This window comes from Aplidium turbinatum, chromosome 5 (assembly GCF_918807975.1).
Source record: "Aplidium turbinatum chromosome 5, kaAplTurb1.1, whole genome shotgun sequence".
NCBI lineage: Eukaryota > Metazoa > Chordata > Ascidiacea > Aplousobranchia > Polyclinidae > Aplidium > Aplidium turbinatum.
The window spans coordinates 18,563,680-18,635,768 of record NC_137476.1 but is presented as its reverse complement, the minus strand read 5'-3'; the positions used below and the strand labels follow the sequence as shown (position 1 = coordinate 18,635,768).

General features: G+C 38.7%; 1 protein-coding gene and 1 long non-coding RNA gene across 2 annotated transcripts; one reads left to right on the top strand and one right to left on the bottom strand.

Annotated features, from left to right (window-relative positions):
• Positions 1-14,719: 14,719 nt before the first annotated feature.
• On the top strand, positions 14,720-43,811 carry LOC145770113 (uncharacterized). Its single transcript, XR_014289132.1, has 3 exons — positions 14,720-14,876; positions 38,183-38,297; positions 43,721-43,811. It is a non-coding gene; the product is annotated as an uncharacterized LOC145770113 (long non-coding RNA).
• An 11,991-nt stretch (positions 43,812-55,802) lies between these two features.
• On the bottom strand, positions 55,803-57,871 carry LOC145770112 (sorting nexin-30-like). Its single transcript, XM_082581698.1, has one exon. It carries the CDS (start codon positions 57,869-57,871, stop codon positions 56,567-56,569), a length of 1,305 nt encoding a protein of 434 aa, XP_082437824.1. The 3' UTR covers positions 55,803-56,566.
• Positions 57,872-72,089: the final 14,218 nt, after the last annotated feature.

Here is a 72,089-nt window from a genome sequence, read left to right as displayed (position 1 = left end):
TACACGTAAGCATGTCTTAACGTTTTGACGCTCTATAGGTTTAGGATGCACAGCAACAAAGTCAAGCTTTGACTGTTTAAGCATGGAAGATTCTTCTGCCTGAAGTAAATGCTTTAAGTCAGACCAACGAGCAATTTTTTGTTGATCATTTTCATCTTACACTCTCACCACACTTTTCAGAAAGCCAATTATTCCTTATGCATTTCAGCAAGTGGACATAATCAAACAAAAGAAATATATTTTTGTGTTTTGTCAACCAAGGTTTGTTTGAAATTGTTTCAAAATGTTTGAAAAAAGACCTATTGACTTGTTTTCCATCACAGATTATAGCAACAATACGTGAACCGCACTGCTCAAGTTTATCAATAATAATGATGATTTGATCATATTGAAAGCCTGCTGTTAAACGATCATCGGATGAACTGGTATAATTTTTAATAAGAACACTGGACCACCAAAAAGACACTTAATCATAACTGCTAGAACAGTGGTTGCTAATTGTTTAGGATTATTTTGAGCTTTCCCAAAAAATTTTCCTCCGTGGTAAGACATACTAGGCTTGACATATATTTCATCTATTCATCATATATTCAATATCTTTCATCTATCAAATTGTTTCTGGCGACTCTGCAATGTATCCAAAATAGTTTTTAAGAAGTTAAAACCTTCCATGTTATTAACTTTTGATGTAATTCTAGTAAGAGTTTTGAGACTGGGAAGTTGATGATCCTTTCGAAATAGCTCATATGCTGCTCTGGAACAAGTAAAATATTGAAAAGCTTGAATCATTGTTGCTGGAGAATAAACTTTGCTTCCAACTAAACATGTGGAAGACATTGCTTCTCTGCAATGCAAAGAAATTTATTCTCACACGAGTCAGTTCAATCATATATTGCTAAAAATCGATTTCGATCAGCTAGAAGCTAGATCATCTTCAGTTAAGCTAAGCTGGAAGCAAACAGTACAAAATTCAAATGATGAAAGTGCAAAGAAATGAAAAAACGTTTGATTGAACTATGAACTATGATATGATTGAACTGACTCGTGTGAGAATAAATTTCTTTGCATTACAAGACATGTAACCGAGTCGTTCATATCAAGCATTGTTGTGGGTTTGACACCTGTCAGAAGATACTTCATTTTCTTGATTGCTTCTCTGTAATCATCTAGCACTTGACTGTGGTGACTTTTGTCTGCTTTTGAAAGATAATTAACTGCTTCTTCTATAACTGACCACTTGTTCATTTTAACAATTCTATTTTTGGCTAATGAGGGGATGAAGGGTTTAATTCCAAGATGGTAACAATCAAACTTAAAATTGTTGTGCAAAGTTACAAAAAATAATGGGATTCCACAACTTAAATCGGTTGACTGTATCACAATGCTTGTTTCCTTAACAAATGAAATTACTGCGGATTGAAATGATACAGTGTTTAGCTTTTTTGTCAGTGTATCTGCATCAAAACTAGTAATTGTGTCTGTTTTGTGATGCTGGTCTATTTCATCAGCAACAAAGCTTCTTTTACTACTTGAAGCCCTCTGAGTAACTCTTTTTTACTAACATTAGTAGGAACAAGACTTTTTGGAATACAATTGAAAACTGATGGATGTGAAGCTGGCCTTAATTTATCGTAGCACATAACTTTCTCACAATCTTTGGGCCAGTGCTTCTCACACACTACACTACCGGTATCTTTGCTTTCTGGTATGTTATACCCAGCGCTCTCTCTTCACTTTCCTTGGGTAAGCGATACATTGAAATTTTTTCTTTTCCATCGTAACCAGATCTGGATCCAGTAACACAACACTTTCTGACCACTATCGTTTATCACATTAGGGCTAGCGGCGTCTCTAAACTACAGGTGTATAGAAACATGTATGTTACTTTCAAAAGCACTTAATTTAGACTAATTAGCTTGGTTTCAATTTTATTTCAAGTAGTGTACTAAACATATCTAACACACTAGCCTGCTGGGTGCTGGCCTCTTCAGCTTATAACTGCCAGGTTAATCTAGTTTCACACATAAAAACCTCTTATTCTCTGAAAAAAAACTGCAGTGCTTAGTTTAAATTTGTTTTTATTTAGCTCTCTGAATAAGAACGCACTCGCAAAAATCAAAAGCAGTTTGTGTAACAACTAAAAACCTCGCTTGAACCATCCGCCTCCAGTTTTCCACTGGAGGCGCACGGTGTCCAGGCCTGTTATAGAGATCGTCTTGATTTCTGACAAGCGGAGTGTAAAAGTGTTAAAATATTTTTAAAAAGGAGCATTAGATTTAGGCAAAATGTACTCATCTAAAATTGCTAGAGTATCTTCAAAAGACTTACTGTCGTCATTTTCGTCCACAAGGCTGAAATAAACTTCTTGAACCTCTTCTCCAGCTGTGTGTAACAACAACGCTTGCTTTTGTTTATCGTCTGCGTTTCCTTACTGATTGTAAAAAGAGAAGATGACCTTTTCCACTACTTCTATCTTTGTCCTAAACCATGTGGATCACCTTACACTTGAAACCACTTGAGACTGCCAGTGTTGTACGCGTCAATGAAATAAATTGACGGCGTTAGCATCAGCACGAATGGCCTAAAAACTTTACGGCGTAAAGTACTGCGTCAGCTCTTAAAGAAATTGACGGCGTCAGCGCTAATTTCTAGCGCTATTTTAGCCAGGGTCTCACAAAACAAAAGAGCAAGTTTAGGCTAACAATAGCTATAAATACAGAGCAGGTATTATGCTTTGAGACTGTATTGAAATTGGATGCTTAGCCAATTAGTTATTGCAGGGTTGCCACACGGCATAAAATCATAAAAAATCATTAAATCCTTCCAAAAACACTGTGTAGCATAAAAACTCATAAAAATCGTACTTCATCAATAACCAGCAGATTCTTAGGTTCAATAAGTTAGAGTTAACCAACGCGAGTGACACAGTGGGCCAATTTTTTACTTGATCAAATTTTCTGAAAGATTTTCATTATTGGTCGCCTTGCCCAGCTTATGCAGGTGCTTTGCATCATTTGAGAGATTCTGCTCAACGTGAACCGAAATTTCAGAATATTTTGGTATATTTATTATTTAGTGGTTCAAATAGTATTGGCTCCATTTCCAATAAATTTTTGGCAAGCATTTTTCCAATTGGGTCATTAAAACTGTTTGGCCCTGAAGTTGATCCATCAACGTGTTCAAAAAGTTTGCAAAGTGGTAACTCGCAGTGGTGAAGTAAGCAAACTACACGCTGACAAGGTCTTTCTATACTTCTTTCGATATGGGCCATTGAACCATCTTTCCAGCCAGTATTAGAGTTTGTACCATCTCCTCAAATAACACATATGTTAGATATGTTAATTTTCATTGAGGTTAGATGATCCACGACACCTTCAGCAACACATTTTCCTGTAGAATACAAATATATAATAAAGTTAAGATTTCCTTAAAGAATCTACTGGTTATTCTTGTTCTTGTTCACACTCTTTCTTTTGGTTTCAAGCTCTTTTATTTGGTCTATGATGGTCTTCTTGCACTTTGTGGCTGCTATAGATGCAGATGAACATATGTTGATGATGCCTTTGTAGTTAATTGTGCCGTTGACTAGATGTTGTGGAATTCATAAATTGAAATGTACGGAGATAGAGAAAATGTCTGAGTACATTCAAACGAAGCGGAATTTCGGATGTTTTCAGTGACTCATACTTTCCTATTTCTAAAGATCATCCTTTATTGAAGATCGTTATGCTATTCTTACACTCAGCTAATACAATACATTCAATAGAATAAGTCAGGTAGGTATATTTCGTAGTATCCTGGAAAGTAAAATCAGAATCAAGTTAATAGGTGGAGAAACAGCATACATACCTACATGTCTGTGATGTAATTTGTTACATAAATAAGAGTAATAATACTATTTTTTCATCTGGACTTCCTTAGCCATTGTTTTTGTAAAAATGTTCTTTCAGAATGTACCAGAACCAGTAAATCCAACTTGCTACTATCATAACCTTCAGAAACCACAAAAATTTACATAAAATGCAAGAAAATATGTCATTGTTGCAAAAATTAAAATTTTAAAACATGTCTAAATTTGTCTGTATACTTAATAAATGGATTAATTATCTAAAAACAATAAAAGTGAATACTAACATGCCCTACCTAGCACAAAAGATTAAGATTTTATGAGGAATTTAAAATTCCGGTAACCTGCAAATGTTCCGGGGCCGACAGCAGGGTCTAAACATTGACAAAAAAGTTTTTTTTTGCATGCCTTCATTATTCAGGCATACACAGATATTTAGATATCCCCTCAATTGAAATTAAAAATTTGCCCCAAAAGGGCGCAGCTTAATATTGTATACCCGTAATGTATGTTACATAGTTTGATTGTTGATTTTGCAGATTTGCATTTTTACATAAAATAAAACCAAAGCCTGGTTACAACACATACTGCTAGTCATTTTACTTAAGGAATATAGTTATCAGATATCTGCATTGCTCTTGATTTGAAATGATTTAATTGTGACATAATAGCCCTATCTATTTTGTGCTGAGCTCTAACGCTGTCATGCGCTGTTTATTTCCAGCCATGAAGAACGATTCAAGCTCAAGCAACCAACGGCGCCAATCTACAATCAAATATTCTGATATTTATTTGCTCGGGATTTTGTTTATTATAATAAACAGGGTCAATAAAATCTTGATGCACATTCTGGGTGACTGGGGAGCACTCATCGTAACTTGAATGTTTTAAACTTAGGTATGGACGATGTCTTATTTAGTGGTTAAAGTTAAGTAGAAAAATGAGAGCGTTGATAAAGTGTCCGATAGAAGATGGGTTGACAAAGCAATGCAGCAATGTTGATTGTTCTTTTCACTTTTCCTATGTATATGTTGGTGCATAGCCTACCTTAGGAGAAAGCAATGTATTATGAACCCCCTAATGATAAAGGTTCCTAATTTTACAAGTTCAGTGAAAATATGGACAATATTTACAGAACAGCAAGCCAACATGCATACCTATTCCCATCAACAAGTTAGTATGTGACATTGTGCAAGAGTTCATATTACACAACTTTCTGTGTAATAAGAACCGCTTTGAATAATTGCTGAATAGACGTGTTTGACTACACAAAAACTGCACTAAAGCAATTTTTGTCACAATACATGTGCAGCAAAACAAAATCTATTAAGGTTTTCAAATAATTTACACTAATTTTTGTAAAAATGCAAAAGTTTTTAAATGTAAGCATTAGTTTCACAAAGAGATAAGCAACATTTACCACTTTGCTTCGGCGTGTTGCGAGCCGCGATCGTAACCCGTGACGGCATCTTTTTCGTTTTTGCCTCGCATTGCTGTTTTATTGCGCAGCCGCAGTAGTGTCTTGTTTAAAGCTAACATTGTCAGTGATTGGCATTTAAATTTCAGTGATTGGCATTTAATTTTACATCGAAATGAAACAACACTTTGAAAAATGAATACAGCAACTGTGTTTTATACAAAAACAAACATTGTCAGTGATTTTACACGGAAATAAGGCAAAACTTTGAAAAACAAATGCAACAGTGGTATTTTGTAAAAAAAGAAAACATTGTCAGTGATTTTACACGGAAATAAAACAACACTTTGAAAAATGAATGCAGTGGTGGTGTTTTGTACAAAAGAAAACATTGTCAGTGATTGGCATCTAACCACCCTAGTCTTTTACACAGAAATACAATAAAAACAACACTTTGAAAAATCACTCAATAATTTATTTTGGTATGATAGTCTTTGAAGCATGGTGAAGGGCAAAGCGTCACCTCGCACTTATCACATCGATATTTATTTTCTCTTCTTCGACCGTTTTTCCAGCACACAGCACACCTTTTGTAACTTGAATTTGATTTAGAGGGTTCAACTCCAAAAAATGTCCGTCTTTATCTCTGAGACGGTCAGGGGTTGGAAGGGATCTCTTTCTACCAGGTTTTGGATATTCCGGAGTTACTGCTGATTCTGATTCCAGCATCTCACGGGCTAGTATAATTTTAAAATTAGGCAAAGTCATTCGTCTGATATCTGGATGGAGATTCTTGAATAATATAAATGCATTCACCAGTGCAATGTCCACAATGTAAAAAGCAATTTTTGGAACCACTTTGTGTGCTTTCTCACAGAGCGGCAGGTTGATAAAAGCTGATCTGAACGACCAACTCCCCCAATGCTTTCATTGTAAGAAATAACACAAGTGGGTTTTACGATTGGAGTACCTTGAATTGTATTTTTACGAGTTGGACATAGCTCTGGTGAATGCCAAGTGGAGAGCATTTTCACATCTTTTTTATCCTTCCTTACCATCGCCATCACACCATTTGCAGTCTTGTGTAGTACATGCTCTCCTTACTTCAACTTTCTTCCAGGAAAGTCCCTTGGCATATTTTTTGGGTTTAGTCGAACCGTACCAACTGTGTGAGTTTTGTTTTGCAGCAGCATAGAAAATAACTGAGGACTGCTGTACCAGTTGTCCACGTACAGGTAATGACCTCTTCCGAGTAAGTCATGGCATAAATCCATGACCACTTTTGTGCTGGCTGGTACACTACTGTCACGGTCCTCGCCACTGTACATTTTAAAATTCCATGTGTAGCCGCACATATTTCCAGTGGATTCACACAGTCGGTACAATTTCAATCCAAACCGTGCCCTCTTGGAAGGATTGAATTGTTTAAATTTCAGCCTACCATGAAATTTTTAGCATGTCCACTCATCAACAGAGATGTGCTTCTGTGGACGGTACACTGTTTGGAAATTACAAAGCAATAGGTCCAGGATAGGTCTAATTTTGAAGAGACGATCTGTCCCATCATCAGATCATTGTTGTGGAAGTGAAGGTTCAGCATGATCTTGATGAACCTATCCCTCGGCAATGTTCTTCTGAACAAGGGCACAATGATCATTCCATCCGTGCTCCAGTACATGATTACTTCTGGAAGACTCACCACCCCCATCATGATCGCTGTAGCTAAGAGCACTTGCAGTTCTTCTACTGAAGTGGCGTAGAACGACGTGTCATGTCTTCTTCTGGAGGTCGTGGCTTCCGGATGCTGTGTGGTTTACAAGTTAGTCTTCCTTTCCATATTTTCAAGCGTTTTGGCAGTAAAAAAATGTTTAAAAATTTCCAGAGTCGAGGTATTTCCATCCATGTTCACTAGAATACCACTAGCACCAACAAAAGGAAAAGTTTGGGGATCAAGCTCATTGTCACTCCAATCCCAAGTCAAGTTTGGCATTACTCCCGGATTTGGTAAACTGGCAGTATTTTCTTCTTCACTGTCGCTTGAGTCCAGAGAAAACGTGTCAACCAAATCCAACTCAGAATTATTGTCATCGTCGGAATCGGACGATGCAGCGGCAAGAATTTGTTGAACAGCATCAACAGTAGATAATCGTCTCGCAGCCATTTTTCAAATCGATATAATTTTACTATGTAAAGCTTAATCATATATATCACTGAAAGACAAGAAACATGTTTTCCTTCTCACACATCCAATTGTCTGCTGCCTGGTTATAGAAGGTTTTAAAAGGCCAGTACACGGTCCTGTCCAGTGGCTGCAGCTTATGGAAGTAGTGAGGGCACAGCTAAGAAGAGTGATGTTGTTTTCTTTGGCAAATGTTATGCGCTCCAGAGATATATGAGATGCATGGTTGTCTAGCAGTGGAATAATGGGTTTGGCCTATGATGGAGTTTTATACTTCACAAAGTGTTTCATGTACCTATTTTAAAAACGTTTCTTCCGTCATCCAATCAGTTGCTTTGGGATGACCGTTTGCTTCACTTCCTGGTCGTGCTGTAAGAAACCAATTATCCTGGACATTGACTCGGGGAAATACAAAAAATGGTGGTATTTGAATTTCCAAGAACATTAACAGCACAACATAATGTTACTAGTGAACCACGTTCTTAGCTCACTACTGAACCCACTTGTTTCGTTCCCTTTTCTGCAAGAATTTTGGATGGCCGCTGAACAGTCATGACACCAGTTTCGTCCAAATTTCATATTTGATCAGGTCCATATGAAGAGTTCCTTCTCAATACGCTTTCAAGATTGTCCATGAATGCTTTGACATTGTGCTGATTAAAGTTAACCATTCTCTGGATTGAAATTGCTTCTGGTGTTCTCAAAGATATGGTATTATTTCTAAGAAAACCCTTTGCCCAGTCAAATCTTGCCATGTTATGTTTGGTCCAAGTCGGTGGTATTTTTTCAAGTCTGTGTGCCAGTGCCATTTGATATGCCAGCTTCCGTAGTTCGGTTAATGTAATCCTATAAAATATTTTTGCAGCTTCTTTTACATACTCTGCTAAACTATCCTTCATAGTTGTGGTTAGCACTTGGCGGTGAGAAGTATAACCAAGCTGGACGTCCTTCAGGCTGTTGTTGTTAACCTTATAGATTGGGATATAACGACTTAAGGTTTTGTAGTTAAGATCATTGTTGCTAGCAGATTTTCTGATGCTCACTCAGGCCACCATTCACAACCGCTTCTGCAGCAGCCTCCATCACGTCTTTCGAATACCGTCCACGTTCAGTTTTCCTTTGGTAGTTACGCATCTGCAAATTTATATGTTAAAGAAAAAAACAAGAATTATTGGTAATACAGTAGGTTTAGCTTATTTATGACAGAATTTACAGAAATACACTAATTGAAACAAGATGATTAATGAAGTACCGGTATTAGTATTGATCCTCGGGGTCAGTTGTCACACAATGTGACAACTTACTCCAAAGCATCTTTAGTTATAAAATTCTGGTCAACATGCTTCAGCATTTTAAACGATAAGTTCATTTATATATTACTGACATAAATTGTCACTACTAATAGAAACAAAAAGATTCCGTATATAATATATTCAGAAACGTTTAAGATATATCAAAATACTTAAAATACAATACTCCCCTACAACTCTACACTCAGATGCACGTAGCAATGCAGCAATGTTGTGTGTGGCTTTTATGGTCATCCAAGATTAGAAGGACTTTATTATCTTGACTGGTTTGATGAAATGTTCATTGTTCAAGCCACTGACAAAAAATCTCACAATTCATCCAGCCCTTTTTCTAAAAATACACAAAAAAAGATCTTAGTATGCAATACTAACAATCACTTTTTACAACAGGTTACAAAATCTCTACTAACCTGACAAGCAAACATGCTTCCAGGAGGAGCACCACCATCCAGTAGCTCTGCTTTCATCCGACACGGTAGAAAATTAAAGCAGGTGGGACATAATTTCCTGTTGCATTCATGCAGCAAACTATGGTAGTTGTCTGCCCTCTTTTCATACACGTGATTGAGCCAACTTGATGTCTTCCTCTTGTAGCATATACCTTCGACAGTTTTTAGACAACAGTCAATCCAGACTCATCCATATTATACATATTGTGGGCACTGATATTATTGTTGTTAACGATGTTGTACAGCAGATCAAAAAAATGTTTTAGTTTGAACTCTATTAAACCCAGAAGCTCTTGCCAAAGATGTTGCTTCTGGTGAACACAAAGAAATCTCTGGATGACGCCGTAAAACACCTGACAACCACTCTTTTCCAGCAATTTCTTTTTCTACATTGAATCTTGTTTTTATATTGTTAACTTCTGCTATTTGAAAGGCGAGTTTTCGTAAATCAAAGGATGTCAGTCCATCAAATCGAGATTCCAATTCAATAATGTGAGTTGCCTATCGCTTTTTCTAATTCATCAGGCAAGTCAGGTTGTTGTCCAATATGGTTTTTAGCACCATTGCCAAATTTGTTTTTTGTAGATGTCCTAGCAAAGTTACTTTGTTGATGCCAAAAGTTTTACATGCTTCAGTTTTGCTCGTAGTACCGTTTGTGATGACTGAAATAGCATTCTGTATGTCTTCTTCGCTCTATTTCAGGGTGGTCCAAGACTGCAAACATGAAAGGCCACATTAGGGTCTAAGAAAAACTTCACGGCTGCATAGTGAGAAATGATAACGCGTTGCTGAAAGTAGAAACGTTGTTAAAAACTTAACTAGGTTGCGATTTTGAACTTCTGCCGGCAGCAGTGGCCGAGTGGTTAGCGCGTTGGGCTCGCAGTCGAGAGCCTGCATGTTCGACTCCAGCCACCCGCACTGCTGTTGTTTCTCTGGGCAAGAAACGTTACGATAATTGCCTCTACCCAGTGATCGATTTCGAGTTATGGGTAGTACCAAATTTAAGTCATAAGCAAAGTAGACAACCGGAAACAGACATTGCCGTTGGCTGCAGCGTGGGTCAGGTGTATGTCGGAAGGCGTACATCGATGCATAGCGCTCAAGTCCGCTTTCCCGCAATGCAGGATAAAGATAAACAAACAAACAAACTTCTTTTCTATAGATTTCAATCTGTTTTAGCTATATTCTTACTGTTTGCAGGCTATGAACATTAACAAATCTTGTCGCTGACAAAATACAGTTGCAATAAAAGGACTGAGTTTGCTGTTCTGATCGACCTAATGTTTTGCTGCACGCCTAACTCACTTTATAATCTCTGCTTTGCGACTCAAAAAGTGATTTTCAGCTAGTAAGTAAGATAAGATACATAACGTCAACAAATTAGCAAACCAAAACATTCAAGGGTAGACTAGCACACAAATAAACCTCACCAATAACATTTGTTTTGTTAAAAATAATAAAAATCCAATTTAGTTATGTCCAAGAAAAATTCATTTCGGCATGATTAAGCACATTCAGCTGGGATTCATGTTACACACTTGTGGTGGTTCCAGTTAAAATGCTGATAATCGACTAAATAATTCGTTTTTTAAACAAAACTTGTTGTGATTCCTATCATCAAGTGTATTTGAGGATATATTAATCAAAAAATTACAAGTCCATTCATATACTGATAAAAAAAAACAACAATTTCTCTATCTGCAAAATAATATCACACAAGCTCTAGTCTAAACCTTCATACCCTCAATTCAATTTATTTTTTATTGCTGGCGCAAATATACACAGAACGGCAAAGTAAACATACCGTACGAATTTGACACCAACAAAAGGGAAAGATGGCAAAACCCAAAAGTTTAAAATATACATGGATAAAACAGTACTAGCTAAAGTGCCACTATCTTAAAATTGTACAGCCACCAAACCTAGAAGAGAGATAGAAAAAATAAAATGTTTTTTTGTGATAATAGTCCTACAATTACCAGTGGCGTAGCCAAGGGGGGGGTTTTGGGGGTTACAACCTCCCCCCCCTTAGGCAGGCGTGTGACGTCACGATATTGAGAATGATGCTTTCAGTTTAAAAAAAATTGCCTAATTTTAAACAAAATTGCATTAAAACAGCAAGTTTTGCCAATACCAAACATTCAAACATCTCAGCCAGGAATTAACAACAAGAAAACACAGAGACTTAGCTTTTTTTCCGAAAAAATGCCGAAGAAAACATGATCTTATCCTTTTGCTATGCTACCGGACAGCACCATTTTACAGGAATATTCGTACCCACATTTTTGTTGAAAATGCTCTCAGAATGCACCAAATTCAAAGTAATTTTTCAAAATTTTCTGGGGGAGGCCCCCCAGACCCCCCGCCGTTGGGTGGTCAAAACCCCCCCCTTTCAAAATTCCTGGCTACGCTACTGACAATTACAATTAACACTTGCAAGTGCAAGGGCGATTTAAACTTAGTTAGGCTGCACAAAAAAGAAATTCACAAGGTTACAAATTTCCTGAACGTTTGCTTTGAGAGTCTTCAAAGGCATCTTAAAAAATGAAATGTGATGTCATAAAAGACCAGCAATTCAAAAGTTACAGGAAACCGGCTCAGTGTGACCGTACGAATTTAGAAAAAAGTAATCAAAAGCAAGGATACGATTAAATAAACAAAAATACATACATACTACTCTTTATTTTCTCAGATACATTGATTTCTTCAAAACATTTTCAAAACATTCTTCAAAACATTTACAAACGTTAAAAATGAAAGAAGTTTCTGGTGATTTTAATGCATTTTTGCTTATATTAAAAGGCAGCCTTTAGTGAGAAAAAATTGAAAATTCATTTGAAAGCAAACTGAGAAGAAAAAATATGGCAAGTTGTCACAGTTTGAAGAAAACAAAGCCCCCGAAGTAAAGTGATTTTTACGACACGACACACAGTACAATTTATTAAAAAATAAAGTCTGGCAGCACTGCTGCTAAACACAGGGCTAGGCTACCACTCCAACCAATCAACTGATACAGATTTACAAATTACAGGAATGGAAGACAAATTTAAACAAAAAAAGAGTTGCAACATCCAAAGAATTACAGTCTAGTCTTGATCTTTTTTCTTTTAGGTTTTGATGAATAAGTTTCTTCACATAAAAGGCTGCCGATTTCAACTATTTTACAGCTATTGTTACAAACACATCGTCGTTTCGAGCCGGCTGTAATGCTTTCTCTCTGATTTTAACGTTACGTAGATATTGCGTAAATATTCGTCTTGGCAACGTCATGTTTAGGTCTCCTACATTTGTCGCCAGAGTGGCGGCGTTTTAAACTCTTGATACGAATCGTGTGGAATCATAGGACAGCGACTTTCTTTCCCTCTCGCTATGATGTCTGTGTTTTGTTGTTCAACGTAACTTCTATGTATTTAGTAAAGATATGGGCCACTGCTTTCTAAGCGCACAATTGTCCAGTAGAACGCGCTTTCCATCCATCGTCCAATTTATTAATATAAACAGTAATAGTTTCGTTCTATCTTTCAGATGTAAGCTCGTTGTAGGTGTTTGCCACAACTATTCGAAATCTCTCTCTCTTTCTTTGTCTTTAAATACCAATACGTAGTTTATTTCGAATTTGACTATTGGAAGCGTACTGTCTTTTTGAGTGGAAACGTTGGAATTAATAGAAATTATTTGAAAGCGTTTCGTTTGGCACCTGCAGACGAGAAGATTAGCGACCCAATTGCCTAAGAAAGCCGCACCGTCTTATCTTAGCAATTCGGGTTTGGCGAGAGATGTGAAATCGCTTGCTCAATAGCTGAAATCGCTTGCTACGTAGAACATAGGGTTCTACAGCTATCCTAAATCAAAGTTTCTTCAAATTGCTTTTTCTTTGCCAATTCTTGATTAAATTCAAAAAACTTACTATTGGAGTAATTACAAACAAATTCTTTATTCAATTTTTCTGATCTTGTCGTGTCTCCAACTCTTGATTTTGTTATTTGTCCAACTTTTGAATTTAAACCAGAAGATTAAATATTTAGCCTCCTACTTGAAAAGCGCGGGAACTTTCTCAGTGGCCAAACTTCAGCAACATGCAAACTTTCACCACAAATGCAAAACTGCTTGCAAACTTTGTAAAGCGGTGAGGAGCAACGTATTCTGCGATGGATACAGCGCTATATAAAAACTAACATTATTATTATTAAAAACATTTCTGGTCGAATGACCAGCAAACTTTCTAATTTCAAACTGTTAGAAGTCAAACATTTTTATTGCCACGTTTTCTGAAAACAGCAGGGGGTTCATAATACAGAGGTTCATATTACACGGCTTTCCCCTATATACTTACTTTGAAGCCTGTGCCCCGTATATGCGCGAAGACTAGTGTGCTTTTATTTTATTCGCACACTGAATAACGTAAATCTAATTACAGTTATAATTGGTCACAATGGTTATTTTTCAAAAACCAGATAATTCACACCGTGCATAGACATGTTTTATAAGAGAATGAAATTCATCTGCTAACGTAATAAAACGGCTCCACACTTATTCGTCGGATGTGATCATGCTTATTTCGGAACAAAGACAATCATTTTCAAGAATATGCTTTCCAGAATTGCCAGGCAATTTGCTGTTTTCTTGTGGAATTAGGCTAGTTTTGTTTCCGAATCGCAGAAAATTTATAGCAGTTACGGCAGAGTTACGGTTTGATGGCGAACCGACTTTCATAGAATACATACCATTTCAACTTGAAAACTTTCGATTACTTTACTTTGTGGAAGATTTCCAATTTTTGGCTACTTTTGAGCTTGTTTCAATTTGCAACCATTGTGCTACTTTTGTACTGCGGTTTCATGAAATTGTGTTTGGAGAAGCCAACCCACATCATCATTCATTTTGCTTCAAAGATGCCTGGTTTTCATCCCAAAACATCAGGCTCGATCAGTTGCAGCAGTTCTTTGGTCTCCCTTTTCTCATTTTTCCTGTCACTATCTTATTCAAACTCGCTTGGTCAAATTGTTCTCGTCCATTCGATCTCAGACCACACAAGTAGACTAGAGGCTAGACTACTCTTCAGTATCACAGTTCGTATTAAATGTTTTTAGTGTTTTCGAAACTCCGTCATTTTTTATGCATTTAGCTTAATTTTTAGCAATTGCTTGTTAATTTGAAATAGGCCTACTTGTAAATTTTTAGCTCGGGTAGTGCGCCTTGAATGTTTATACGTTTGGGTGCCGTCAGCGATGAAAGTTTGGGAACCCTGCACTGCTTTCCTCAATTATCATTGATCGTTAGTGACAATTTTGTTGACAGAAAAACTTGACTAACATGCCAAGAAATTTCAAACAGGATTGGACCTGTTTCAGACGGTTCTACCGTAATCGCCATTGTTATAGATTCCTTAGCCTTATCCTCAACAGTCAACTTAATTATACATTTTAGTGTTTATTTTGCTGTTTATTATTTGTGTTTATAAAAGTCACCGACGTGATTGGCTTATGTATGCGAAAGGTTGATGACAAATCAGCGAACAGTTGCAACTTCACAAATCGGTTATTCCTGCTTTTCAAACATCAACACGGGGATTTTCTTTTTCCGTCGACTGTTGGGGACTATGCAAACAGCATGATACGAATGTGATGCCCTTGGATGGGAGGGGGTTGTCAACATAGGCCTATTGCATTAAGAGGTAGGTATCCGCTACTTTGAAAGTAGCGCGCTATCGCTGCAATACGAAAAAGCAGTGCTACTTTTAGTGACACTGGAAAGTTCTGTTCAAGTGCCTTGTGAATTCAAAATGACCTTGAAAATGTATGAAATCACCTTTCAGCACAACATTCGCTTGGTTATAGGCAAGTTGTTCGTAAAACAATTCTTCGTAAACAGTTGTTGGTGAAACGAAATCCGTAAAACAATTCTTCGTAAAGCATGTCTGCGTATACATCAAATCTCAATTGCATACACGAAGAAATGCTTTGGGAAGCATTGTTTTATAAAGAATTAATTTTACGAAGAATTGTTTTACGAAAAACTGTTTACGAAGAAAACGTCGGACACCCATTCGCTTATAGCCTACTACAATTTCAACGTCGTTATGAAAAACAAGTTCTAAGGAAAAATGTTATTCTTATCCTTCAGTGTTTCCATCAAAATCTCTAAAACTGGCAAATACAAGCAAAGGCAGCGCCACATACAAGCAAAACTAGCGCCACATTGGAAAAAAAGTAGCGTCGCTATCACTACCTTTCACTGCCCGCCGTTCATTGCATTGTAGGCTATAGGTTGACATCACAACGTCGTCATATGGTCTATAGGCTATATCTTGTAACGTTTTGAACAGTCTCGAATGGAAGACACCAGTCCACAGATAGTGTCAAATAACACTATTTATCTGCTACAATAGCCTACCGTAGGCTACCATAATAAACAAAACTGGAGCATTTGCAAAGAACAGTGATTTAGTAAACAATGATCTTCAGGTAGCCTCCCGCTACGGATTAAAGCAAATACTGTAGAAATGACGATCAATAAAGGGTTCTCATAACCAGTGGTGGATTTTCAGAAGATTAGCTTCCGAAACGTTAGTTTTTTTACTTTTCAAATACTCTAGGCGCCATAGAAGAGATTCAGAAATGTACGTAGGCCTACCCTTATAAGACTTTGAAATATTAAAACACACTTGGATGTAGGTTACGTGTTTAAAACGTTGCTAAAGCAAAGTATTATAAAAATAGATGATATACGGTAACGTTGTTCCATACAAATATTCGTATTTTAGTGAAACAATAACACAAAACATTACCGCAAGTTCCACAATTCTTCAAGACTTTCATCGTATTCAAAACCATAAGACCTTTGGCGCCTTCGGGTCTCAATTGCCGAGTTACGTCCCTGGCGCAACCAGGATCCAACATAGGCCTACTTTGCTGGTGAAAACTTTCGCAGTGGAGGACCGACCATTCGTATAGAGCAGGGGTCACCAAACTTTTTTCTCTGAGGGCCGGATTGCAGCGAGATTAACAGCTGCGGGCCGAATGCGAAAAGATATTGGCTACAACTACTTAGAATCTCCATTGACTTGAATTGAGCACAATAAATAACAAAGTCAGTAGTGGAACCACAGTCTGGAAGGCTAACGGTAAAGGCAGTTGTCGTCGCTCGTAAAACAGCGCCCCTAGTGGTGGTGTAACAGAAGTGGCTAAACTAACATTCTGTATATGTGGACAAAGCACTACTGTTGCTTCTCAAAAAGGTTTCTTTATTGATTACCCAGCGTGCAAGAGGATGTCATCAGATAGCCGAGACAACGACGAGCTACACCAAGTTGTGTCAATTAAAAAAAAAAACGAATATTGCCATGCTAGCGTGTTTTATGCAAGAATCGAGTGCTGCCAGGCGCATTGGAAATGAATTAATAAAACTTGAAACAGTTGAATTATGCTAATAATATAAAAACTTGAAAGTAGACTAAACAGTAGAATTATGATAACTGCACTGCAGATATGGCTGATGACGAATACGAGACAGCAGTCGGTACATACGTTGGCCCCAGTCAAAACGACGTTGAAGCGTAGATGAAACGTCGTGAATGACGAAAACAAATTAAGTATGATTGAGGGTTAGAAACTGAAATTGAATACTGGGGCACAACTGTAAAATCAGCCATGAGAAAAATATTTACAAGCGTTTTTAGAGAAAAAAAATTAAGCATGTATACAAATAGGTAAGCGTCCATGGCTGTCCATGTCCCGCCTCCGAAGAGATAGGACCGGACGCCCATGGAAGCAAACCAGAATAGTAAAAAAATTGTATGTAGCCTAACGGTGTACGCGCGTGGTTGTGCGAGACAGAATGTTCTAAAGTCATACTATTAGTTCGAGTATTTCGATGAGGGAGGACGAGACGACAGCATTTGATTTGGAAGTTCGGTGATGTATATGATGAGCACGACAGCAGGTGATAAGCAGTTCAGTTAGTAGTCCATTGATGGATGACGAGCACGACAGCTGTTGAGTTGTGAGTCAGTCGATATGGGACGAATATGACAGGAAAGAGGCCAGCTTGTATAGTTGCAAGCTGTGTGACATGCAGCCATTGCATGTCGAAAGTGGCGCAAAATAGCGGCACTGGTTGGGTTGACGGCGCGGTGTGCTTCTGACGCAGAGAAGGCTTGAATGATGAACGATGCAGCAATTGCACGTCGAAGGTGTGTCGCAGGGAGTAGCGACAGATATGGGGTTAACCATATTGGTTGCGTCGGTGGCTGTGGATAGCCGTATTGAGGGTCATCTCCGTGGAGGCATCTCGTGGTTGAGGCATCTCATGTTGAGGTATGTGATGAGGGACTGTTCAACTCAGTGCAAGTCGTGAAGAACATGGGGTGCTGTGGTGCCATGTTGAAGTGGTCTCATCAGTGAGCTTGTCGTGTCATCATCGTGGTGTTGAATTGAAGTTCCTTGAAGTCTCGCATCAACCTCTCGCAGCAACCGTGTTGATAGGCAGGTCTGAAACGAAATTGATACAAAGTAGCGACCGCTAGAAAGTTACACATAAGCAGTTCAGACACATTAAAAAAAGCGATACATGCGGGGATACAAGTAGTTACAATATGGCAGTGCCATAGGCGGCAGACGCCGGCTGATGATGGGACACATAATGAAAAAGAATAGCGATACATGCAGGGATACAAGTAGTTGCAATATGGCAGTGCCATAGGCGGCAGACGCCGGCTGATGATGGGACACATAATGAAAAAAGAATAGCGATACATGCAGGGATACAAGTTATTAAATTGGTAAGGCATGGCAAGGCAATGCCGGCTGGATGGGTAGGAAACGAGACAAGAAACTATGAGAGTCGTAGTATAAGTACGGAGTAGGCTCAGCACTCATTAAAAAAAAGCGACAAACACGAGCATAAAAAGTAGTCACAACGTCACATGACTGTAGTTAAGCGAGTGATTATAAAATGAATGAATGGATGCAGTTTTCACGTCTTGCTCAGGACGGTAAGCTACAGAATGGATGCAGTTTTGACGTCTTGCTCAGGACGGTAGCTACAGAATGGATGCAGTTTTGACGTCTTGCTCAGGACGGTAAGCTACAGAATGGATGCAGTTTTGACGTCTTGCTCAGGACGGTATATTGCTGTAGAATAAATTGGTTGAGTGGAGGTTAGTCTGTAAACCTGGAAGGTTGTACGATGATGCGTCCACTACGAGTCGCTTTGGGCTGAAAGTGAATGAATGAAGGTTCGCGCACGATGGATACTGATTGGGGGAAAGGTAATTGAGACAAGGTAGAACAGTTGTCTTTAATATTAGATACGGACGGTGGACGAGGTGTGTTTGTAGGTGAAAGGGTGACGTCAGGTGGTGCAAGCGGGTAGAATGGTTTAAGTCTATCTATGGAAACGTTGGAAATGCGCGAACCGAGGTCTAAAGTGAAAAATTTGTCAGAACGTGATTGAACACGAAAAGGCCCTTGATACGGACGCTGAAGTGGAGATCTAACTGCGTCGTCGCGAATGAAGACATGGGAGCATGAGAATAAGGCATCGTCAATGTGAGTTTGGCGGTTGCGCGTTACGCGGGTAGGAGCATAACGCAACGCGGCCATAAACTTGATGAAGTCATTGACGAGTGGAGTGTGAGATGAAGGTGTGTCATCGGAAGGAGTAAAAAAATGGCCCGGCAGACGGAGTTGTGTGCCAAGGGTCAATTCTGCGGCAGAACAGTCGATTTGTTCCTTCAAAGCAGAGCGCAAACCTAATAAAACCCATGGAAGGTTGGAGACCCAGTCTGCAGAGGTAGTTTGTGCTTTTAAAGCCCATTTGATCACGCGGTTATATTCTTCAACAGCGCCCTGGCATTGAGGATGATAGCTAGTGGAATGTGAGAGCTTAGATCCAAGAAATTGGGCAATATCTTTCCATAGAGTGGAAGTGAATTGAGCGCCCCGGTCAGTGGTAATTCGGGCAGGCACGCCGAATCGGCTGACCCAGTGCATGAGAAAAGCGTCTGCGCATGATTTTGCAGTTATATCACGTAAAGGAATGGCCTCGACCCAACGAGTGAACCGATCCACAATGGTGAGAATGTAGGAGAAGCCCTGGGAAGATGGCAGTGGGCCAATGAGGTCCAGGTGAATGTGAGCAAAACGACCAGCTGGCGGTTGAAACTGCTGTAAGGGTGAGATATTGTGACGAAAGATTTTAGTTTGCTGACAGTGTAAGCAGGTGCGGCACCAGTCGCGAACATCTATTTTAAGCTTAGGCCAAAAAAAACGGTCAGATAGTAAACGCTGTGTTTGTTTGATGCCTGGATGAGCCAGAGAGTGGATAATGTCGAATACCTGTCTGCGCATGAGCGGAGGAACATAAGGGCGAAAACGGCCGGTAGATGTCTCGCCTAACAAGGAGAGGCCATTTGGGGCGGGTCGAGTGGTCAGTTTTAGCGATGAGTTGTCATGGAGAGGCGGAAGCGTAGTGTCTTGATTCTGCAGGATAGCCATACGATTATAATCCAGGGACGGAACGTCCTCAAAAATAGCGGCTATGGGAGGTCGGGAGAGACAATCAGCGGTTACGTTGTCTTCACCGGCGAGATGCTGAAGATTCTTAGTGAATTGAGCTATGTACGACATGTGGCGAATCTGTCGTGGCGAATGTGATGCGGTAGGACGGTGGAGAGCGCTAATTAGCGGCTTGTGGTCTGTGAGGACGGTGAAGGTACGACCTTCTAAAAAATAACGAAAATGTTGTATACCGAGGTAAACGGCTAAAAGTTCACGGTCGAACGTTGAGTAATTGCGTTGTGCGGTAGTTAGACATTTTGAGAAGAACACTATGGGCCGGGATTGGCCGTGTACGGTTTGTTGCAGTGCGCAACCTATGTGAGTGGCGGATGCATCTACCGCAAGAAAGGTGGGAGCTTCGTGCGCTGGAAATGCGAGAAGACACTCCTTGGATAAGGACGATTTGGCTTGAACAAACGCTGCTTCCGCTTCAGGCGTCCACGTGAGACGTTTACGACTGGCTTTGTCATGTGTGAGCAAAGCATGTAGCGGTCGCAAGGTGTCAGCACAGTTGGGAATGAATTTGGAATAAAAAGCGATCATACCTACAAAACTGCGTAGTTGTTTCATCGTAATTGGTTGAGGAAACGATTGAATTGCGTCTACCTTTTCAGGATTGGGTTGAATACCTTGCGATGAGAGAAGGTGACCTAAAAAGGTGATTTGGGGTACTGCGAATGTGCATTTGTTCTTGTTAAGGGTTAGGCCAAAGTTGGCAAGTCGTGAAAAGACTTCTTGCAGGTGAAATAAATGCTCTTCCTGGGATTTTGAAAAAATGAGTATATCGTCAATGTAGCAAAAAATGAAGGGTAAGTCGCGTAAAACTTCATCCATGAGGCGCTGAAAGGTTTGACTAGAGTTCGATAGGCCCATGGGCATGAAACGGAATTGAATGGAGCCAAGCGGCGAGATGGCAGCAGTTTTGGGAATGTCTTCAGGTGCTACAGGAATTTGATGAAAGCTCTTGAGTAAGTCTAAACTAGAAAACACGTTGCAGCCATTAATGCGGTTAGCAAAATCGTGAAGGAAGGGAAGTGAGTAGCGGTCCGGTTGAGTTTGGAGGTTAAGTTTGCGATAATCAACCGTGATGCGATGGGACATTCCGTCCTTTTTTTTAACCATGTGTATGGGTGAAGCGTAAGGCGAATTAGAATACTCAATTACACCCAGATCAAAAAGAGTATTCAGTTCCGTGGACAATGTGTCGAGCATTTCTGGGGACATGCGCCGTTTGGGTGAGCGGACTGGTGGCCCTGAGGTGATAATGTGATGTTGTACGTGGTGAGAAATAGATTTAGTGAAGGACGATTGATCAAAAACGTCAGCGAATGAGTCGAGGAGAGAATCAATGGAAGATGGCGCAGGAAGTGTACTAGAGATGTTATGAGAGGCAGGTTTATGTAGTGACGCCGTAGAACTGTGATTAGTATCGCGACTTGCATGAATGGGCTTTGCTGAAGGCAATTTACTGGGACACATATTAACATTGGTGGAAGAGCGAGCGTCGTTTGAACATGTAGGATGCTTATCAGGTGGTAGAATTAATTTACGCTTGGGGATGTCAAGTGAAATTTTGAAATGTTCAAGAAAATCCATTCCTAGAATGGGATGAAGAACATCCGCGATGAGGAAACGCCATGAAAATGATTTGTCGAACCCTAGAGAGAGATGCAGTTTAGTGTAGCCAAAGGTGGGGACTTTGGTATTGTTGATAGCATATAGATGGGACGTACTACGTTGAGAAGGTGCATGTTGCACGGGAAAAATGGAATAAGGACTACCTGTGTCGATAAGCCATTTAAGCTGAGTAACAGAATCGTAAATGTAAAAAGGTTGAGGCGATGAAGGATATAACTGTGTGGATAGCCCCGCTGTAAGTCCTATTGACGAGGCAGCGGGGCGGCGCCGTTTTTTGGTGGACCGGAGAATGCGCAAGGAGGGGAGCAGTTGCGTGCCTGGTGTCCAAACCTGTGATGGTAATAACAGATAGGTGGGGGGGTGAAGCGTGTGCTGTTGTCGGTGCGATGAGGGTTGAAGGGCGGCATGGCCTGAGGATAAGAACGTGGGCGCGAGGGTGATTGTGGACCATGACTTCGCGTTGGAAGAGGTGCAGATTGCTGATCGGGCAGCGACATGAAGGTTTCGAGAGAATGCGTAAGTGAAGAGATTTTTTGTTCTAAGAGCTGATTGATTAGAGACTGAGAAGAATGATCGTGGGATGTGAGAGGGTCATGTTGTGAAGTGGAGGCGTCTAAAATGTTGTTGGCCTGAAGGGCCAGGGTGTCAAGATCTAGATGCGTGGAGGCAGCTAAAATGGGTCGTACTTGTGACGGCATGCGCTCCAGAAATAAATTTTTTAGAATGGCATTAGCCGTGGGATTGTGAGCATTGTCATGGCCCAGCAGCTTACGCATCTCATTTAGGAGGACAGTAGGTCTTTTATCCCCTAGAGTGCATTTGTGGAAAAGGGTGGATAGACGTGCGGAAAAGCTCTGCTGATTGGCTGAGATGAGAGCCTGTTTGAGTGTAGAATAAGGCTGATGGGTGTGTTGACCGGTGAGGATGGCGTGGTCAACATCACGCAATTGAGCATAGGATAAACTATTTAGAACAAGATCGAACTGGATCCGTTCATTGTTGAGGTTGTGCGACCTAAATAGAGATTCGCACATGCTGAACCAGAGGGGCACATTCTCCGTCCAGAATTCAGGAAGTTTAATATTGACAGGGGAATAGTAGGTAGGCGTAGAAGTGGAGCCTATTGTGGTGATATCGTGTGGCGCAGTTGCAGAGGAGCGCATGGGTGTGGTGAAGGTTGCGTCTGCGTGGGACGTCATAATGGGGGTGGTGGAGGCTGTACTATCTAAAGTGTAAAAGGAATTGTTGGAATGCATTGGTATTTGAGAGTTTGAAAAAAGATTGGTGGAATGTGTGGCCGCAGCGCAAGCGGGAGTGGAATGTTGAGTTACCGGAATGTCAGTAAGAACTGAAACGAATCGAGGCATAGTGGGGAGATTAGTAAAAAGTATGGCGGGCAACTGCCTGTAGGGTACAGTGGGTAATGGTTGATTACAAAAAGTGTTGAAAAAAAAAATTGTTTATGTAGTGGTTTCTATAGCAACAGTAAAGATAAGGTACCGTACCGTAGAAAAAAATGGAAGTTATAAACGATGCATAGAGACTACCGTAGATAATTACATAAAGTTAAAAATTTTAGCATGCAGTGGTTTGTATGGCAACCACAAGGTTAAGGTACCGTAGAAATAGAAGTTAGAAGCTATGCATGTAGACTACAGGAGATAATTTCAGAAAATTAAAAAAAATTTTGCATGCAGTGGTTTTTATGGCAACCACAAGATTAAGGTACCGTAGAAATAGAAGTTAGAAACTATGCATGTAGACTACAGGAGATAATTTCAGAAAGTTAAAAAAATTTTATGCGGTGGTTTGTATGGCAACCACAAGGATAAGGTACCGTAGAAATAGAAGTTAGAAACTATGCATGTAGCCTACAGTTAGAGATAATTTCAGAAAGTTAAAAAAATTTTATGCGGTGGTTTGTATGGCAACCACAAGGTTAAGGTACCGTAGAAATAGAAGTTAGAAACTATGCATGTAGACTACAGTTAGAGATAATTTCAGAAAGTTAAAAAAATATTTGAAAAAACGTGGTACATTACCAGGTGGCGTGGATGCCTTTGTTGCAGGTCGTGAGTTCTCAAGATGTACTCGGGGTCACCATTGTAACAGAAGTGGCTAAACTAACATTCTGTATACGTGGACAAAGCACTACTGTTGCTTCTCAAAAAGGTTTCTTTATTGATTACCCAGCGTGCAAGAGGATGTCATCAGATAGCCGAGACAACGACGAGCTACACCAAGTTGTGTCAATTAAAAAAAAAACGAATATTGCCATGCTAGCGTGTTTTATGCAAGAATCGAGTGCTGCCAGGCGCATTGGAAATGAATTAATAAAACTTGAAACAGTTGAATTATGCTAATAATATAAAAACTTGAAAGTAGACTAAACAGTAGAATTATGATAACTGCACTGCAGATATGGCTGATGACGAATACGAGACAGCAGTCGGTACAGTGGTATAGTATATTATGAAAGCAAAGCACCAAAGTTATGCAAATACAGGCATATTGTCTACTATCAATGGTGAAATTGTGCAAGATATTGTGGTTGCAGACTTGTTTTTAACTAATGTAGAATGTTTAGGATGTTAGTTACAGTATTTATCTAGAAAAATTCGTTTGGTTTACTTTTCTGAGGTTTCGGTTAGCATGACTACAAGTAGTTAAAAGATGATGTAAGTTCAAATTATAAGGAATTGAATTTTGGCTTCATCAGCAGAAGACCAAAACATAGGTTGTTGAAAGGCTGGTTAGTTGATAAACTTTTCTGCCAGGAATATTTAGGCACTAGTTGGTTTAAAGGAAGGCACTTGTTGCCAATGGAAATTGGCCTAGACTCAAGATCAAACAGTAGGCTACTTTTGTCTATTCAAAGTCTATAAATGTACACTGTACAGGTTATTTATACTAAAGATTAAAAGTTTTTTAGGTTAGGCCCAATAAGTTTATTCTAACTTGCCATTGAATATTTATTGTTTGTCAGTTTACACTACAGACTGCAGATATGGCCTACTGGCAAAAAACTTGTTTGTTTACTAGGCTAGCCTACTGATAAAAATATAAAGTTACGTATGTTATCTCCTTTCTTGTTCCACTTAAGATATTTTGCACCAAAATGAAGAAGTGCATTTGTCATGACACATTTGTAGCCTATATAATTATTATTGTAATGGGACAGTGCAAATGCCAATAAACTTACAATTAGGAAGTCGTTCTTGCCAATGTTTTTAAAATAAGTTGGCCCAACTGCGACGAATGGTGCAAGATACGTTGGGTCAACGGAGGAGCACTATTTTACCAACTGTCACACTACGTTGGGCCGAGGTACAATGCTTGCTGGGAAGGGAAGCACATGTACAGAATTGTACTGCAGCTGTAATTTCCGCAACACGTGGCGGGCCGGATGAAATCATTTCGCGGGCCGTAGTTTGGTGACCCCTGGTATAGAGCAGCGGTTCTCAACCTGTGGTCCGCGGACCACTAGCGATTCGCAGGCATTTGCCTGGTGGTCCGCGAGCAAAGTTTGAAATCGTTGTTTTTTCACCCTTTTCATAAAAGTTGTTAATTTTATCAAGGCTCATCCAATAAATCGTCGTCTCTTTGCTTCATTATGTTCGAATAAGGATCTTGATCATGAATAGCCACTGATGCATACCTACTCAAGTTCGCTGATTATCAAGGGAAAAACAGACTGTTTGAGTTACGTGATGCTGCGAGAGAGTTTCTTCGAGAAAAAAATCCAAGCTTGTTGCTCACTTCAACGATAGCTTTTGGGTTGCTGTCCTGGCTTATTTGGCTGTGACATTTTTAAACAACTGAATAAACTTAATTCATCGCTGCAAGGAAAGCAGACAAATTTAATTACCCTCAGTGATAAAGTGTCTGCTTTTACGAAAAAAAATAATCTTTGGAGGACAAGATTATTGCAGGGTAACCTTGACATGTTTGATCAATTGCACGAATTCACTGAGAAACCAGAAAATGCTGAAATCAACAAAACAAATGTTGATGAATTTTATTTCTGGCCATATAGGCCTACTCAGTCACTGCAGGATCAATTTAACTTCTACTTTGGTGAGTTGAACGTTCAGAGTTTTTCATGGCTTTCCAGTCCGTGAACTGACCAATAGCACTAATTTGAATATGTTACATCCATCTGAGAGTGAGCTTGATAAAATTTTGGATACAAGTTTCACACGTGTATCAGAAAGTTTTGAAAGTAATTTTCTTATCTTTGTGAATGTAGATTTTCTGCATTGGTTAGCCTACAATAAAAACAAAGTAGTAGGCTAGAAGAGGAACTCCGATTGAGTCTTTCAAGTATTAGGCTACACCTCGTTTGGATAGGCTGTGCTCAAATGTGCAAGCTCAAAGTTCGCACTAAATATAGCAATCTTTTTAAAACCAACTAGGGGAGACTCAGGTAAGTTGGCCCTGCAAAATGTAAAATTGAATTTGTGAGCTAATAACAAAACATAATTATGTTAAAGCGAATACTATTGAAGAGTAGAGAATTTATCACTCTAGAAGTGGACATATTCTTGCATCAAACCAACATTCTTAGGTATGCTATATAATTTTTTAAGTTTTCCGAAAAAATTAAAATGGGCCATCTTGCCTTCCTGTGCGGGTAATTTGGCCCACCGTGGAATGTAAGTTGGCCAACATGTTCATCTATGGTATATTAAACAGTGGAAAAGTTCTCTTTCTCCTAAATTTTATTTTCTTTCTAATTATTTCTTGGTTTTATAGAGGCATACATACATAACTGTATGGTTTATAATATAATCTACTATTATAATGCTGTATTTTACCTCAGTAAACTTTTTTTACATGAGTACACCAAATAAGCTTTCGAAAATAATGAAAGCTGTATCAAATATCATGTACAGTAGTTGGAACGGCAAGCCTTTGTTCCTAACGATCTAGTCACCTTAACGATACTGATAGGTAGGACCTTGCTTGCAGTACAAACCCCATTTTTGCATGGGTACCAACATCGGAACATTTTTTAATGTATCTCCGAAACGGGGTAGGCTATACGTTTTAAACCGTCGCTTGAGAAGTGGTTGCATATTTTTCTTTGACTCACACTATTCTTCAACATCTTTAGCCCCTCATCATACACCTGCTGAGACACATTTCCGCGATTGGTTTTCTTGATATAATTACTTACCATTATTCAGTGGCGCCGGCAGGGGGGGGGCAGGCGGGGCAGCTGCCCCCCCAATGTTTTGGGCATCATCTTTAAAAATTTTTTTTTTTATTAATACATATTAATATTATTTTTTGTAATATTTGGATCGCAACCTCAAGTAAGTCAACTCAAGTTGCAAGGGGGGGGGGGGGGGGGGGTAAAAGCTCTCTCTTTAAAAAAAAGTATGGAAAACCTTGATGACTAAATTGTACAGTAGATAAAAAGATTTTCTACAGAAGCAAAGATATAGACTTTTTAAAGTTTTAACTAACGTCACATTGATGTAGAAAAATAACAACATGTTAAATTTTTGATATCTCACACTCCCATGACTTCTTCCGCGCGCATTTTAACATTGGTTGCTTGCAGTGATTCTTTCACTTAAACAAAACGTTTTGTTTCAGCAGTTTTGAGTAGTTCGATTATTAAGTTGTAAAGGAGACTCAATTTCTCCAATGTTTATCATTTATGTTTCTTCTTTAATCTCAGCAGAGTATAAAACTTGTAAAACTTTTTCCTCCATATGACGTCATGAATGAAATTATATCTCAAATCGGCGTAATGACGTGACATCATCTAAACATTTTACCGAATAATAAATTAACAAATTTGAACGTCAAAAGTGGTTTAGTGATGGTAAATATTACGTAATGAAAAAAATGTGATAAGGTTGGAAGACATTACGTCATGTATTTTCAATACAAATAAGTTATGAAGTTTAAAATTTATTCTTTTGTTCATAGTCGTAATCCACCTTCAAAGCGGTACTACAAAGAACAATTTTCGATAAGGGGGGCATCAAGAATAAGTCGACATGACTTTTAACCCTTAGAAGGTTGGGCTCCTGGAGTCTTGCTCAGTTTGGGGGGGGGCTGTCAATTCTTCTTATGCTTTAGGAGTGATATCTCTGTTATTTTGGCACGGTTTCAAAATTTGGGATTCACTTTGTAAAATTATTTACGCTGAGCATATCCGAAAATTAAAACTATGTGAATTTTAGAGATATACGTTGAAATGTTGAGGTCACGTATGAGTGTAATTTGTAGCATGAGTTTACACATTATTTTTTGGTAGAGTAATGAAGAACGTGCATTGTAATCTTGTGATTATTTTTTTTTACATTATTTTACATACAGCCAATGCCCTTCACGCTGTGAAACAGTTAGGATTAACGAGACATGGGCCAAATTAATCACTTTCATCCAGCTGATGGGAAAATGTTTCACAATAGAATATGAAATATTTACGTCAGCTCTGGAGATCAGTAAAATATAAGGTTGTCATCTTTAGTGCAACAAGACCATTGATTGATTGGTTTAGTGAGGCTTCGTGGTCCCATTGCTTTCATTTTGAGTGATCATACTGATTTTCAATTTATTCCTACAAGACGTTACGTAATGAAAAAATATATAACTAAGGTTGGAAGACATTACGTCATGTCTTTTCAATTCAAAATGAAGTTTAAAATTTATTCTTGTGTTCATAGTCGTAATCCTCCTTCAAAGCGGTATTACAAAGAACAATTTTCGATAAGGAGGGCATCAAGAATATGTCGACATGACTTTTAAGGTTTACGTCAGCTCCGGAGATCAGCAAAATATAAGGTTCTTATTATCGCGCTGGTAAACCACGGGAAATTTTTTCTCTAATAAACAGATTCCCGGAAAGCTAAACATTTTTTCCAGCCCTGGTAGAAAACAAGAGAAATTAAATAATATACCACTGTCTTGCACCAGTGGCGTAGCCAAGGGAGGAGGTTCGGGGGTTTCAACCTTTCAAATTGAATTTACGGATGTTAATACATTGTTTACAAGAAAAGTTTTAGCTTATGATGTAATTTCTCTTCAAACTGTGCAAGGATGTAAGCCATCTGCAACTGCTGAGATCGCTTGTTCGATCTAGATTAACATCTAACCAGCCATTCGTTATACAAAACTTGAATATATCAGAAATAGCCTAAAGTAACTTCATTGTCTCAAAGCTTTTTGTTTGACACTCATCAAGATGCATGACCTCTATGACGTTACATTTTCTAAAGTTTGGGTTGACTTCAGAGCATAAAAGTTAGTGACTTACCGGAATAAGATCGTTTTTTGAATCAACCAAGGAGAAAATTGATAAATAATAAAACTGTAATAATCTCGCAAAAAAAAAGCAATCAACCTATGCCTCTAAAACAAAGTTTGCCTAAGTTTAAACGAAACTGCATTAAAAGAGCGAATTTTGCCAATACCAAACATTCAAATATCTCAGTCTGGAATTAGCAACAAGAAAACATAAAGACTTAGCTTTATTTCCGAAAAATGCCAAAGAAAACATGATCATATCCTTTTGCTATGCCACCGGACAGCACCATTTTACAGAAATATTCATACCCACAACTTTGTTGAAAATGCTCTCAGAATGCACCAAATTGAAAGTAATTTTTCAAAATTTTCTGGGGGAGGCCCCCCAGACCCCCCGCCGCTAAGTGTCGCCTTCGGCAAACACGCCATCGGGCTTCGCCCGCCGGCTGTCAACACCCCCCCTTTCAAAATGTTTTACTATGCTACTGTCTTGCACTGTCAATATTTTGCCCCCCCAATGTTGAAGGTCTGGCGGCGCCACTGCCATTATTCTATTATTACCATATGGGTTAGGAATAAGTTGTCGCAATTTATAGCATAAAAGCGAGGTTAGGAAGTGTAGGTTGTTATTGATCGTTTAATGCCGATGTAAAGCCGCGATTTAGGCCTACTTACTTTGGATACTTGATGAGAGGCTACTTCAATCTTGCAAAAATAAGTCATCGTATTAATTAGTCAATTATTATTATCATTCCATAATACCTCATGAAGGCAAGTTGGCCATGGTGGCCAACGTACCCACCCACGAAATGGGCCAACTTTCCTGCATGGCAACCATATTATAAAAACTGAAATTTATGTCAAACTATCGAGCTTCTAACAACGGTTTCACCGTCAAACTAAGCCTTAATAACTACCCCAGCGCTGCAATCACTAAATAATAACCTTTCTTATTTAGTCAGAAAAACTCACTCCACATCTAAAAATTTTAAAAATCATAATTTTTCATACAAAAATCGTGCTCACATGTTTATACTGCTTGCTAGAGCCTCCCAACCTGGTGATAAGGTAGTTTCAACAGCACTTTCTCAGTAGCCTATGCGTATGATACGCAACAATAACTATTTTGCTTAAAAAATTATTTAGAGTGGGCCAACTTACCCGAGTCTCCCCTACCGTACTGTTTATGACTTAGCAAACAATAAGGGACGTTTGTTCGTTACTAGGGGAGTGTTATAGTCGTCATTTTATTTACGTAGATATTAAGTAACTTGTGACCTGCCTCACTACATAATTAGGCTACATTCAGCGTTTTCTGGTACAGACGCTGGAATTGATTACCATCGCACTGCGCGTGTAATCAATCAAGCGTTCTGTACCACTTCCTCAGTTGGTTGTTTTGCGTTTCTTTCTTAGGTAGCCTACTATATATTGCGTTGCTTTTATACACTGAATCAGTAAGTAGGCTACAAGAGGTAAATAGTTTTCTCACTTGGTTGGCTACTGCTGTTATTATTGTTTATTTTATTGGGAATGTCTAAAAATACAACCGAAACTTTTTGAAGATTTGCTGCAGTAGCACACAATAAGAAACTCAAAATTTCGACAATGTTTAATCTAACTGAGTTTATGGAAAGTCTTGAATGCGTTCGAAACAAATACAAAACTAAGGCTTTGTATTTTCAAACTCAAAACGTTAGAATTATCAAGAATCAGTCATTGAAATAGAAAATAAATTTTTTTAATAAATTTGTTTTTTCTATTTCAATGACTGATTCTTGATAATTCTAACATTTTGAATTTGAAAATACAAAGCCTTTGTTTTGCGTTTCTTACTTACTATATATTGCGTTGCTTTTACACACTGAATCAATAAGTAGACCACAAGAGGTAAATAGTTTTCTCACTTGGTTGGTGTTCCCGACAATTTTCACCAAATCAAACGTCATATAAAAACCGTTATGGTCTACTTAACCTAGCTGGCATCTTACGTCATGGAAATTGCTAGAAAATGTTCAAATATTGCACCATCGGTCGTAAGACCTGATGAAATATTGCATCACTACCTTTGAACACCGGTTTGAATTGCGTGACAATGTTGCGGGGGAGGGTCGCTACTCCTCACACCCGTTGGTCGACGTTGCCTTACATGCGAGAGTGGGAGCTCCCGATGTTGGGTTCCTCAGCGAAGGCAAGTCGACCCTTGTGTTCTATCAGAAACAACTTAGGTTTGCGGTACTTCGTTACGTACCACTTCTAGCAGTGCATTGCCTGTTAGTGTTTTGTGTAAATTTATATACCATAATGTGTGTAGACTAACTTAATCTTTTTTTCTAATCATTTTTTGTTATCATTGTGGCTACACACACCTACAATACACGCCACCAATCACGCATCACACAAAACAATTCTCATACCTCACCAAACACTAGTAACAGCGTGATGACAGAGAACAACCCAACAACTTCCATTTTAAAACCGGGTAAACGAGTCACCCAAGAATTTTGCAAATCTGCCCCTAAGGCATGGTTTGCTAATTTTAATAGAGTGTGCCAGAAGTGGAGCATAGTTGAGGATTCAGACAAGATTGAAGCTTTAATGTCTTGTCTGGATTCATCAACTATGATTGCAGTGCAACCACTTTTGGCAAGACAAAAACAATTCCCGGACATTCAAAGTTTTCTGATAAGCAAGTTCACAGAACCTTTATGTGACCAAATTCAGAAGTTAGTTTCTGTCAAGCAGTTAGGTGATGTAAAACCTTCGGAGTTTGTGGCTAACATGAGAGTAAATATCTCAGAGTCAGACATGTCGGACTCTGTGGTGAAGTCCATGTTGGTCGACAAACTTCCGCAAGAAGTTAAAATTGCATTGGCACCACTTCATGAGGCTTCATTGGAGGAGTATGCAATAGCAGCAGACCATGCTATGAAGCATACTGCCCCTTTATCTTTTGTGGGTGCTATAAACAAAGAGCCCCAGCAGTCTGAAATGGTTAGGGTAAATTTACAGCTGGAGTCATTGACTAAGTCAGTGCAAGAATTAATGAGGACTATTCCAAGCCAAGTTTCTTCCCAGAGAGCCGGTCCTCCACCTGCTCACTATGCACCAAAACCACAAGCTTCACACTCAAATTATTCTCGCGTGGCTAGAACACACAATATGATGTGTTTCTATCACCAACGGTTTGGTGCAAATGCTCGCAAATGTAACCCTCCTTGCTCTTTCCAGGGAAACTGGTAGGTTGCACTGCGAGATCGACTGTGCCCAGTGCAACAAAACTTCCATTTCATAAAAGTCACAGTCCACTTCTTCACATTAGGGATCACAAGTCAGGTTTATGCTTCATGATAGACAGTGGTGCTGAAATAAGCTTGGTTAGGCCGTATAAGTCTGAAAAACATTTAAAAACACATAGTCATTCTTTAGTGGGGGTGAATGGAACTTCCATTGCCACTTTTGGACATCGAACCATGAACTTGCAGTTTGGTGATAAAACTTCAAGGTTTCGGTGGATTTTTGTAGTGGCCGAAGTGTCTCAAAATATTCTTGGTGCTGATTTTCTCAAACATTTTAATTTATGCGTCGACTTCAGTCAATCTTGTCTGAGAAGTGTCAACCAGTCAATTGCATGGCCACTTTACCCAAAAATGGTGGCACATGTAGGTGCACCCAAAGCATTTGTAGCCACCAATTCCTTCTTACAAATTTTAGAAAAATATCCTGATTTAACGCGTCCACCAAACAAAGACAAACCAATCAAGCACAATATCACCCACACTATTGAAACCACTGGCTATCCTTGTTCCGCACGCGTTCGCCCTTTGTCACCTGAAAAATTAAAAGCGGCCAAAGAAGAAATTGACATGCTCCTTGAAGCAGGCATAATTAGTAGGTCCAACTCTAACTTTTCCTCAGCCCTGCATATGGTAGCCTACCTAAAGGAAACTCTGGTGTTTTTCGTCTATGTGGAGACTATCGTTCCTTAAACGTCCAAACAGTGCCTGATATGTATCCTACACCTTCGATCAATCAGTTGTTGCACAGATTGCAAGGTTCTTCTATCTTCAGTAAAATAGACTTAGTTCGAGCTTACCACCAAATCCCTTTGTCGTCCGAGTCAAGACATAAGACTGCCATCACAAGTCCTTTAGGTCTGTTTGAATATAATTTTATGCCTTTCGGATTAAGAAATGCTTCCAGCACCTTTCAACGCTTCATTGATCATGTCTGTCATGGTTTAACCAACGTAATGGCATATGTAGATGACATAATTATATTTTCTGAAAATGAGGAAGACCACAAAATGCATTTACATAAGTTATTCCGCAGGCTGGATGAGTATGGAATAATCATCAATCCTACAAAATCTGAATTTGGCAAGAGTGAATTACTGTTTTTAGGGCATCTGGTGTCTAAGGATGGTGTGCGACCCACCCCTGACAAGGTCAATGCAATTTCTGAATTTCCCTTGCCTGAAACAACAAAACAATTAAGACGTTATCTGGGCATGGTAAACTACTACCACAGATTCATACCACATGCAGCTCAATGCTTAGCACCCCTCAATGACTTGATTTCTGGTGAAACACGTGCGGATAAAAAGATTGTTTGGACTAAATGTGCAGAAAAAGCTTTTTTCGACAGCAAAGTAGTTTTGGCTGAAGCATAAATTTTGGTGTATCCACTGGAAAATGCTCCTTTAAGTATGATGGTTGATGCCAGTGACACAGCAATAGGTGGTGTGTTGCAAGTGAAAATTGATGGGTCCTGGTCTCCTGTAGCTTTCTTTTCGAGACGACTGGATAAGACACAGAAATCTTATTCTGCCTTTGATAGGGAGTTATTAGCGGCCTACAGTACTCTTAAACATTTCCATCATTATGTAGAAGGAAAGGATTTTACTCTTTTCACTGATCACAAACCTTTAGTAAGTGCATTCCTTTCCAGTAAGTGCATTCCTTTCCAAATCTAATCAATCTATCTTGAGGCGAGTCAGACAAATGAGCTACATCACAGAATTTACTTCAAACATCAAACACATTCAAGGGTCTGCAAATTTTACTGCTGATGCTCTTTCTCGAATTGAAAGTAATGGTGTGCTACATGTGCAAAGTGGCATTAATTTCTCCGAAGTGGCTGCAGCCCAAGAGTGTGATGAAGCTGTTCAGAGCATGCTCAACAATCTACAGGCATCTGGGCTGTTCTTAGACCAGTATGCTATTCCAGGTGTTCAAGATAAACTCATATGGTGTGACACTTCAACTGCTGTGGTTCGACCGGTAATTCCACTAAAATATAGAAAGATGGTCTTTGACCAGTTGCATTCATTAAGTCACCCTGGAGTAAGGGCTACTCATGATCTTATTTCGCGGCGTTTTGTGTGGCCAGGCATGCGAAAAGAGATTGCCAGCTGGGTAAAAGAGTGTCAGTCTTGTCAACGAAGCAAAGTCATTCGCCACAACATTGCTCCATTAAAGGATTTCAAAATGCCTCAGTCACGGTTTGAACACATTCACATTGACTTGGTAGGTCCCTTACCGGAATCAAGCGGCTATAAATACCTATTTACAGCAGTAGATCGTTTTACTCGTTGGCCAGTGGCAGTACCCTTGAAGAACATTTCTACAGAATCCGTAATAGATGCCTTTATGTATGGTTTTGTTTCACAGATGGGAGTGCCCAAAACTGTCACTTCTGACAGAGGAGCTCAGTTTGAATCAAATTTGTGGGGTCAGCTCATGAATTTCCTTGGTTGTCGTCGAAACAGAACTACTAGCTACCATCCGCAATGTAATGGCCTAGTAGAGAACATGCATAGACGACTGAAAGATGCTCTACGCAGTTATAACAACTCAGGTGATTGGTACCATAATCTACCCCTTGTGCTACTCTCTATGCGCAATACAGTCAAACAAGAGTTGAAATGTTCTCCAGCAGAACTTCTTTATGGTGCCTCCGTGGCCATGCCAGGATATTTTCAGGTTGAAGGAACTGCTGCTGCTGTTCCTCAGCATGAGTTTGTAAAGACGCTGAAAAATCATTTTAAAGACATTCAGCCTTTACCAACTCGACCCCACCCACAACACAAAAGCCATATTGACCCAGAGCTTATGTTATGTGAGTATGTATGGATTAGAAGAGATGCAACTACATTTCCTCTGCAGTCACGTTACACAGGTCCTTACCGGGTGATCTCTAGAAATGAAAAATATTTTACTTTAGACATTAAAGACAATAGGAAAACTGTATCCATTGATCGCTTAAAAGCTGCACATATGCCAGAGCTGAACAATCAGCCTACACCTAAATCTTCACCACCTCTGACTTCAGTGACACCGACCGCAACTACTGTTCGTCGCACGAGGTGTGGCCGTAATGTAACTCTTCCTGCACACCTCAATGATTATGTGCAAGTGTAAAGTCTGTCCTCTCACTGTATGTTCATACATACCATAGTTTCTTTGCTTGTAGTAGGAACTAGATTAGGACCAGTGCGAGGAAATATATCAGCTCTTTTCTTTTCAGGCAGTTGTAGATTCTCTTTCAGCAGGTATTTATTCTGGATGACCAATTCTCTAAAGACTCAACATGTGTTGTATATAACAGGACTGCATACACAGTTCATTTGTTTTATACACACTTTGTGTCTGATAGCTGCATGTTATTTCTAGTTCTCTTTGCAGAGGATTGTGGCCAACCCAGCCATGACATCTGTCTGTGGGCTAAGTCAAGCATGTAACTTTCCTAAACTCTTTAACGGTGCACACAATGCATTCAACCATTCGTAGTGATGATATCATTATGTCCTCTGTTGTACTCACTCATGTACTTGAGCATAATTGTACCACTCTGCATGTCTGTGGTGTTGTTTGGTACATCCGGAGTACCATTCGACGTTTGGAGAGTACTAAGATCCTCAATAGGCATCAAGTTCTCCCTTCCACATTGTTTTCTTCCATTTTTTCGTATACAAGCCATACTTCATTTTGACGATTGTTTGAGAACCGTTCATCCAGAAGTATCTTGACTGAGTAACCTCATCTTGACAGAATCTTGCCTTGTTTTTCTTTTGTCTATTCGCACGTACAATTACCTAATCATTGTACACATACTACATTTCATTGACATGGAACACACACTGTCACGCATCATGTTGTAGCAGTTGATTCGTTTATTTTTTTGTATGTTTGCAACACTTCTGTGTTGGAGTAGTTTTCACTCTAAGCAACCGCAATTATTGTTAACCCAGCAGCCGTCATGCTGTTATGTTTTGAGTAAGTTTGTGAGCATCATTTTTATTATTGTATGATAAGTCATTGTTTTATGTTTGAACCATTCGAAGTTAACTACTACGTCATTACCAGGGTAGACTTGGGCAGCAACCCCGTCGATAATTGCATTTGTTTACCTATCTTGTGCACGTTTAATGATCAACCGACAACACATAGTTTTGGCCGCATAATTTGAAAGAAAACTAGTGCTACAAACAAGACTGTTATAAAGATTCCTGCAAACGCATCAGTCCGAGCCACCATCATCTTCATCGAGAAGTCACGCCAAGAAGCATGTCGATGTTTGATCATTTCGTTTACTCATGATCTAATCATCTGGCGTCAAGTGATGTGGCGTTCCCTTTACAATTCTGCTTGCGTCTGAATAGTTCTGTCCGCTAGAGGCGCCAAGGCTGGAACGTGGCCGCGGATGAATACTAAACAGAGATTTTTGAAAACAACAACTCAGCGATCGGACGTGAAGGAAAGTGATGCACAAAAGACAATAAAGAAATGACATTCGGAAATCGGAACATGGCTACAAGGTTGAACCCGGACTATTGATTAAGGACATTTATTCTATTAAGTAATATTACTGTGTGTGTAACCTGGTCTGCCCTGGTGACCTTCATTTGTATTAGCTTCTACCATTGTTAATTAATGTTATTGTGTTTACTTTGAATTATTATACTACTTCTACAATGCTTACTTTAGTGTGGTATTAATAGACAGTGCACTCTAGAAGAGTTAAAGTTAGAACAACGCCCCTTCTGAGCTAGGAGTCGCATGTCGGTAGTGCTTAGCGTACACTATTCGACCACCTACAACCTATACGCCAAACTGGTGACCCCCGACGTTCAGAACAACGCAGGGCACTCTACCTTTGCGTGTCTCGGGCCAACCCAGCCCTCAGACACTGGTGGGGTGTTATGTGGCACGAAGCAGCTAAATCCGTTTTCAGGATTTTGCTGTACTTCGTTACGTACCACAAACCTAAGTTGTTTCTGATAGAACACAAGGGTCGACTTGCCTTCGCTGAGCAACCCAACATCGGGAGCTCCCACTCTCGCATGTAAGGCAACGGGTGTGAGGAGTAGCGACCCTCCCCCGCAATGTCTTTCATTATTGCGTCACAGTTACTGTCTACGTGCATTTGAGATATCGCAAATTATTCTAGTCATTCTTAAAATTGTTTGTTGGAAGTCAGTCGCATATTTAACTGTTTGCTTGGTGCTTACTAGCTGGACAAATTTTCCGTCTTTTATCTAAGTAATCTGTTCTGTAGTGACAAGTTTTAGTGGTGTACGGCGTTGCATCCAATTTCGACAGCTTTGAGGCTATTTTTACAGAAATACAATTTTGAATAGACGTTTCGAAGGAGTGTTTCTTTTTCGGTCATTACATACAGACGAACGGATCCGGGAACTTTATGTTACAATTTTCCCACGAAGAGATTATGGTTTACCGCTGTGACCAGTTGGCTACTACTGTTATTATTGTTTATTTTGTTGTAAATGTCTAAAAATACAACAGACATTTAACTGGCGTCGTCGGCAGGACTTTTTACAGAATTTCTACAGGAGTTTAGAAAACATGGAGAAACTGATCGTAGTCCTGCAACAACAAATTGCCAACCAAGAACGCCAGACGAAGGAGCAAATTGCCAGACAAGAAGAACGTCACCAAAAACAAGTAGGCTACAACGTCACCAAGAACAAGGTCACCAAGAACAGACGAAACTACTCATGGAGCAACTACGATAAATGCGAGCCCAAACTTCAAGACCACAACCAACAACAATACAACAGCAGGTATCTTTACCTAAGTTCCTAACGTTCGATACCACCACTGAACTGTGGGCAGACTATTGGAAGAGGTTTAACACTTTTGTAGCAGCATATTCAGTCCCACAAGACAAAATGCCGCAGGTTTTCCTCACGAATCAATCACCCACAATCTACAAAATATTAACAAATTTGGCTGCGCAGGAAGCAAACCCAAAGAAAGTCAACGATCTCACCATGAAGGAAATTACAAATTACATGGCTCAACAATTCGACTCAAAACGCTTCATCGTGAGGGAGCGATTCCGTTTCTGGAGCGAAATGAAGAGCAAGCCCGGTGAAACAGCTCAAGAACTGGCCGTCCGCATACGCCAAGCAGCTGCCACCTGTGACTTCTCGTCCATTTCAAATCCATTGGACGAAGCATTAGGCTACGTACTCGTTTTATTTATTCAATAGGTAACGAGGCGGTGCTTAAGGCGTTAATCAAAATCAGAGCTGATGAACTTACTTTCCAACGTGCGGTGGAGGTAGCATCAGAAACCGAAGAGGCAGCCAAGGTGGCCAAACTAAGGTAAGGACCATCAACAAACCTCCAAAAACTAGGCAGCTTACAGGTACTTTCTTTACTTCTAAAAATAAAGAATGCTATCGTTGTGGTTAAGGATGTGCCGATTAATAGGAATCGGCAGGTACCGGCAATTTTTGGAGAATCGGAATCGGCATAAAAAAAAAAATTGCCGATTCTTTATCAAAGTTTCCTAATCAAAAGTAGCGCGGGCGCGTGGAAATACCGATCAAAGAACGGCTTCTTTGAACAACCACATCAGCATTAACGAGCATTCGGAGAGCGGTAGTTTAAATTATGACGATTGTCCGCCATTTTGTAAACTCTTGCGAACGAATTTTTAGCACAGGTGGCCAGTGTTTTTTTTTAAGGTGTTTTGAGGGACCGAAACGGTGCCCCAAATTTCTCCAGCGGTTTCCAAAAATTTGGACTTGCATCTACAGTAGAAAAGTAATGGTTGTTTCTCGCTATGGCTATTTTTATGTATTTAAATGAGACACTTGCGGTCTCTTAAAACTACTTAGCGGTCACCCAAACCTTAAAAAAAACCTGCAGGTGGCAATATTTTTACGCCTCAACGGAACAGACTTACTCCAGCAACTGGAGAAAAGTTGATGTTATTGCATTTTAATTTGCATTGCATTTACGTGTCTTTAATTTTGAATATTAAAAAGCGGAAATGTTTTTTGTAATTAGTACTGTTTAATCGTTGTAAAATTCGTAGTCACTGAAAGTTGCTTAATGTTAATTTACTAAGCAATTTTTTTTGATTCTTCATAATTTGAAATACCAATCTTTTTTGTTGATAGCATTTTTTGCCCACGGACACTTTATCCTTTTGACCTGGAAGTAACCTACTAAATTCATCATCTTCCTAGAACTTCAAGACAGAATCAATAATCTCTTGAGTGAAAGTCCTTTGTTGACGTGGTTGAGGTTTTGGAAGATTGGTTTGGGTGACACTAAATGAGTTGTAGGCCTATCAGGAGTTTAAAAAGAGACAACCCGATATGAAGATTAGTTTGTCAAAATTTTGCACATTAAGGCCAAAATGGTGCGTTTTGGCAGGAGCTTCCGGAACCCATTCAGTTTGTGTTTGTCTAATTCATGAGAATCCCAATTTAACGTTGTAACCGTTGTATACGACGTTGTAACCGGTCACGGAATTGGTTTTAACGTCTCCATTCAGTCAGCTGTTTAAACTGTGCTACCCATCCTTCCTTCACCTTAAAAAATACATGGTACACTTACTACAGCAAACTACCTCATTTCTACTCAAATATCCCACTTCATATTTGGAAGCTAGAATTAAGAAAGCCAAGAAAGTTACCTTTTATTTAAGCCAATTTGCAGAAAAATCAAAGTAAAGTGTTTTTTTGGTATAAACGATCAAAGTTTCGTCATGCATGACTGATCACAAATAGTCATGTGTGAAAGTAGCCACTTGGTGGCCTGTAGTGATATAAAAACAAACAAAAAATATATCTTTTCAGAATCTCCTTACTTTGGATAACTCGTATGCATTGGAATTTTCAAGTTACCATATGAAACACCTTCATAATAGGCAGGGTTGCCATCGACATGGACCCAAAAATAAGGACAGCCGAAAAAATAGATTAGCATTTAAAAAAAGTTTTTGGACATACTTTGTATTTATACGAGCCGTCACATCAGTTTCCATACTTTTTGCCAGAAATAATCTACTCCAGCAACTCCTTGTTATCAGAACTTGCTTCATGAATCTCTCGGCAGCTCAGGTATAGTTTATCTTTATTTGTAGCTGAGATTTGACTGTTATTTAACTAAGTCTGTTCCTTTCCTTGGTCCACTGCACCGAAACAAGAGAAAACACTCTTTCCACAAGCGCATTGCTGACCAGAAGGGAGAAAATGATGCTCACCAGCATGTAGAGCAGCGGAAAAGAGTTGTTTCCGGTAAAGATCTTCATCCACTTGGCCTCAGGTTCATCCTTTCTGAACACATCATCTGGAATCTTCTTGAGCAGCGCGTTAACACCCGAGACCTCATCGAACAGCTCATCTTTCATTGCCATTACCCATTAGTGGATCAACTTGCTTTGCCAACGCCTTGACTTTCTCGTATTCGATTGCTTGATCTTTCAGCAGGGTCCAGTTGATGTGCGTTAGATGCTTCTCAAATCCTTGTTGATATATTCCAAAGTAATGGCGTAGAACTTCTGGAAGCTTGCTTTGAGACCCTTAACATGATCTTGATCGACTGCTCTTAGTAGTTCGTCTGTTGTTGCTCCGAAAAACCCTGAACACTGGCGTTGCAATATTTTGATCTTGAAGATTCAATTATCTCTGCCACTTCTGCAAACAATGTAGTTGACTTTTGCAGGAGTAACAGTCGTTTATTGAAGAGCAAGAGAGCTCTGTGGAGGAATGATACGATGATCAGTGGTTCTTCTGATTTAAAGAAATCCTCCAATATTCTTGGTGGATATTTCAGCGAAAGAAAATGCGCTTTGAGTGGTTCCCAGAAATCGATCATTCGCTCGAGTACAGCATCAAGTGTGGTCCATCGAGTCGGCGTTTGTGTTGGTAGAGTCGAGCAGTTCCCGCACAGCAAACAATGTCGGCTGATCGTTGGCCAACGGTCGCGAACGTCGCGGTCGGCTTTTCGCCGCAAAACAACCATTTGCCAACTAACATTATCTCTTTAACTGGACAAAGAATCAGTAAAAAAGGGTACAACATGTTATAATTTGGTGATATAAACCACATAAAACATTTTTTTTACCAAATATATATTGTGTAAAACTTGGTTGTGGACACAATGCTAAGACAATGGTGGGCCAACGTCGCATTTGTCGTCGTGGGCATTCAGTTGAAAACCAACCTCCAGCCACCGATTGTTTATTTTGATATTTCGGGTGAAATAATCTTACATAATGAAAAGTACCCATTACAATTCTGTGAATTGAAGCTTTTATAAATTTTTACTTCAACAAACGTCAATATCATAAATAGGTTGTTAACACAACGTTGAACCAACGAAGAACCAACGTCACGTACGTCACCGTGGGCATTCGGTTGTCAGCCAACCTTTTGAGAATAAATCTCAACTTTGGTGTTTCTGGCAAACGAATTAAGAGATATGGCAAGTATGTATCATAATTCTGTGAAATGAAGAATTTTTAAAGTTCATTTCAACAAAAATTTAATATGACTAATATAGTTGTTGACGCGACGTTGTGCCAATGGTGGACCCCACAGCGCGTTCGTCGCCGTGGGCATTCGGTTGTGAACCAACCTTTCTACAACAAATATCATTTTTCGTATTCACAACAAAATAATTCGAAGCATTGGCCAGTATATGTTACAATTTGACGAAATTAAAGTGAACAAAGGTTTATTCTAACAAAAACGCTATGTAAAAAATAGTTTGTTGACGCGACGTTGAGCCAATGGTGGGCCCCACAGCGCGTTCGTCGCCGTGGGCATTCGGTTGTGAATCAACCTTTCTACAACAAATATCATTTTTCGTATTCACAACAAAATAATTCGAAGTATTGGCCAGTATATGCTACAATTTGACGAAATTAAAGTGAACAAAGGTTTATTCTAACAAAAACGCTATGTAAAAAATAGTTTGTTGACGCGACGTTGAGCCAATGGTGGCCCCACGGCGCGTTCGTCGCCGTGGGCATTCGGTTGTGAACCAACCTTTCTACAACAAATATCATTTTTCGTATTCACAACAAAATAATTCGAAGTATTGGCCAGTATATGCTACAATTTGACGAAATTAAAGTGAACAAAGGTTTATTCTAACAAAAACGCTATGTAAAAAATAGTTTGTTGACGCGACGTTGAGCCAATGGTGGCCCCACGGCGCGTTCGTCGCCGTGGGCATTCGGTTGTGAACCAACCTTTCTACAACAAATATCATTTTTCGTATTCACAACAAAATAATTCGAAGTATTGGCCAGTATATGTTACAATTTGACGAAATTAAAGTGAACAAAGGTTTATTCTAACAAAAACGCTATATAAAAATATTTTGTTGAAGTGACGTTGGGTCAATGGTGGGCCCCACAGCGCGTTCGTCGCCGTGGGCATTCGGTTGTGAATCAACCTTTCTACGACAAATATCATTTTTCGTATTCACAACAAAATAATTCGAAGCATTGGCCAGTATATGCTACAATTTGACGAAATTAAAGTAAACAAACGTTTATTCTAACAAAAACGCTATATAAAAATAGTTTGTTGACGCGGCGTTGAGCCAATGGTGGGCCCCACAGCGCGTTTGTCGCCGTGGGCATTCGGTTGTGAGCAAACCTTTTGCCAAAAAATCTTAATTTTATTTTATTTATTTATTTGCAATCGGACTCAAAGTCCATAGAATTCAAAATGCTTAGCCTACGCAATTGAATCAAATAGTTTTCAATTAGAGAAAACACAAGTCTCACGAAACAAAGTGTTACAATCACTCATACAAATAGCCTATATTAAAATGTTGCATGACCAAGTGCTGCATAAATTTGATTAAAGAAATTCATCTTTTGATAAACGTTTTTACAGCTTTTCAATAGTTTATAAGTCAGTAAATCGGTTGGATATCGGAAATTTTTGAAAATGAAATATAAGCCGTCGCCAAAAATTCATATAAAAATAATATTTTGTTGAAAATACAACCAAGAAAACTCAAAATGCAAAAATTTTGTCTTGTTTGAGGATAAGGATTTTCGTTAGCCTACATCTGCCGTATTTAACGTTTGACTAGAATTAACTACATCAAAATAAAATAATTTAATTTGGACCAAAAAAATGATTTCATCATGTTTTTACAGTAACCGCAAATATCCCCCATAAAGTAGCCTACAAATGATCATATGAATGTTTGTGGTGGGCAAAACTATTTCTCAACCATTCAGACTTTCGAGTGTTCAATACAAATTACTTCCTTTAGCCACAAAACTTGTTGGTCTCATCTCGTTTGCTTCGAATTTTCGAAGTATTTCGTTTCGACCTAAAAGTTTCTATTGAAAAGCAAAGTCCAATTTTTTCACATTCATCCAATGTTTGAAGACGTTGAATCAATGTAAGATGCCTGATTTTGTTCGCCAGTGATTTAACCCAAATAGAAATGTGGTTTAATTAAATCCAAAGTTTGATTGAATTGAATTAAGTTTAACTACTAGATTCACCCGGACAACAGAGCAGAAATTGATTTTCATTGATTCAACGTTCACAGATGTTGATACAAAAGCATGCTTTGCTGGCTGGCAATAAACAGCTCTTTGTTAATTAGGTCATGCATTGGTGTTAATTAGGTCATCCTCTTCTTTTTTCACTTTTTTCCCATGCTGCCCTGCTTTCAAATTTATTCACAGTGAGTTGTGACGGCTTGAGGGCTTGTACGAATTACAAAGATAATATTGCGGTGCTTTGGTATGTCAGCAAGGTCCAACCAATGAAATTGCGAAAGATTTTAAGCCTACAAGCTCCAGCCTCGAATACTATCATTAGTCGCCTGGAAAAGCGTTGGTGAGTGTATACTAGGTACTGCATATCGCTGTTTTTATTGTTGTTAGCATTTTTGATAAAGCATGAGATGGTTCAATTAGTTCAATGTAGTAGCCTACTATAATTAATTATAATGCAATACCGATACATAATTATTCATAAATTTAGATTTTAGGACACACCTGGGTGTGTACTGTGCAGTGCATTGATTTTTGTGTTAGTTTCGATAATACTAAATAGCTTATCTCCTGTTTTTTCGATGAAGTCAACTTTTTGTAGCAAGCTTGCGCGGTGCGTTTTTTGTAAGGATTCTGAAAGTAACGAAAAGGTTCCAGATGCTTGTTTAATAGATCAATGAAAAGTCAATTCAATACCATTACTTATTTTAAGTCAGTTTGTTTTAAATGGACACTGGTAAGCAAAATGTTTCCTCCTACATTGATAAAAAAAGCTCACCCTCAATAATTTGTTTATTTTTATGTCGCCAGTTTTGTGGCTCAGACTACTGTCTTGTATCGCAATTTTGCAATTTTGGTACGATCTAATTGATTAAAAGCAATTAGTTTTAACATAAAATCTAAAAAAACACTAAATTATTGGGTCAAGTTTTTGTTAGGTCATTAAGGTCATTTTCACATTTTAAAGTAAATTGTTTTGAATATTCAGGTCGATGAAAACTTGCTCTATTTGTGAGGAATAGGCTGATGATGATATGATGATGGATGATGGTGATGACGGATGATGATGAGGCTACATCAGATTTCGATAATCCTGTTTCACTACAAGCACAAGCATGGTCAGCTTAAGCATTATCCCTTTACCTTATGTTTCTTTTTCAACAAACTCTCAGTTTTTAATGAATAATAACTACAGACAAAGCTTCTGTAGTTAATTTAATGCAAGGTTGCATGAAAAAGGTGTTTATTACAGTGACGAAAAATCATAATTTTGTATTTGTAATAGAAGTAATTCGCAAAATCTTTGAAGAAATGATTTCAAAGTTTATTTGTAGCAGGATAATTCTCATTTTCTTTTCCAGACTGTTGTAATCAATGTAATTCTGAGTTTATCCATGGGAGATACTTTCAGAACTTTTTCAATGTGATTAGTTCATTGCTTTATGGGAAAAAGTTGCTTGTTAGAGTTAGTTACGTGGCTTCAGCAACCAACCTTTTCCACTAGACATATTGGTTTGGACCAGCTATTGGCAATTTATCCCAATGACAATATTATTTTTAGATGGAGTACGAAGAACCCATAACTTGTCCACAGCAACAAATTCAAATATCCATGCCGCTATTTCAGACTGGCTGAAATACGCAAGAGATGAGGACTGAGAAGTTTGAGAAGAGGAAGACAGGAAATTTGATTTAATTTGCCTCATGCCCTTTTCTAGACCGCTGTTATATTTAGCATGTTTTTTGTTTTTGCTGTGATGGTTAGAAATAAAAACAAACTTAACTGCCATCTGTCCTACTCTTTGCTTGTATGAGTGCCTTTTCTAGCAATGTTGTACCGAGTGGAATGCTAGTATGGTAAGTGATAAGGTTTACTGCGAATTGAGGCCTCGATCCCACGTCTTCGTGGTCATCATTTTCAGCACAGATTAACTCGAAAAAAGTGAGTTAACAACACGCCACCATGTGGTCAAAGTTAAGAAACGTTTTCGGTTTGGTGAGGTCGTAATGTCTAACCCTTGTCAGAGCAAAACGTGAGCGTTTGGTCGTAGATTAGCAAATGATGGCCAACGCTAGGCCCACGAGTAACCAAATCGTTTTCGCCAGAGGGGATGATAGTAAATTGCGTCTTCCACGTCGACCCAACGAGAGCGTTTGGTCGTAGGTTGGCCAACAGTGCATCAACGTTGGGTCTACGATTAAACAACTCTTTTTTGCCACAGTGAGGATAGTTGTAAATTGCGTCATGGATTCCACGTCGAACCAACGAAAGCGTTTGATCGTAGGTGGCAAATGGTCGGGAAAGGGTTGGCCAACAGTGCATCAACGTTGGATCTACGATTAGCCAAGCATTTTTTTTGCCACAGTGAGGATAGTTGTAAATTGCGTCATGGATTCCACGTCGAACCGACGAAAGCGTTTGATCGTAGGTGGCAACCCAGCCAGCAAGCCCATATGGGCCCCATATACTATTTTAATGGGCTTGTGGGCATGTGGGTTTTATGTGGGTTTTTTTGTTTTTGCCATATGCGCCCAATATGGGCTTTCTTGCAGAATGTGTTGCTAAATGACAAGGTGGAATATAAAACTTCCAATCTTCAAATGCGTGATCATATAAATGCATTTTAAGAAATTTAGCCACATAAAATTATTGATCATGGGCTAAGCATGAAATATTGATGGGCTTCCCACTTTGTTTATGGGCAGACCATGGGCTGCCCACTTTGTTTATGGGCAGACCATGGGCTGCCCACATTTTTCATGGGCAGGCCATGGGCTACCCACATTTTTTATGGGCAGACCATGGGCTACCCACATTTTTCATGGGCAGGCCATGGGCTGCCCACATTTTTTATGCGCAGACCATGGACTGCCCACATTTTTTATGGGCAGACCATGGGCTACCCACACAGTGATTCAAAGGTTTGTGGGCAACCCATACTAATATGATATACACCTCGATCAGCATTTGTCTAGACTTTGAGATTTTTTAGTTGTCTCAAACGACTTTTGTTGATCTTTTAAACAAACACAAAATGAAATTGAACAAGCAAAATTACTGGAGGCACCTTGCTATGCATTGCGCAAAGCTCACTGCTTGCAGTTGGAGCACTTTGGCAAGGTTGGCAGTAGTACTATTTTTTGTGCTTACGTACCACAAATAGGAAAATGTCAGATGGAGCTATATACTTACTCGTGCGTTGTTGATCAAAATAAAACAGTTCATCATCGTGTGCACTGTCTGCAGTTGACGCTCTACGGTTACGCCGATTGAGCACTATACTGGGGGCACCTTGCTATGCATTGCGCAAAGTTTACTGCTTGCAGTTTGGCACTTTGGCATTTGTCTGCAGTTATATACCTGATATACATATGGGCAGCCTGTATTAGATTTATCGGTTACATATGGGCAGCCCATATTAGATTTGTGGGTTGAGTGTGAGCAACCCATAAATGAATATGGGCAGCCTATATGGGGGCAATGTGATGCCCGCGGACACAATGTGTATGGGCCCCATATGGGCATCTCACATGGGGCCCGTACATCAGCCCATATGGGGCCCATATAGGCTTGCTGGCTGGGAAATGGTCGGGAAAGGGTTGGCCAACAGTGCATCAACGTTGGGTCTACGATTAGCCAAGCCTTTCTTCGCCACAGTGAGGATAGTTGTAAATTGCGTCGTGGATTCCACGTCGAACCGACGAAAGCGTTTGGTCGTAGGTGGCAAATGGTCGGGAAAGGGTTGGCCAAAAGTGCATCAACGTTGGGTCTACGATTAGCCAAGCCTTTTTTCGCCACAGTGAGGATAGTTGTAAATTGCGTCATGGATTCCACGTCGAACCGACGAAAGCGTTTGATCGTAGGTGGCAAATGGTCGGGAAAGGGTTGGCCAAAAGTGCATCAACGTTGGGTCTACGATTAGCCAAGCCTTTTTTCGGCACAGTGAGGACAGTTGTAAATTGCGTCGTGGATCCCACGTCGAACCAACGAAAGCGTTTGGTCGCAGGTGGCAAATGGTCGGGAAAGGGTTGGCCAACAGTGTGCCACCGGGGGATCGACGTTTAACCAACCGATTTTTGTGACTGACGATTCGCCCAAGGTGGCCTGCTGGCCAAATTTGTTACGCGCCAACGTCGGAAACCAACGGAGGGCCCACGAGACGTTTCCGATGGTCTAACGTTGGACCAACGACACGTTGTTGTGCGGGTTGCTATCAAGCTCCTCACAGAAATGCTTGAGCCTCATCGTTCTACCTGTTTGGCTTTTGAAGTGGCTACCAATCTTCAGTAGGCTACGATTGTTTCTATGTCAAGTGTGAGGCGCTCTGATCCCTTTTCTGCTGCATTATGCAAAATATGAGCAGGGCAGTCGACTGGGATCAGATACAATGTGTGCTCTTTGAGACGAGAGAAGACGTTGCTTTTTCCACTATGCTGTGATCCTCCAAAATTCACTGGTGCATTATCGGCACAAAAGGATGACAGCTGTTTCATGTCTAGGCCATTCTCTTGAATAGAGGAGAGAATAAAGTTCGTAATCTGTGCGGAGGTCTTGCCTGGCATCGATCGCAGGTCAAGAAGACGCACCCGCACTACAACTTTGGCGTTGAAGAATCTGATGACTAGAGGAAACTAACTAGACTAATTTTAGAATATTATGCAACACCGGAAACCAGAGGAATACGATCGAAGTTCTGTAATTGTTGAAAATAAGACAAAATAAGGACGCAAGTCGAAAGTAAGGACATTTCTTAGAAATAAGGACACATAAGTTTTCTAAGACCTGGCCCTTCAAAATAAGGACAAATCTTAGAAATAAGGACGGTATGGCAACTCTAATAATAGGTCAAACAAAATTGCAGTTAATTTTTACCCATGAGCGATTACGAAAAGAACCAATTTTCAATCGCCGATATCTCAAAAAGTAGCCTACTGGGCCGATTTTGGTAAAATTGGTATCACTATTCTCAGAATTGCACGGAGATTCTACATACGAAATTTCATAAAAATCTACGACATCATGGTTCCACAACTGTACCAGTAGCCATGAAATTACCCCAAAATAACAAAAAATGACATAATTTAATCCAATTGTGGTACCCCTAGATGTTAATGAATTCTTCTGAAAAGTTGCACATCTTCAACAATCATAAAAAGGAACATTTTAATACACTGCAGAAAACTAAACAAAAAAATCAGGGGCAGATGATGCACCCTAGTGCCCATCAATGTTGGCCTATGCTATTCTTGTTGGCCTATGCTTCTTCTTCTTTCGTTTGAGACTAGATCAAATCAAATTTCAAGGCAGGTGATGGAGAGCCAGGTGAGTGTAGCTTCGTCCAGCGTTGCTATACCATGCGTTCCATTTGGTGCCTTATAGATCGGACATTCGAGAACGACATGGTCAGCAGTTTGTTCCTCCGCGCCGCATTCGCAGGCCGGTGAGGGAGCCAAACCCCACTTGTGCATGTTGGAATGGAAGCGACCGACTCCGGTTCGGATTCTGTTGAGCTTGACCCAAGTCGGCCGAGGCAGGTCCATACCAGGGGGGCGCGCCACCGAGTGAGGTATAAAACGATGTAGTTTCGTGTCGGTGGCACACCACGCTGCATTCCAATTGTCTTCCATGAAGTGTGCTGCGCTGATGGCATGATCACTGAACGGATGTAGTAATTCAACAGCAGCTGGCACAAAGGGGTGTCTTGACTTTAATTGCCAGGAAGATTCCTGAGGTGGGATGTTGAGTTTTGCATGAAGCAAGTGGTTAGGATCCCCCGCCCGGCGAGCCAGGTGTATAAGGGCTCCCTTTCGGCGAAGCTCAGCAGGTTGGATGCCTGCGAGGATTGGTAAATACTCTGTTGGAGTTGGGCGCAGGCATCCAGTTACAGTTCGCAATGCGTCGTTGATTGGGCTGTCGATGAGACGGGTGTGGGCACTGCGGCACCAGGCAGGGGCGCAGTATTCAGCAGTGGAGTGGACCAACGCCAGGGTTGCAGTGCGCAAGGTGTCAGCACCTGCACCCCAAGTTGTGCCTGCCAAACGTCTCAGCAGGGCGACGCGAGATGTCAGCTTTTTGCGTAGTGACTGTAAATGGTGACGGTATGTGAGTGACCTGTCAAGTGTAACCCCAAGGTATGTAGGTTCTGGGCAGGGCGGCAAAATTTTGCCGTTAACGGTCACTTTCAGGTCACGTTTTGCCTCCCTGTTGTTGAGATGGAAGGCTGCCGTCACAGTTTTACTTTCGCTGAGCTTCAGTTTCCATTGGTGAACGTATCCAGATATGGTCGTCATGTCTTGGCTCAACGTCATTTCTAATGATTGCCAGTCTTTCGCAGAGTGCAAGATGGCCAAGTCATCAGCATATGCATATTTGTCAGATATTGTTGATGGTAGGTCATGCATATAGACATTGAAAAGGAGGGGAGCCAAGACTGATCCCTGTGGGACACCGTTTTTGAGTCGCCGCAGTCTACTTGGTTTTCCGCTTCCGGTGGTAAGGGTAAAACTCCTGTTGTGGATCAGTTCCATGATCATTTTGACCATGTGCCTGTCAGGGAGTAGGCGGAATAGTTTGTAGACTAGGCCATGGTGCCAAACAGTGTCATAGGCTGCTGTTAGGTCGATAAAGACAGCCCCCGCTTTCTTTTTTGCCGAGAAACTCTCCTCAATGAGTTACCATTGCGGCATCTATTTGGAAAAACATCTGGTCCAGAAACATTCATTGGCGATATTCTGTGGTCAAACCTTATAGCCTTGGAGATTGCGTTTTTTAGTGTTTTATTTCTTTGTGATTTACTTCATTTTTTAATTTTCTTATTTTTTTTGATTTTGTCCCAATTTTTCATTTTCATAAATTTGTTGATCAGATCTCCTCAAATGAGGAAATTTCCTCACAAGTGGATTTACAGTTCTGCTCGCACTCATCGCTGACCACTATTTGGCTACTTAAGACAATTGCAAAGAAATGTCCCAGCCAGCAAGCCCATATGGGCCCCATATACTATTTTAATGGGCTTGTGGGCATGTGGGTTCTATGTGGTTTTTTTGTTTTTACCATATGTGCCCAATATGGGCTTTCTTGCAGAATGTGTTTCTAAATGACAAGGTAGAATATAAAACTTCCAATCTTCAAATGTGTGATCATATAAATGCATTTTAATAAATTTAGCCACATAAAATTATTGATCATGGGCTAAGCATGAAATATTGATGGGCTTCCCACTTTGTTTATGGGCAGACCATAGGCTGCCCACATTTTTTATGGGCAGAACATGGGCTGCCCACATTTTTTATGGGCAGACCATGGGCTGCCCACATTTTTTATAGGCAGACCATGGGCTACCCACATTTTTCATGGGCAGGCCATGGGCTGCCCACATTTTTTATGGGCAGCCCACTTTTTTTATGGGCAGACCATGGGCTACCCACATTTTTCATGGGCAGGCCATGGGCTACCCACATTTTTCATGGGCTGCCCACATTTTTTATGGGCAGCCCACTTTTTTTATGGGCAGACCATGGGCTACCCACATTTTTCATGGGCAGGCCATGGGCTTCTCACATTTTTTATGGGCAGACCATGGACTGCCTACATTTTTTATGGGCAGACCATGGGCTGCCACATTTTTTATGGGCAGACCATGGGCTACCCACACAGTGATTCAAAGGTTTGTGGGCAACCCATACTAATATGATATACACCTTGATCAGCATTTGTCTAGACTTTGAGATTTTTTAGTTGTCTCAAACGACTTTTATTGATCTTTTAAACAAACACAAAATGAAATTGAACAAGCAAAATTACTGGGGGCACCTTGCTATGCATTGCGCAAAGCTCACGGCTTGCAGTTGGAGCACTTTGGCAAGGTTGGCAGTAGTACTATTTTTGGTGCTTACGTACCACAAATAGGAAAATGTCACATGGAGGTATATACCTTCATGGCCATTCTGGTGTATGAATACAGTTATTGACGCTCTTGGCTTACGCCGATTGAGCACTTTACTGGGGGCACCTTGCTGCGCAAAGATCACTGCTTGCAGTTTGAGCAATTTGGCATCTGTCTGCAGTGATACATATACCTGACATACATATGGGCAGCCTGTATTAGATTTATGGGTTACACTTACATATGGGCAGCCCATATTAGATTTGTGGGTTGAGTGTGAGCAACCCATAAATGAATATGGGCAGCCTATATGGGGGCAATGTGATGCCCACGGACACAATGTGTATGGGCCCTATATAGGCAGCTCACATGGGGCCCGTACATCAGCCCATATGGGTCCCCATGTGGGGCCCATATGGGCTTGCTGGCTGGGGTAGTATGTTTCAATGAACGTCTAAGATTGTTTCGAACAGCAGATCAAATACAGTAGTACGTCAATGTTTTTCTGAAAATCTATAAATCAGCATGTTGCATTGGTACAGAAATGGTTGGAAATTGCAAAAAGGTCACATAACAATGAGCAAGAAAACTGAAAATGTAAAAAAAGAGGACATTTGAGCATTTTTGGTGTCCTCAGAGGACAATTTATTTTTCTACAAAAAAGAGGACAAATCCTCTTAAAAGAGGACATATGGTAGCCCTAATATATAACAAAAAACAAGAAAAAATTGCGCATTTTCCGTATTTATTTATTACTTAATATAAATCTTCACCCTTACATCTCATGCACCTGTTCAAATAAAAGAGCTTCTAAGTGGGTTCTTGGCTGCAGGCCTACTTGCATAGTCAGGCACTGCACACTGATATGTTTCAAACTGAAATTCACTTTGTAGCTTAACACAGCGGGAAGAACTGTCGGATAATCAAGCATTTCTGATAAATGATTATGAGTGTAATTTGACACAACCAATAGCACATAAATGATCGGGCACCACACCGAATATCCTGACGTCACAGCCCGCACCTATTTGGAAAATACCTAACTGATACTTAAAACGGACCCGTAGTTAATGAATTAAAATACACATTGAAAACTGATAGACTTGTCACCATAACATAAAGGGTTTACTATGACTGAGAAGATCATGTTTATATCTAATTAACGGATACATGGTTCAATAATTAAAAATGATATTACACAAAAATGATAAACTAATATAACATCGGCAAATAAAAATTGCTACTGTACATACTTATCTGCAGCACGGTAAATTACTCACATGATGAAAGCACAATGATATCTTAAGACATTCATAATAAAAAGTCAGTTGTGATATATGCAGTTTGTACACTTTAGCGCAGGGGGCACAACCTTTTCATTTCGCCAGCTTTTATTCAAAGCCTAGCCCTAAAGGTATAAGGCTAAACTTTAAATAACTGTATTCAAGCACAGTTGACCTCGCATGAACGACTCCTTTGGTCTAACTTCCGGGCAGAGAAGCAAGCAAAATCAGGCAATTTGCAGAATATAGGGTCGGTGGCTAGTGCACCCGTCTCTGAACCATCAGTAAACCTGGGATCGATACCCTGTTGGGTCCACCAAAGACTTTTTGAAAGTGGTACTGAATCTTATTCCTACTTGGCACTCAGAAATGGATTCGGCCTTCGGGTACCATAATAATGTAAGATACGTCTCTAAACGGCTGCATTGAAACAGTCTGATTAGCAACGCGCTGAGGAGGAATGCATAGCCTCGGAATGGCCCGTTTCGACGAGTCTGATTCGGAGAGTTCCCTATTCGAAGACAGCCTTTTTCGGGGAGTTCCCTATTCGGAGATTTCTTGAAATTTTTTTTGAAAATGATTGGGTGCCGTAGCCTAATTATCATTGCCGTTTTTACATCGTTTTAACGTCGCTAAACGTTGAAATCGTGCAGAAAAAAATAGAAAATTATTGGGTATCGTAGCCTATTTATCATTGCCGTTTTTACATCGCTTCAACGTTGAAATCGTGCAGAGAAAATAGAAATAAAATGTTTGAACAATTAAATGAAAATTTGTCATGTCAGTTCGGTTGTTTTTATTTGTGACCATCATATCAAAAACAATACACGTCAACACAGCAAAGGTCGAGAAAAAGGTAGAAGCGACAAAACGCGAACGTTAAAACGTGCTTGTGACTGAAGTAAGTGATTGAGTTGAAAGAAATTTGGCACGGCCGCAACACCTTCAGAAAAATTTAAGATATGAAGGGAAAATAAAAAAAGATGCTACAAAAAAAAAATTATGTTTATGTCTATAAGTTAGTACTTTTGAATAGTTAAAATGATTACCGGTAGATTACCGGTACCAGATATTACCAAATGTGTGGCCTATCGTTTTAACGTCGCTAAACGTTGAAATACCGTAGCCTAGTTATCCCGATCAGCAGAAATTGCCGTTTCTACATCGTTTTAACGTCGCTAAACGTTGAAATCGTGTAGAAAAGAGAAGTTTAGCTGACTAGGATACGCATACTAGTGACGATCGGTGAGGGAAAGCAGTGCTTACCTGAGCAAAAACTATGCAAAATATAATGACTGAATTCTAGGTTTAACTTCTTATTATTTTTATTACGTCTATTTTAACTTGAAAATTACTGTATTCGTGACTAGAATTACTCGTAACGCTTGTGAGTAGTCTAAGTGCTCACCAAACCGCATGTATTGCATATAAATGCCAATTAACGCAAACGCTTCTGTCAGAAACAATCACTGAGGCTCCAGGTAAGCAACTATCAAACTTGCTTTCCCAGATTCAAAAATGTCAAAAAACGGCTTCGTTTTATCCAATCCTCACTCGTTTTGCAAAACGTCACCACCTGCTTAGCCAATCAGATGTGTTATGGTATGGTTAGTTGTGCTTTCCCAGTGACGTCAATGCGAACATTCGCTAGAGCGGCTAGACTAACTCGTCAGAATGGTCTCTCGTCACCGTACAGAGCACAGCATCATAATGCCGAAATAATTGTTGCTGTTTTTTGATGTCTCCTCGCCATGTACTTTAGCCTACTAGCTTTCATAGTCATGCCTTTGCCCTTTTTACAGCGTTGATATAACGTTACTTCGCCAATGAACGTTCAGGTGCGGATGCAATATTTAGTTCCTTAAGCTTCTATACGCAGGAGGCAAACTTATCCAGCTTTTTGTACAAATTGCTTGCGGTTGTAATGTTTAGGCCTAAGTGTTAGTTTTTGTAGTGTAGGCCTAACTGAATATCTGAGAATGAACATTCATGACGAATTAAATATTTAGACAACTATTATTCCATGTCTAACACTGGATTTTGGTCCTGCAACGTTAAAATTAAGATTGTTCATGACTTCTAAACATTAAATGGATGTATGATCACGACATAGGCGAAGCACAATTTGACAGATTTTTATTTTTAATTTGTTTTGGAAATGCTCTCAGAGCGCACCAAATTGGAAGTGTTTTTCAAAAATTTCTGGGGGAGGCCCCCAGACCCCCCGCTGAAAATGTTGCCTTCGGCAACACACCTTCGGGCTTCGTCCGACGGTTACGTCCTTCGTGCCTACTACCTTGCTGCAGCATATTTCCAAGTTGCTTTCCCAACGGTTTAAGCCACCGAACGTCACTGGCATACTAGGATATTCCACAATATCGTTTCTTTTATAGTTGAAATTATAAGCTTAGAAGCTTTAGATGAGTGGGGTTTAGACCTAACCACTGAGATCTTAAAATCATATTTATGACACCGGAAAGACCCTAGTGATTCCATATTCATAACTTTACCAAAGAAAACCGGAGCAACAGAATGCTCACTCCACAGAACAATTAGCCTTGTGAATCACATAACAAACATCTTACTCCGAATCATGATGGTGAGATTGAGACCAAAACTACAATCGGAAATTTCAACAGCACAGTATTTATTTGTTCCAGACAAAGAGACCACAAAAAGGAATTTTTGCATTAAAAATGATAACAGAGAGATGTATGTCCGATTCTTCTGTTTATTTAGAGAATTTTGTATTTTATTTCACAATATCGTTTCTTTTGCATTCTTGCATTTTATCCAGTGTTTAGGCTACTTTTGAGTGCCTTCCCAGACGGCAAAATCCGTCATTTTTACATTGATTCAACGTCTGCAGACGTTCGAATCAACGTAAAAATGACGAATTTTGTTGTCTAGGTTGTTCAAAATCTGTGTTTTACATCAAAACAACAGTTTTCATGATTAACAATAGGGGTTAATGAGATAAAGTCTCAGCGAAAACGTGTCAACTAAAAAAAAGACAGTTGCCAAATAGCGTTTGCCATAAAAGATGAAGTTAAAACCTAAGTGGCAGTTTAAAGTAAACCTATAATTTTTAAATAATTAATTTTTAAAATAATAATTTAATTAATAATAATTACTAATAATTTAAAAAAAAAATTCAAAAAATCTCCGAATAGGGAACTCTCCGAAAAAGGCTGTCTCCGAATAGGGTACTCTCCGAATCGGACTCGCCGAATAGTAGCAGACCCGCATAGCTTACAGCGCTGTAAGTAATAAAGCAAGCATTGTTATTATATCATTAACCTTAATCCAGATTGTTTTCTAACAATCAGATTCAGTAGCCTATTAATTCTATTTTAAAAGTAATCTTATTAATTCAGTTATCGTATTCTTGACTCTAAGTATTCGCATTGAACAATCAAAGAGGCTTCATCAATGCCCACCGCCATAACTTAAACTTCAATGTACACGTGGACAACGACAAAAAGTTTTATTTGCGGCCACTGGTTGTGCACCCCCGCTTTGGCGCAATGGTCGGTAAATAACAGCCTTCAAAAGCAATTACTCGTTTAAGCTTTTGTCAAGATAAAATAATTTGCACTTTCAAAACTGTTGTTCAAGGTCTCAGAAGGCGTTCATCTAGACTTTTCTCAAAGTCAGAAAAAGTTCAATAAAGTGTTTTCATATATGGTATGTAACTGAAAAATCAAAAAAGTATGAAATTACAGGAACTTTTTTTTAAACAAATCTTTAAATAATTAGAAAAACCGTTTTGACAAATAATATTAAGTAAAATGTATCAAAGCCAACATAAATCAATGTGATTTGACGAGCTTTTAAATTGTGTTTACAAAGTTTTATTGAATAGCCTACCATACACTGCTTCTCCTTTGAAGAATGAGACAACAGATCATTGTTAAAAAGATATAAGTTGGATTATGTTTCAATTTCACTTGTAATACTGATGGTAGTAGATGAAGCTGATTGAATTGCAGGCAAGATATTTTCCCAGGCAGCATAGCAGCTGTTGTTATACTTTACTTGTGCATCAGCAAACTTTGAAAACAAGGCAGCAAGATCTTCACTTTTATGCTCCTTCCATCTATCCATATCAGCTCGAAAGTTAGAATTTGTTCTTTCAAGTGCATCACTTAATTTTTCTCGCTGTAATGACAGCTCTTCAATTTCATGATTTAGTTTTTCTTCTTTTTGTTCTCGAACTATCTTTGGAGATTTACCCATTAAAGCTCCAATAGAATATGACTGGTCAGATTTTCGCAAGTTTTCTTTTTCACTTTTTTTGTGGTGTAATTCTACATTGCATTTCTGAAACTGAGATTCAAAAATATCACGTCGCTTCAGAGCTTGTTTTACCATATCAGCATATAAAATATATTCTTTCACAGCAGGCAAGAAATCTTTTTCTTGCACTTGGGCATTTGAATCAGCTTCGTTAGCACATGATTCCAAGCAATTCGCTATGGAATTCATAATTGGCTCAAGAACACTATCTTCAGAATGGCTCCATTCTGTGAATGAATTAGAAAACAATTTCAAACAGCTAGTCAAGTCCATTTTTTCTCCCAACAGCCGTTCTCCTATTCGATCCAAGACTGCCATTTGTTCATGAAACAGTGTCACAGTTTCATTTATGGATTCAAACTCTGAATTTTTAACATGTGACAATTTGAGGGAGCCACTCATCCATGACAATATATCCTGTTTGTAAGTGGCAGAAAAATCTTTAGCAGTCAAGAAGGCTTTTAGATGTTCACTGTATGATATCACAGGATGCTTAGAAATGCGATTTAAAAACGTATTCAATGCAAGACATCGAATTTGAATGAATTCGGGACTGAAACGATCTAACATGCCCTTCATGACAAATTTTGGGGGCAAAGGAGGGATAATAAAACTTGGATATTCTTCTTCTAGTTTTCCACAAAGCCAAGAAAAATCCCCATACCTTCTCTGCACAATAAATTCACTTTCATCAAATGTGCTCCTTGTTGTTTTTGTTGTAACTTTATATGAAACATATGTCTCCATTGGAAACACTTTTTTGTCTGGATCCGACACAGCAACAAATAAGTCTTCATCAAATACTTTTTTAGAATCTTCACCTGCAACATGATCCAATTCATTATCAAAAAAAGGCTCATTGTCATTAGAGCTTTCCTTTATCGCTTCTTCATCAATATTTAAAGGAACAGAATCAACTGCATGATCTACATTCTCCATTTTATAAACCGACCTTACAAAACTTAGCTAGGTAATGAATACTGAAAAATTGAAAACCATCAATAACTCGGAATCAAACAAACCTCCTTGTAGACTCTAGTACACAAAAACGGAAGAGGACATTGTAACTACAAAATCCCCACACCAACATAATGTTTTTGTGATAGAATTCGCCCATCCATGATCAGTTTGCATCCAGAATTAGCAATACATATTCCTTGCATGTCATTGCTAATAATCTTTGCATCGAAGCAAAGCCAATTTCCAAGCTGTCCGCCATATTGGTTAACTCAAAAACCTTCCAATGTTCAATTGTTCATGTATAGTTGTATAATGTATAGGGTCATGCGGGGTCAAACGGGACACTTTTTCAGTTTTTTGAATGCCACATAAAACCTATGATGAAATTTAAAAAAAAAATATTTACCACAGAGCATTACACCTTTCAGCAATGAAATAAGACATTTTTCAGAAAAATTAAAAACTTGCAAAAACACAAAAAAATGTGCTAAGCTGGGGTAGGTGTGGCCCATTTGACCCCATCAGCTGTGGGGTCAAATGGGCCACAACTTCTATACGTCTAAATGGTAAGGAAAGAACTTTATTTTTGCTATTTTATCACAGACCTGTTGGGTGGCATGTATTTTGTTCAAGTGATGCTCAACAATTTTAGCAATAAAGGCCTTCTACGCCCTTTTCAGATAAAGGTAGAACACATAATTTGCACTGCTCTTTTTCGCAAGTAAAATTGAACGATATGAATAAGGAAACATTTTACAAATGTTCACTTTTAAACCGGCAGTCATAAACAGAGTAGAAGGGGCCAAGTCAAACAGCACGGTCTATAGTTGACAATTGAAATAGGATACTATACAATAGGGTGATTCATAAATGTGTATGGGTGATTCATAAATGTGTATTTTCATGAATGATGACAATTTTGGCAGAAAATTAGAATTTAGGTGAGGAATTTGAGGCAACGAAAGTTTAATTGGAGTGGGTGTTGGGATTTGGATGTTAGACAATTGGAGATTTGGAGAAAACAAGGGATTTAGACAATTTTAGAGCAAGGAAAATTTTGGTAGAGTGATTAATTTTTGTGGGAATCTAATTTTGGGAGATTTAAGGTAAGTGACTACCTTTTGAGGGGGTCTGCTACTATTCGGTGAGTCCGATTCGGTGAGTTCCTAACTTCTAACCCTAAAACGGCAATGATAATTAGGCTACGGTACGCGATAATTTTAAAAAAAATTAAAATAATTACAGGGATCGACTCACCGAATCGGGCCATTCTGCTTTTGAGGAGTGAAATTAATTGTTGAGATTTTAGCAGATTGGAGAACTTTGGACTTGGAGAGGGGTGGGGATTTGATGGGAGAGATATTTAGGGCAAAGTAGTTTGCACTGTAATTAACCAATGCAATGTAAGTTTGGGGCAAAGAAGTCTTGTAAATGGGGATAGGAATTTGAAAGAAAGAAGGGTTTTGAGCATCGGAATGATGATTGATGAGGGACATTGGTGGAAGACTTTAGGACATTGAAATGAAGAATTCTGGGTGAATGGGGAGAGGGATTTTAAAATACAGTCAAAGCTTGTGAACTCAAAGTTGAAGGGACCGACCAAATTGCTTCGAGTTATCCGTAGCTTGCAAAAAACCACGTTGCATTTGTTGCAACAACAAGTAGCCTACTTTGTAGTATTACTAGTACACACATGCATAAAATTATACAGTCGAAATCGTTTAAGCGCATAGTCAATTTGTCAAGCTTTTTATGCGCTTAAACGGTATATGCGCTTAACCGTTTACATTGTTTGACAGTATCCTATACGTCAATACCGATCGTTTATCTAACGCAAAAGCGTGAAAACAGACCGCTGGACTTTTTCGATGAACGAAGGCATTGAGCCTTAATACGTAACCCGGAGTGTTAGGAGATTTACAGAATATTCTAGAATAGTACTGTACAACCGAATTCCAAATAATGGTACTACTTTGTTTGGCTGTTGGTCAGCGAAGTGTGACGCAGCAACAACTGTTCACGCGCGTTCCTCGTGGCTTTCGGGTAGCTGCCGTGATCACCCAACCGTAACGAATTCGCTTCAGCGAGCAAGAAAGAAAATTCACTAATCATGCGATTTAGATTTTCCTTAGTCTTATGGTTCTACAGTTCGTACTGCGACGTAATGATACTTGTTTATGATGTAACAATCCATAAATGAAATGTGGTCTTGTGATTCATACAGCACTGTACTCAAATCATAGAAGAGAAGGCCTTTTTTCGTGCGGTTTTACTTTATTGTTTAAATCATGTAGGCGCTAACTGTCTGTCTTGAGGTGTTATCTTGAGTAACTTTGCTTTGCCAAAGGAAATATGCGGTTAAGTGATAAAAGTCTACAAATCTATCAAGAATTCCTAGTCGCTTAGCCGATTTATGCGATTAATCATTATGCGACTAACCGTTGAATTTTCTTCACAAGTGAATGGGAATGGTTTGGGATTATGCAATGCTATGCTCTAAAGCGATTTATGCTCTTAACCAATATGCGACTAGCCGATTTCAACTGTACATGCAAATAATCAACAGCAGTTTGTCTCAGTGATTTCACTTTCTTCAAAGCAATGTATTGCTCAAGTTTCTTTAGATGGACAAAAGTCTGGGCAGAATTACCTGGCAATTGTAAAATGTATTGTATCCCCATGCTCTGATCATGTATTCTGGTTACTGTGGGTATGGGTCTGGCTTCCAGCTCGTTGTTATCAGCAGCAGTTGTCAACTATCTTGGGTATTTTTCTGTTATTGCCTCAGGAGTGTCATCAGTTGTTGCATAGTCTTTGCATGTCCCATCAAAAATCACACCATTGGAACGGCCCTAGTTACTGCTAATGATGTGGTGTCTCGAGACATGTCTCGTCTTGAGACACTGCTTTTAGCGTCTCAGTTTTGGTCACGCGCCGTCAGACTCAGACATTTGATGTTTTGATATTTAAGTCAAGACATGGAGACATTTTGGAAGCTGTAGGCTACTGAATACAAAGGCTTTTGTGGCGACAATCTTCTTAAAATGAGACATTCTTGTATTTTCTGGATTAATATTAAACTAACCCAAAAGGATTAAGACAAGCGGAACAAGGCCAGGAAGAGAAAAAAAGAACGCTTTGTTGCGTATTTAGGTTATATATATTCTGAGTTCTGCCTGCGCAGTTACAAGAACAACACAACTGCATTTTGAACAACACAGTCTTGAGCAGGCCCGGATTTAGGGGGGGGCAGAAGGGGCAGGTGCCCCAGGCCCCCCCTAAGTGGAAAAAATGTGATTTTAGGTTATTATTATTTTTTTCTTTCAGCCTTTGAAGTTTCTGCAAAATGTTGTGCAGTGCAGTGCTGGATTAATGCTGCTGTAGACGTAGAGGTGGTTTTTCGCGCCGTGGGCGCAAAACCTTTTTTTGCGTGGGGGGGGCCCGCGATCTAAAAGTGCCCCGGGCCCCCCATCAGCTAAATCTGGCTCTGGTATTGAGTGACAATGGAGTTAGAGAAAATTAGGATTAGAGAAAGCTTGAGTTCAGAAATAGTCACTGATGAAGTTAAGTGCAGATCAATTAAACTATCATGTTCATCCCCAAACATTAGATTTGGTTATGAAGACCATCAGGAATATACGCACAGATCCCAAAACACAAGCAAGAAAACATAGAGCTATGTGAAAATTTTACCATAAAGCAACAAGATTTCGTGACAAAGAACAACCTCCGGTTTCACAAGGCAATCGATAAAACCCTACAAACAAAAGGCAAGTAGCCTACATTTAATAGTTTATGGGTTTGAGAAAAGATGTGCAGGCCCACAAAGAATCTACCAAGATGTGATTTGTATGTATAAATCAATCTAAATTTTCAACCAGGGCTGTCAAATCACATTTATGATCATAGCTATTTGATTTCAAGGTCTGCTATAGCATTTTGGAAACTAGTAATTTTTTTCCTTTCGACACTTTAGGGCTTCCACCAGACCTTATAGGTTGAAGCAGAAATGTAGCCTAAAAGGGCTTGGAAGAGCAATTGCCACCCAAAAATTGTTTCTTGCTCCCTCCAAAAAATACTTTTAATACTACAGTATTACACCGTTTTAATAATATTGTATTGGGTCATTCCAATTCCATGCCAAATCAAGCAATGTTTTTAGAAAAATTATACCACATTTTGTGGATTTTATTGAAATACTTGTACATATTGGCATACTTGTAGATGTCACAGAAATATAATAAATGCAAAACAATTTTGAAAAACTTTTACGTTTAGTGAAGTTATGGTCAGTTCAGTTATTTTTTGTTCGGCAAAAAAAAAAAAATATACAAAAACACAATAAACACAAATAATTCGCACAACAAGGATGGCAGCGAAAGACCAAAAGGTCACCAAAGTCAGCTGCCGCCCAAACATTAAAACAAAATAGCCAAAATTAAGAACATTAACACATATAGCACAATACCAGCAGTCCAGCACTTTACATAATACATTAACAATGGAATAACACAGGGCAACATAAAAAAAAACAAAAAAATTGTGCAGAGAAATAAGCAGATGATATGTTTCAGGAGTGATCATTGTACAAATTCTTTAATAAACATTTATATTTAAATTTAAAAGCATTATAAGACTTTTCTTGTATTTCTTTTGGTATTTGATTCCATAGTTTCACTCCATTAAAACATAGCATCTTCTTACCAGACTTTAACGTTGCAGAAGGCAAATATAAATCATTCTTTTGGTTCTGACGGGTTTTATGATGGTGAATTTCGTTTACAAAAACAAAGCAGCCAGCAAAGGCCCGGGGCAGCATTTTGTGCACATATTTGTACAAAACTTTTGCAGTCTCAAATTTAATAATATCGTAAATTCTGAGCACATTAAATTGGTGATAAAGAACAGTTGCATTTGTTGACCTCGGCAAAAATAAGCAGGATTGGATGAACTTGTTTTGTAACACTTAAAGTGGAGCAAGCAATGTAGAGTTTGCTTTTCCCCAATTTATAATCGAGTACTGGATCTTGGATTGAAACAAAGCATAATATAAAGTTTGTAATATTGTTAATGGGGCAATGTATCTCAGCTTAAATGCTATGCTGCAGACCCTTGCAAGCTGCTTTCTAAGATTAAAATATGACTATCCCATGTCAATCGCTCATCCAAAGTTACACCTAGATAGTTTATACTTTTTTTTCTTTCGATGGATCGGCCACTAATGGACAGACTAAAATTTTCTGCTGCCCTTTTTTTGTTGCAGAGGATCATATAAGTAGTTTTACTATAATTTAATGAAAGTTTATTGGATTTCATCTACACATCAATGTTTCCTATTTCTCTATTGACATTTTTTTGGAGAGACGACAGGCATTTATCTGACATGAAAGTTTGAGTCATCAGCAAAAAGTGTAGTTAAAAAAGAAGATGCATTTGGAAGATCATTCACATAAAGAAGAAAAAGCAAGGGACCAAGGATCCAAGACAAAGGGTCATTTGAAAAATTGCCATTATTACCTGTTCTGCTTCAGCGATTTTGCCCAATTTCTTATCATATTTCTACTTTCTCAGCGTATGACTGCAAATTGCTAAACAGACATTTTAAGACCTCGAGAATCTAAAAACATAATATAGATTACAAAGTTTCAGATATATAATATAACTGCTTGATATGATTATAACGGTTTCAATTTGCTTCATGCATAAAAAAAATGGGGATAAAACTTAAATTCACATGTTTTATACTTATATCAAGGGCAGCATTTTTTTCTTTCTTGCCGAAAGACCAAAAAATCTGCGTTTGTTTGTCGAATAGTACTATGACATCACAAGAGTAAGATAAGCATTTGGCCGTGCATTACCGCACAAGTTGTGTGGAGGTACGTCAGAGTCACTCACTTAAGTTTTAAATAGCACGCTGATTAAGGTAGGTATTGCAAACCAGTATCAAGCGCTAAGTTGTGTAGGCCTACCTACCGGACATGCATAACGGCCTTACTCATCTGTATTTCTGATTCTGAACATCTAGTCGGAAACTAGGCTATTTTCTAGATGTAAAAAAACTTGCGTAAAAAGTATCCCACAGAGTCAATTTTGTTAATTGGCTCATACGACGAAATACAAACTGGCATAGATGTTGACAACTAATAGTACGGTAGTCTATTTTGGTTATTTCATCTATAAAAGAAACCCGTTGTGTCGAATAGCACGAAACGTGTGTGGCAAAATGTTTGATGCCAGGCGTTAAGAACTTCGACCAAAGCATATTCCAGCAGTATAAAAATTGACGGCGCAGAGTCGCGGACGCCTTGGGAATTTCTCGCGTGAAACGTCACTTCTAGGCATTGCCTTGAAGTACCTGGCGCAGGAAATTTACGTAAGTCGGCACTTTTATAATTGCATCATGTGATGCTATTGCTCCTCCCCCCCCAATTGTTCCTCGACCTGACTTGACGTTCTCTCTGTTATTTTTTTCCATAAGGCACAGCGTTTGCCGATTAGTGACGGCGTGTGTCGAGCGGTATTGCCGTCAAAAAAGGTAAAAATCGCAGCCTTACTAATACCAATACTCAAGTTTATGTCAAATAAAAAATATGAATCAATTTTGATACCAACTATGACTATAAAAGCTAAATTTTCTAATTAGCAAATTTTATATTTTCCACACGTATTGTGTAATGTGGTCACAATTTGCTTATTGATGGTCACAATTTGCTTATTATTGATTATAATGACAATAGCAAAGTTCAGTTCAGTACGCCATAGCCTTTAGGAGAGCTGTAGGCATTTTTCTCACACTGTTTATAATCATGAAAAATCAAGGGCTATAGCATGCCACTCCACAATCGATAGCATGCCTTTAAATACCTTGTGAAGTGAAGACACACTCTTAAAGCTCTTGAGGGGTGTAGAGCCGGCACCCTTTCAAACCAGGGCTCTCACCACTTGGCTATGCAGCCAAGAACAAAATGATTGAACCAAATGAATAAAAAAATTAAGTACAGTAGCCTACAGTGTTGCAAAAGTCACAAATACGAAAGATTTACCGTATATTGTGATATCATAAAGAAATGGTTAAGACTGACTTTCCAGGAGACTTGTCATTTTAAGCAGTGTTCAGGAACTGACTCAACGTGAACATATCAATTAACAATACAATTAAATAGAGTAAAATTGAGAAATAAACAAGCAAAATAAAAATAATAGGCCTTTGATGTTTTTAGAGGTGGAATTTAACATATATGATACATATCAAATATAGTTATTACCGTACTATCTGAAGCCTTTACAAATTGTTTCACCTAACGGATCATCAGAAGGTCTTATTCAAATTGATTCTATTTGAATAAGACCTTCTGATGATCCGTTAGGTGAAACAATTTGTAAAGGCTTCAGATAGTAATAACTATATTTGATTTAATTCGCTCTGCTTTGCCTTTTTGCTTGGCATTGAGCACTTTTTGTAGTATTAATAGTTTTCATTGTTTTATATGATATACGATAATTACAATATTATACGGTATATAGGCTCCTAAATCCAGGTATCGTTTCATTATACAATTTAAGCAAAGAACAATTTTTGACGATTGAAATGCAATTGTTAATCACACCACCTAGGGCTTTATATTACGGGATACGAAGCCTCATCCGTTTTTTTCCTTATCCGAACACTAGAAGGGCTAGTTTCAGGATACTTCCTTTTAGTGATTAGCAGTAAGCTAGCGTGCAGCATATCTGCAAGTGAGAAGTAACCAACAGATTGTTGCTGTGGTACTTCAATTTGGAGAAGTTAAAGGAAATAAGTTGTTAACTATGCTGTTATTGTTATTATGCTGTTGTTGAAGCGCGGGAACGTTTCAATTATTTTTTTTCTCTTGTAAGCTTATTTTAAATGGCAAAATCGTAATTTTCGTAGGGTGGCAATTGACTAGTAGACCGTATGGTCGTCTCGTTGTCTCCCTGTCGGTATGGGAACTTGTGTAACTTTTGTACTGTGTATATTGCATATTTCAAACATGTACCTATGTTCCTGTTACTGACAAATAAAACATTGATTGATTGATTGATTGAACTATACAAATTTGTTAAAGTGCTTTTGAGAAGTACGTTAGCCCAAGGCAGGCTTATAGTTTGGTTGGCTTTGGACTTTGCTAAAACAAGTTATAGTTCAGTTCAGTTTATAATGTCTGCATTGAATCTATGGCCACCTTTTGCTTATGGACTGTAGCATTCACTAGTAAAGCCTAACACGTTAATTTGGTGTGGGATATATCATATAGGTATCAACTGTGGCAACAATTTGTTGATGTGACTATTGCACTTCAAACCAGTTCACAGTTTAGCAGTGGAGACTATTTTCAAACTTTTCTTTAGTCTTATAGTCTGCTCTATATTTTAGTCAGTCAGTGACAGTAGTCAATTAGTTTATAATAATGATGACATTGAAGGTATGTTGGTATTTGTTAAACCTTAGATGTCATGTCATGTAGGTAATAAATATTATTAGATGTCATGTAATGTAGGTAATAAATATTATTCATTTGTTCAAATAATAATAATATTTATTTGCATCAGACAAAGCTGTCCATATCCAAAACAACGAAATAATACACAAACTGCAAACATCGAACAACAACAACGAAAAACAACGAATAATACACAAACTGCAAATGCACAAAATCTCACTAAATATGCTATCAACTGTTACAAGTTTACAGACAATGGTACGGTAGTGTTACAAGTTAGAAGAACTGAAAGTATTCAGAACGATAAAAACAATCAGATGACATGGCAGCCATCAAAACTAAATAATAGAATACATAGAATTATTATACTGAAGACGGTAATTTGATTTACGATGGCAGTCGGACCTCATCAAGGAGGCAACAATAGAGTTAGACGATACTTCACATCTTCCAACAAAAGAAAAAACATATTTCCGAAGGAATGCATCAAATGTTATGATGTTGCACAAGACTTGATGTTCATTGTTCACGTACGCTATAATGTTAAGGCAAATTGTGTAAAATTCTAAATTCTATTGTGTAAAAATTGTAAAGTGTAAAAATTGTAAAATTCTAAAATTGTGTAAAATTCTAAATAAAGCAGAAATCCTGTTATTAGCAGAATGAAAACTAAGTGGATTACCCATATACTTTTTAATTGTTTTATTTATGTAAAATCTGTCACTTGTCTCAAATAAAACAGTTTTTATACCAGAAAATGCTTCACACATAAAACCTAGGCAAGGTATTGATGTCATAGTTAATTCTGTAGTTTTAACGTACTAATCATTCTTATACTTTTAGTACTATTTATGTATAACTATATAATGCATTTGACCATTAATTCATAAAATGGTTAACACTTGCTATGTACCCGGATGTACAACTGGATATAAATCAAGTAGCGAGGTTAAAACTTCTCTGTTCAAATTTCCCAATGATGTTGAACTGAGGAAACATGGGTGCGAGCAATACCATGAAAAAATTGGAAGTTGATTGATTGATTTTGATATTCCAACTTCTTGCTTTGAACACATTTTGGAACACTCATGCAAGCCATGTTTTTCTGACACATGCTCTCAGTAAGTCAAAAAGTATGTTTACAGTATTTTTTGTTAATCTAAGTAACTGAAGTTACTTTGTTTTATTTTGTTTTGTTAATCGTAAACTAAAATTTTGACTTGTGCAGATAAAATTGATTTATCACATATATATCTTGATACAGCTTCGGTAGAGAGTTTGTCTTGTTAAACCATAGGCATACGAAGCCGAGCAACGTTATCAAGTTTAGCATATTTAAAGATTATTATATTTACAAAAACACAAAACTACGCAACAATTAAATATCGAACGTTTTCGACATCACAAGATGTCCTCTTCAGGAATAACATACATACAACTTTATGTATGTTATTCCTGAAGTTGTATGTATGTTATTCCTGAAGAGGACATCTTGTGATGTCGAAAACGTTCGATATTTAATTGTTGCGTAGTTTTGTGTTTTTGTAAATATAATAATTTTTAAATATGCTAAACTTGATAACGTTGCTCGGCTTCTTATGCCTATGGTTCAATATATATCTTGGTTAAATACACAAACCGTTTTATCGCATGAGATTCTTGAATACTAAGCCATAACACAATTGGATAATCGCATGTATCATAAAAAATTTGACAATTGGACTATGCAATTATCCGGTTTTGTCTATTTTATATTGTAATCTAATATGCTTGTTTGCAATATAAAGAAATATGCTTGCTTATCAATTTTGCATGACTGTCATTTACATTAACTTCAGTGTTCTTGAAAGTTGCAATGTATTAACTCTTAAACATATGACACATTTTAAGACATTTTCCATGAATCAACTAGTCGAGGATTGGAATTTTATGCTGAGGATCACCCATCTTTTCTTGAAACCGCTCGATTTATCAAAATGGTGGAGAATTTGTGGAAAGTGATGTTTGTGAAACCTCAGTTTAAAGGTTAGAGCAACTTCACATAAATATTATATAACATTTTGCTGAAAAGGCACACATGAAGAAGTATATTTGTTTATTCTTAATTGTTTAATTATATGTGGAGACTGAAGCTTTCTGGCATGTTACCTCCAAAATTTGTATGACTGATTACAAAGAAAAAATATACATATTAGAACACATTATCTTCATAAAGTACTGTCATTACCCAAAAATTATGCTTATGCCGAAATTAGTTGAAGCTTCTTAGATAGATACTACATTTACTCAATGTTTCAGGTAATAAAATACAAGATGATGCTGTCTTTACTTCAACAAGAAGCTTTGCTAGCTGGAGCCAAATTGTCATCCTTAAATTTCCCAGCAATTACAGCAACAAAAGTTGCATTGTCAGTAACTTGGCTGGTTGATTTTTTTAGGATTGTGACATTAGATGACCTATCCACATCTGACATGAATGTGGCATACTATGTTGCTGGGTATATTGACAGAAGCATTTGTCCTCGTAGGAAATGTAATGCTTGCAAGGAACTTCTCGTTGCCGGTCAAGATGACACTTTAGTGGAAGAAAGCAATGAGTGTTGCAAGCTTCTTGCTTTAGCTGATCGTGGTGGTTTATCCAAGCCAACAGAACTATGTTTTATTGTAACCTCTCTTGCAGTGCACCATTATTATGCTGTGTTATTAGAGTGTTAGAGTAGAAAATTAAAAGGAATTTAAAAGGAGGACTGTTCACTATTGGAAATCAACGTAATATTTTTGTTTGCGCTCTCACGGAATGCGCAGTGTCTCAGTTTAATTACCTTCTTGTCATCGTATCTTTAAAGTGTGATTCTGGTCATGCAAGCTTTAAAATGATTGTAGAAACTGCTTTCAATTGTGTCGCAAAGAATGAACTTAACGTTTTGAAGACATTAAAAAAGATTTGGTTGCCAGTTCATCGCGAAAAATTCAAAAACTACCTTCAAAAAACTAACTGTAAGCAATCATTAAATATATATTGAGAAGAGGTTGCTTGATTATAGAAGAGCCATATTTATTATACATTGTGTAATTGTTTACTTATGTTATGTACATGACAATGTTTGATATGTAAATATTGTTTATAATGCTCTGGTATGTGAAATGTATGCAACATAGCTTTATATAGCCTGTAGCATACAATATGCATAGGCCTATGTCAGTTTATTAATAAATGTCATATAAGCGTTTTGATACATTTATTACTTTATTAGAACGTTGTTGCCATTCTTTAGTGACAATACATTCATATGTTCAAAATTGATGGTGCTGTTCGATGAGACTGCGTATCTACTTAAATTGTGCAGTGACCCTTCTAGTGTTGGCGGATAAGCGGAGTTTCGCGTCCCTACACCAGCGTCATTCTGGCAGAATAATTTTGCGCGATCCGCCTAAAAAAATGATCCGTAAAAAATTGCGTGGTAAACAATGCGATGAAAGCAGCAACATTCGGAAACTGATAAAATCACTTCTCCTTACCACATCAAAGCAAATGTTATATTTTTTCCATAGCCAAATGAACAGTGAACACAGAAATTTAAATAAAAAACTCGACTTGTCAAAGACAAAGCAACTGCAATTGCGAAAATTTAGACAAAAAATTGTTTCTATTAAAACTACTATAAGCGATATGGCAAGAAAAGTAAGCATCACAAAAACGACTATAAAAATATTTTCCCGAAATATTTTTCGGAATTTTATTTTTGAATCGTGTTCAGAATTAAATTTCCTTTCCAGGGATGGCAAGCTCGTGGTGGGGCAGACGAAGAAAACGCGAGCAGAATGGTTTAAAAATGGGGGAAATGTCTTACGTATTTAAAAATAAATAGAGATTTTAACGTTTATAGACGCCTTCAATTAAGCGTCTATAAAAATATTTTCCCGAAATATTTTTCGGAATTTTGCATATTGAATCCATACAATGCACAAGTCTTTGTTCATGCGAGTACGAAACATGCAATTCGACCACAAAATATCCAATCCTCTCTGACGTTTCATCTCCAATCCACACTGATCATTCAAGAAATGCTTTTGACTTTCTAAACTTTATCTTGCAACTTGAAAAAACTTGTCGTACACGAATTTTTTTAACATCAAATTACGTATGGTAGGAATTTAACATCGAAAACCGCTAGTTTTTTCATCTTGAATTAACATTGTTAAGACTCTGACATTGCATCATCTGGGGTCGTGTATTAATTTGATTTGTAAATCATAATTAGGCCTACATATTATTTTAAATTTTAAAGTGGCATGACCAAAAGGGAAATTCACCCCTGGTAACTGCTCTTCTGGTTATTCCCTTGATGACGTCATTATTGCGTCATACTGTACTGGAATTATTGTTTGTCACGATTTCTTTCTATCTCTTACCAGGAAAAAGACTTGGAAAGGTTCAATGACGTAGTTTAATGGGTCAAACCGAAAAGCAGTCAATTAAACGTCGAATAATTCTACTAGTGAAATGATAATCTGACTTCTTGAAGAACTTTAACGAACGGCTTCTCAAATAGCTCTAAATTCGAACACAATTTATATCAGCACCAATTCTCATCTACTTGTATTCAATTACTTCAAGTCTCAATCACCAATAATTTCTGCATCAACTACGAATCCACAACTCATAGCACAACTCCCATAATCAACTCATAATAATAATAAACATTACACAAACTACACCACTATTTATAGTTGGTTGTTCAGTCCAGTAACTTCGAGAAGGTTACGTAAGGTTACATCATGAAGAACCATTGTTCTATCAAGCAGCATTTAAATGTAAACAACAGAAGTCTCTAGAATGTCACGTAGGGAAAATGATTCCAGAAAACACATTTTACATAATACAGATTTCGTAATCAGAGGTTACTTCAGGTCATAACCGATAATAACACATCGCACCAGAATTCTACAACCAAAACAACACGCTCGTTGAAGATACAAAGCAAGCCATCGCGAGGCATTGCACATTGATTGTGACATACGCCCCCCCTTAGAATATTGTTGCAAGCAATATAACAACACAATCAATACAAAACACACCACAAAACAATTAATTACTCAATAATCAATTCTCATAAGTCCATCGTTGCATGATCTACCAACGATAGCTTTTCTCAAAACAATAGTCACGTTTTCTGCGAAAGTTTCCAACGTCCTCAGCAACTTCAGTGCATCGGCGAGCGAGATGACCCATCTTCCTACATCGGAAACACCTCCTCTCCGGACAGTCCTTGGCGAGATGACCTTTTTTATGACAATTGTAGCAAGCCTTTTCATCAAAAGGGCAGCTCCTGGCTATGTGTCCAATCTCTCCACATCGGTAGCAGTGGTTGTCACGGCAACGTCTGCTTTCCGAATGTCCGCCGTCAGCAACGCACTCCCTGGCGAAGTGTCCGCGTCTACCGCGTCTATAGCAAACTCCAAATGGTCGTCGCCTGCCTCTTCTCCTCGGTTCTTCGCGCTCATTGTATCCATGACCGTGAGATCGTCGCTGATTATCTGCAGAACAATCTCGAGCAAAGTGACCATTCTTGCCACAAGAATAACAAGTAACTTCAGAATTTCTCTCAATAACATTTCCGATTATAAGATCAACTAAAGAGTTTTGGAAACATAACGCTTTCACAGTCCCACTACAATACGGAGTTTCGATATATATCTTCGCTAACGGTCCTTGGATTGAAGTGTTATTT

Coding starts and splice junctions, on each gene's coding strand:
- LOC145770112 (XM_082581698.1), bottom strand. CDS start 57,871: ATGGAGAATGTAGATCATGCAGTTGATTCTGTTCCTTTAAATATTGAT.